This window comes from Mixophyes fleayi, chromosome 3 (genome assembly GCF_038048845.1).
Source record: "Mixophyes fleayi isolate aMixFle1 chromosome 3, aMixFle1.hap1, whole genome shotgun sequence".
Taxonomy (NCBI): domain Eukaryota; kingdom Metazoa; phylum Chordata; class Amphibia; order Anura; family Limnodynastidae; genus Mixophyes; species Mixophyes fleayi.
The window spans coordinates 237,943,737-238,007,267 of record NC_134404.1 but is presented as its reverse complement, the minus strand read 5'-3'; the positions used below and the strand labels follow the sequence as shown (position 1 = coordinate 238,007,267).

Below are 63,531 nucleotides of genomic sequence, written 5' to 3'. Positions count from 1 at the left end.
TGCGTTCCCTCTTCTGACCAGCACTCCAGTAGTTTACTTACAAAAATCACTAATGACCCATGGTGCTATGTAATATAAGAAATAGCCAAAGTCAACTCAATGCTCTCCAAAGCAGAAACAAATGTAAAGCAAAATAAAAATAATATAAATGATGAATAGAGCCAATCCAAATCCCTCTATAACAATCCAATAATGCTGTGGAGGGGTTAAGAACAAATTTACAGCAGAGAAATTTGGATTAAAAAATGCAATATATATATAGTAGCTGAAAAATAGTCCATAGAGAAAAAATCAGAAAGAAAGTCCAGTAAAAAGTATAAGTGGAAAAAACACTGTAAAATCGTAGAATGCATACACAGCGATAAAATGTACTATGAAGGCAAAATCATATGAAGATTACCTCACAGACAATGTCCCAAAGATATCCCAAAGAAATGAAGGTGCCAAAGTCCATTGGATAGGGTAAGACTAACAGCGAACACTCCCTCCTTCTAACGACGGTGCACCGCCAGCTTCAGTTAGTAAAAAATATATAAACTCCTCTATTACTTCCTCTGCTATGGAGCGCAGCCCTGCGTGTCAAATGCCGAACTTAAGGTTCGGACAGCTGGAACGCACAGCCGCTTACTAGTTTACTTACCTGGGCTTCTGTTCTTGTCACCTTCTTCCTTCTGTGCTGGCTCCTCGTCGCCTGTGTTCTGACAGCGCAAGAGCAGGAAGCAGGCGCCCTCCTCCTTGCGCCGCTGGCTGTCTTCAATGGGCAAAGTAGTCCTAAGGTGGCAGCACCGCAGGACTAGATTGCATTTCACTGATGGTATGGAAAGGGCGGGCGGGTGTTGCGCCCCCACTAGGCATTGCGCCCTGGGTGGTCGCACCGCCCTCATTACGGCTCTGCATGTAATTATGTCACTCATTTTGATGTTAACTGGTGATGCTGTAAATCATTATGTCATAGATTTTAATGTCAGCAGTGACCCAATAGTAATGTCATCAAATGTATAACCCATTATGATGTCACTTGTTGTGATTGTATCAATGATGTTAAGCCATGTGAATGTTATGTAATCTATTATGTCACCCATTGTGATATTATCTTTCTTTTTTAAAACTGTTTTAAACTGTATTAGAATAAAACAAATAGTTTTAATACTTTCAATTCTGTCTCTGATCAGAAATAAATACAATGGTCTATAAGTAATTCTTTCATATCACTGAAAATGTAAATTATTAAGCATAAATATCCACTTATTTCCTTATTAAAAGAAGGTTGAATTTATATTACCTAGGGATATTTGTTAATGACCTATTGGTTTGAGTTCCATTAGGTTACCAATGGGATATTTCAGAAAATGACAGCTAATTCATGTTGAAGAACTCTTCTCTTTTACTCTGATGCCATTTCGTGTATCATCTTCGATTTTCACATAATGTTCCTAATAGGTTTATGAAGATGGGCTTTGTGGGTTGTCATTTTCGAGTTTATTCATCCTACCATCTTGCGATATCACACAACAAAATAAATAAAACAATGCATCCTTCTACTCTAGACTCCAAAATGTTATCCTCCACAGCAGTGGTCGAAGTGGAAATTTAGAAGTGGCGGTATAAGTATAGGAAATGTAATGGGAATGTAAGTAAATGGAATTTCATAGTATTACATTGAAGGCAGTAGAAGTGGCGGTATGGCATACCACCGTATACACCCTCACTTAGACCACTTATCTACAACATTTATGACAGTCCCCAAAAAGGACTACTTTTCTGTGGATGTGAGATTATGACTGGATGCTTGTAATACACTATTAGTAACTCTGGGTTTCCTTTTATTATTTAAAAATTAAGTTTTAAAGTGATTACACAACACTGTAAAACGTTTGCTATTATAACATCTACATTTGCAGACAATGTAATATTTTGGCACAAAAATATAGCTGTAGTTTTTTCTGTGCCAGTTCTTTAATAGGAGGTAGATGTTCTATCAATATTTCAACAATGCTTGCCACAATGGAAAAGTGAATATATTCTATTAAAAAATAACTAAAGTGGTATGTGAAAATGTAGGTATTGATTTGTTATGTATTGTACCTGGAAACTCCATTTTAAAACATTAAAATGTAAGTGTTAGATTTAAAATCTGATCCAAGTTTGCCTGTGGTGTCAAGTATATCTGGAAGCGCTTCAATCAGCTGGAGAATAGACACAGACCAAGTTCTGTATACAAGGAATATTCTGTTTATTGATATCAAGCTACAAGTCTTTATAGCCTACCGAATATACGAATCCCACGTCATAAGTATACAAGTCTATGGGATGCGCTGCAGATTAACTATCTCACATATTCTTGAGGTGTTTAACTTTCTCCCCCTCCTCAGGACAGATGTGCCATTTATTCTTATCTCAAGGGGAGCTGGAGGTTTATCTCCTGTCTGCCATATCCAATGTCATGGGCACAGTTCCCACACTACAAGCTGAAAATGAAACTACTATTGTTCACAAATCTTGCTACATTCTTACAGGAGTTCTCTATGTCAGCTTAACCTCAAGGCTGTGGGCTTACATCTTGCAAAACTGCATTTCAGCAGAAAAATGAATAATCTATTTTAGCAAATAATATATCTATGCGAGTTACAAAATTGGCTGAACAAAGGCATTATGAGGGCTTAACAAAAGAATCATATTTAACATAGTGAATGTTGCGTTTAAAACACAGAATTCCAAAATGTAAAAGTGGAAACGGTGACTAAGAGTGGCCTGCTTACATGTAGTCTCCAGCAACAACATGTATCTAGTCATTATTTTGACGTCTGAACCGATGCTTTAGCCCGGCATCACCGGTCGTTCCCGGAGATGTACAGAATACAGAGCAACATGGAGCAAAGCGAAGTACGCGCATTAATTGGAAGACATCAACGCAGTGAACACGTGTCGCCGGGCAGCAGCACGTGCGCATTGTTTTGGTACGTCTCTGTGACGCGAGCCTCTGGGTCCGAACGTGAACGCGGCTGGCCGGTGCGCATGCGCGCTCTTGTCAATTGTGGGAGGAGGAATAATGCGAGAAAGAGCGTACGGGAAGCGAAGCAGGTCCATGACCCAGTGATCTCTCTCGATAACACCCCGTCCTGGCCAACCAGTTGTAGACACCCGAGTGAGTCGTCAATAGCGGACCCGACATGTCGCAGACAGCAATGTCAGAGACTTACGGTAGGGAGGCGTTGCCTGGGCTCTGCTTATTATCAGGGACCAATATGGGGTGGCTGGTGATGGTGTGAGATTTCTAGCTGCTGCAAGTTTAACAGTGATTTTCTGGACGTTCATTGACATTATACAGTTGTATCCTGGAGCTCGTTGTTTTGTTATCCACACTGTCTATGTGTAACTTTAATCTCTGATCACAGTGTGTACAGTGTAAATCTGCTCCAATAGGGATGTTATAAACATTGATCGTGTACGTTACGTATGTTATGCATTGCTGTTGTAGGATTGCCAGAGAAGGGTGAGATAATGAGGAATTTGGTTTGATATGGGCTGCAGATGTTTATCTGTGGATAAATATCAGTATGTTATGACAGTGAATTTGTTTATATACAGCTCATAGAAGTACTTTAAAGCAGAGACTATTTTCAGTGGTTAAGGGGAAAGGTAGGTGAGGTTGCAGAAATTTGCAGCGCATAGATATTGATGAAGATCTTGTCTAATAAAATAATAGTAGAGCTACTTATAGTGCGTACTATAAGCAGTCTCACACTGAGGGGCATATTCAATTGTTGGCGTTGAATTTAAAAGTAACGCGCCGTGTGCACTATTACCGTTATTACAGTAATAGTTTGCGTAAATACCGTTATTACGGTACCTTTAATGTTGGATTTCATCTCGCAACTTAGGGAGCTGCGAGCTGAAATCCGTAATAACGGTAATACTTTTAATGCCGCTGGACAATCAAACAATTGAATATGCCCCTGAATGACGAGGCTGACGTTAGCTTCTTATTCGGCCAGCTTCTTATTCGTTTCTAATTCAGGCTCCAGCTTCTTATTCAGAAAAGCTTTTTTTTAAAGCTTTTTTAAAGTATTAAATCAATTTGGATCACTGATTTCACGGCAAATTAACACTACAGGGGGTTCCTTATACAAAATGCATTACTATTTTGCCTGACCCAACAAGGTTATGGGCATGAAATCAGGGGGCAAAGTGGGCAAAGTCACCATATTTTATCATTTTGAATAAGTAGCTGCAGATTTGCAAGTGTTAAATGCTGTTGGGCCAACAATTTGACAGTGGCAATCAACACAGGGTGGTCAGTTACATATAAAACATCTGTATTTTGCCTGGCCCAACGCTGTTTTGGGCATGAAATCAGTTGGCAAAGTGGGCACAGTGAGCATTTTGAATAAGTAGCTGCAGATTTGGAAGGGTTGATGTTTTTATTAAAAATTGCAACAAAAATAAATCCAATATCATTTTGTCCAAGATAAAATAGACTATATACATTATCCAAAGGGTAAAAAGGACCAAAATAAACAAACCTCCACACACCCAAATCTACTACAATCCCACCGCAGAACAACTAATACACCACTTCACAAATATAAAAAAAGACAAAAAAAAACGCAAATTAAATCAAAAACTTTTTACGAGAGAAACATGCCAACCCTTAGCACAATACTCTGCATTACCACAACCCCGCCACCAATCTAGAATACCACCCACACATCCTTTACTATCAGGTAATGAAAGCAAACTTTAAATGTATGTAAACATTACTAGAAAAAAGGGTTTCCACAAAATCTAATAGTGATAAAACAGGATAGATAGCCAAGAATGGAGAGACTGCCATGCCCCTCTCCATATCCCTTATTTTCCAAACCTTGTGCAGAATACTATCCACCACCTCACTATAGGGAAGGATTTTGCCCCTAATGGACACTAAACACCGTGCGCTCCATGTGTAAAACCTAACAACTACGCTAACTAAAAAACGAGTGCTTAAATCAAAATCCCCACACCTTTTCAGCGCTCCATACACCCACTCAGGGTAACTAACCCCAAAAGACAGGGAAAGCCTGAGGCGTGGGACACTCCCTTGTAAACCTCTATATTAAAAGGACACTGAAGCAAGAAGTGGTCCATTGTCTGTTTTTGCCTCATCCACCTCAATCTGCCATTTCCTTGTCACCTTTAAACCCTAAACCACATAGGCCGGGAGGTATCCATGCTTAACTCGAAAAAAAATTTGGGACCCCCATCCAACCATGCATTGAGAAAGGGGTGCACCTACACACGAAAGCCAGCTACCCACCGAGGGGGAGACTCCAAAAAGAGACTCCCGAGATGAAGCTTCAAGAAGTACTAAAGAACAGCACTGGGTTTACCATTCCCAGGCCACCTTCATCCTTCGGTTTGTAGGTCACACTCCTCTTGATGAAGTTCAACTTGTTCCCCCATAACAACTGAAAGAACAAGGAACTGACATTGACCCTTAATGATTCTGACAACAGACATATGTAACTGATGTACAAAAAAATTGGGATCAAGTAAGTCTTGATCAAATCAATCCGTTCTCTGTAGGGCAGCTTCCACTTCTTCCAGTTATCCACCTTAGAGGCGGCATCTGACAGTTTCAATTCCCAATTTCGCTGGGCATATTCACCCGAACCAAATAGAATGCCTAAGATTTTAACCTCTTGACCGGCCTGAGGGAGCGCATCCGGAATGACAAACTGCTGTCCTACCTCCCCTAACCAGAGAACTTGACTCTTTTCTTGGCTTATCTCTGAGCCCGAAGCCTCAGAATATTCGCAGATTAGATTTTCAATGCCACGCGCCTCGGCCATGTCTGACAAGACGACTGTGACATCATCAGCGTAGGCCGCTACCTTCAATAGAACATCCACAGCCAGCTGCACTCCTTTCACCGTTCTAAATCCACCTGATAAAAGGATCAATCGCAAATACATAGAGGAGAGGGCTCAAGGGACAACCTTGTCTGACTCCAGATGACACCGCAAAAGTAGTACCCACCCAACCATTTACAAGAGGGAAGCTCTCGGCCTGCCTATAAATGGTACGTAGCCAATCAACCAACCTCACTGGCAGACCATACCTCTCAAGAAGTGCCCACAGATATTCATGATTGACACAATCAAACGCCTTAGATTGATCCAGCGCCAGAAGGTACTTACCCCACTTCTCAGCCCTGCACCGCTCCACGGCCTCCCGAACGCCAAGGACAGCATTAAAGATGCTCGGCCGCAAGAGACCAATAGGAGGGACCTCGCTTGCACTCCCATTTGCATTTGTGGAGATCCGCGAGGCGCCCAACCCTAGTCTCTTGCAAAATCAAAAAATCAACCTCAAGCATGTTGAAAAAATCAAGGGCCAAATAACGAGCTCGATCGGAACGCACAGATGCCACATTATTGGTGGCAAACTGTATGGGTTGGGGAGCCATCATTAAAGATTATAGGCATGGGCATTACCTTCATTACCTCTCAGCATTATATTACCTAACACCTATAAGGCCTTTGACCCTATCCCCGGATCCTGTATACCATCACTTCTGGCCAAAGACTCTTCTGACCGAACCACACGGTCAATCCCAGGAGATGTCCCCCCCCCCTTCTGGATATATTTTCTCCCCCTCCCCCCCTGGTTCCATCCCACCCACCTCCCTCCTATCCTGTTCCCTATCCACTTGATTATTTCCACCTGAACTACGAACTACCTCAAACATGGTGTCAGTATCCTCAAAAACCTTAGTAGGCTCCCCACCTACTTGAATTACAAACTTGAGCGGAAATTTTACACCCACAATATTGATCTCCCCACAATTCTCACCCCCTGCTACACCACCTGTTCCAACCTCAGCACCCACCACCTTTTGAACAAAGCGTTCAGCCTGCCTAACCCCAACCTTTACCCTAGTTCTGTGCTCTTTGGGCCTCAGGACCATCTCTGCACCAGCAGTACACACAATTTCCCAACGCCATTTAACCCTTGAAAAACTGCAGCTACTTATTCAAAATGCTCAAAATGCTATCTGTGCCCACTTTGCCAACTGATTGCATGCCCAAAACAGCGTTGGGCCAGGCAAAAGACAGATGTTTTATATGTAACTGACCACCCTGTGTTGATTCCCACTATCAAATTGCTGGCCCAACGGCATTTAACCCCTGCAAATCTGCAGCTACTTATTCAAAATGCAACCTGTGCCCACTTTGCCACCTGATTGCATGCCCATAACCTTGTTGGGTCAGGCAAAATAGTAATGCATTTTGTATAAGGAACCCCCTGTAGTGTTAATTTGACGTGAAATCAGTGATCCAAATTGATTTAATACTTTAAAAAAAAGCTTTTCTGAATAAGAAGCTGGAGCCTGAATTAGAAACGAATAAAAAGCTGGCCGAATAAGAAGCTAACTTCAGCCTCGTCCCTGAATGTACATACTTATATTTCTTTCTGATTATATTAGGGAAAAGTCATATAGAAAACACTGAAAAAATAACAAGATGGTGCCTTTATGCAGTGATACTGTCTATATTTTTAATTTTATGTACTGTAGGATTCATATGTTTGCTTACTTATCAAAGATTCTTTATCAGCACATGATAGGGTTTTATTGGCTTGCAAGATAAGTATTATTTTTTAATATAAAGCAGCTACCTGAGCAAAATATTAGGAATTAATTGTTAATTATTGTTTTAGTGTGTGATAGTTCTGCAAGGTTTGAACACTCGCACTAAGGGGCCGATTCAATTCTGCCAAGAATAATGCGGCGTTAGCAGTTTTACCGTTAATACGGTCATTTCAACGGTGGATTTTTACTCGCGGCTCCCTGAGCCGCGAGATGAAATCCAGGTTAAAATTACCGTATTAACTGTAATACTGCTAACGCCGCATTATTTGCGGCAAAATTGAATTGGCCCCTAAGGGGGGGAATTCATTTCCCCCCCGAAGTACCGCCGCCCTAAAACTATTACCGTTATTACGGTAATAGTGCGCGTAATTACCGTTATAGGCAGCACAGTGGCTAAGTGGTTAGCACTTCTGCCTCACAGCGCTGAGGTCATGAGTTCAATTCCCGACCACGGCCTTATCTGTGTGGAGTTTGTATGTTCTCCCCGTGTTTGTGTGGGTTTCCTCCGGGTGCTCCGGTTTCCTCCCACACTCCAAAAATATTGTAGTAGGTTAATGGGCTGCTATCAAAATTGACCCTAGTCTCTCTCTTTCTGTATGTTAGGGAATTTAGACTGTAAGCCCCAATGGGGTAGGGACTGATCTGAAAAAGTTCTCTGTACAGCGCTGCAGAATCAGTGGTGCTATATAAATATAAATAAATGGTGATGATGATGATTACGGTTGTTCTAACGCCGGCTTTTTTCTCGCAGCAGAAAGCCGGGTTAATATTACCATAATAACAGTAATACCTATAAGACAACTTGTACAATTTGATGCACCTGACAATATGACTGTTTCAATCTGAGACTGCACTTGCCAAGATGACTTATCATCTACTCTTCGCTAAGTCGAATGCCACTCCCACTGCGCTCTTGATCCTTGACATCTATGCCAATTTCGACAGAGTTGATAACCCTTCACTCCCTTGGATTTCGTGGCAATGTCCTTTCCTGGTTTACTTCCTTCCTGCTCCCCTCCTCTCCCTGTATCAGTTGGGGTCTCCCTAGGTCAGTGTTGGCTAACCTGTGACACTCCAGATGTTGTGAAACTACAAGTCCCAGCATGCTTTGCCAATATATAGCAGCTTATTGCTGGAAGGGTATGTTCTATTTTCTTCTATTAAATTTTTCTTATTCTGGTCTGTTTGTTACACAACTATGGATCCTGTTTTTTGAATCATGTGCTATGCACAGCTTTTCAAGTTTTGTGTGTGTATATGTATATATATATATATATATATATATATATATATTGCAACAGAAAAAACAATTGGTATCCTATGGGTGACGTTTACTACCGTAAATTTGATCTATACCAAATGGAATGGAACATCAAAGAAGAATTTAAAGATCGTCTTGTAGCAGTTGGTCCATATGGAGGAGCAATAGGTTGTGACAGAGGAATGGCTTGATCTTTTACATGGTCCAAGAAAATTCATGGTCTTTTGACTATCTGGTACGCAGTTTTTATTTACCTAGGGTTGCATGTTGCACATGTGTGCTACATTTTTCACCTTTGGGTTTGCTGCCTATTTTAACACTTTGTCTCCTGGTGGAGGACTATCTCTGGGTTCTGGTGCAGTTTTTATACATTACAATACTGCACTATGTTATTTTTTGTTCTGTTTTTCTACATTGTCGTTATGTCTGATGGAGATTGAGAGGGACTACCTCTGAAGAGGAAACCTCCATATGATCTATACTTCTTGAATACATCCTTACGGTACGCAGTTATTACATTTTCCCAACACCATATTTGTGATAATACACATTGGGGCGCCCTACTTGTTTTTTCTGTTGCAGCATTTTCGTTATCCGGATTAACCATCTGGCCACAAGTATCCTGGGGCTGCCGCTCTTAACTGAGCTAAGTGTTGTTGTTTGGGACTGATCCTCTAATACTGGACTTTATATACTATCTATACCAGTTATTTATCCAAAATTGTATTTACGCTGTGGTAATTAGCGCCATCATATATATCTCTGTTTGCATGTTATATATATATATATAATTTCAGAGAGATGTACAGATATATATATATATATTCATTGGCAGAACCACTTGTTGATATCCACATTCTCTGGGTACGAGATCGACCTGGATTGTTGTTGAGATTTGAGGGCAAATTTGAGTACCACTTATTGAATCAAGTGAATTCAACTACCGATTTAGACTATTGCATGGTTTTACCAGTACAAAAAGTTCATATTTTGATGATTTTCTCTTTTGGAAAAGTGCAATTTTACTGTACTAGGGTGTAGACCTAGCAAGACAATTGTATTTTTTTGTATGATGTAGATTGCTCTCTGCTTATAATGAATGCAGAAATAAAATGTATGTGATGTAACTGCTGAGTTAAATATGAAATATTAAAAGGTGGTCTGGCTCCTCTGTTCCCATGAATGTGGAAGTAAGTGTTGACATAATGTTGTATTAGGAAGATTTAAACAGTCATATTAGGAGTGTGTGTTGACACAGACTCGGACACGCTAGTTATGCACAGAGATTTGTTATATCTATTGTGATATGTTGGTTTTTGTAAAATGATCATGTCAAGATGGGGGAAGGACGCAATTATGATTGGTTGGAGATGGTGCAGAGGACCAAAGCTCAAATTCTGAAGCTTTTAAGAACACTCATGTAAATCACCAATTGCCAAACATCTTTTCCATGAAAATCGTGGAAGTTAAACTTACATGAATTTAAACATTAAACATGTGCAGTTAGTACAAAATGTGATAATTAGGTTGTTTGTGAAAAATGCATTTCAAAGTAAAAAAAATAAGATTAAATATTTAGGCAGAATCTATAAACAACTTGCCAGTTAGCATAATCTCCATTTCTAATATTTACATCACACAATTTTATTTGCTAACAGTGCAACTTTGTTCTAAAAGCAGAGTAGCCAATCAGCAACTTGCTTTCATCTGCCTAGTACAAGTTAAATTTTAAAAGAAAGCCAAATACTATTGCCAATGGTTTTAATGCAGATTTGCATCTTTCAGCAGTGTTAATAAATAAACTCCATTCTCTCTAAAAAGCTCATAATTCCTGAATGTCACCAGAGGAGGTCATGTTCCACCAAAGGCTTCCTTACTGTAGCACATATACTGTTGCTCTAGGAAAACAGTCTTCATATATGTCATTTGTTCATTGTCACCTTAAAAACCTCTGAAACTCCCTACTTAGCCCAATATTGTCCATATCTACTTCCTGTTTTGCTGCCCAAGATCTTTCATGTTTTTTTCAGGACAAGATTGACACATTTGAGCGGAAATATAATCTCTGTAGACACTATATGCTTCATCTCATTCTATAATCCAGTAATTGAAGATGATGTCTGTCCTTCTATTCTATTATGTGCCTTGAACCTATTTGCTCACATCTTGTTCTCCCTTTCTTTGGTTTATCCTTTAACAGAAATATTTTATTTTTTTTCCTCTTTTCTTTAAGCCTAGAAGGCATTTATTAATATTTTAAAGAAAGCAACACTTGAACCTTTTTCTCCAAGCTACTGCGTTTTCTAATGTTCCACTTGCATCAAAACTACTTGAATGTTTGTTTTACACAGATATCTTTATATTAAATTATTTTGCAACATTTTGTTTCTACACACTATTCTACTCTAACGATCTTTACTAAACTAATAATCTTTTGTTATGTGTAAGGCTGGGTACACAGTACCGGTTTTTTACTCGGTTATCGTGTAAATCACACGATAAACAACCTTTGGGTCCAATATTGCTTTAGTATGTATGCTCCCACGATTATGTTTTATCATTCCAAAGCACATCGTATCGTTTGATTTTATAAACGGGATACAAATCTCTGTAAATGATGTAATGATGTTGGGCAAATTCTGAAGTGTGTATGCGCTCACAACCAGCAGTGTAGGCAGATCTCCATAGAGTTTACAGAATCACAATGTTTTCAGCCGATTGTTATGACAGATGAAGAGCATGGATCAGAAGGTAAATCTTATAAAACGTGTAAACGCATGAATCAGCATGCTGATTGGGACTTTGAGTAATATCATTAACAATATTGCATTGGGAGAAATTTTCTGTAGTGTGTACCTAGCCTAAGGGTCATTGCTCTTTTTTTCTGGCTTTATCTGTGACTTTGTATTTATTTGTCTCCTGCTATTGTAGTCTGGAACTGTAATATTTTTTTAAAACACTTTTTAACTCCTCATTGTACAGTTCTGTGTAATATGTTGGTGTAATTATTATTATTTATTATTATTATTATTATTCCAGGTTTTAAATATTATCCACATGATCTTTGAGTTAGGTAGCACCAGGAATCAACTGTGACTCCCTTTGCTACCAGCAGAGAATTCACAGCTTTGATTTTCAATTCCATATATATATATACCAATATACAGCTCAGGACGTGGCTTTGGTGATCTTATTAGTAATACTAATGATGGCTGAATTCTTTTTGATGTCTTCCTTCTACTTTTAAACATATTCAATTATAGATGAGAATGTTTTCAGAAAATGTTTGCTTCACTTTCCCCAGGGTAAAGCATTAGTAAAGTACAACAGGCTGTGGGTTCATGCCATGTTGCATGTGCTGTTCACAGGTGACTGTGAAAATAGCACATAAGGTTTGATAGACATACACACAAACTGGTGAGCGGGGTCTTAAACATTTAGAAACAGGGGTACTTATTAAGAAGAGTCCAGACACCAAGCAGAATTACTGCCATCTCAAGCACCTTTCTGTGTAACACTGAAATAGAATAATAAACACTGTTCACTGGCTGTATGTCTGTAAATAATGTTTTGAATATGCTTTAGGGTTATACCATCATCATCATCATCATCATTTATTTATATAGCGCCACTGATTCCGCAGCGCTGTACAGAGAACTCATTCACATCTGTCCCTGCCCCATTGGAGCTTACAGTCTAAATTCCCTAATATAGACACACACTCAGACAGACAGACAGACAGGTAGAGACTAGGGTCAATTTTTGACAGCAGCCAATTAACCTACTAGTATGTTTTTGGAGTGTGGGAGGAAACCGGAGCACCCGGAGGAAACCCACGCAAACACAGGGAGAACATACAAACTCCACACAGATAAGGCCATGGTCGGGAATTGAACTCATGACCCCAGTGCTGTGAGGCAGAAGTGCTACCACTTCGCCACCGTGCTGCCATACCAACTTTTTAAAAATGTATTCACTTAGTGCTAATAGTCTTGGAGATTTTTCTAGAATTGTATTTGAAAATCATATTAAATCTGTATTTTTATTTAAGTCGGTGCCGCAAAAACTCTTTATTTATAAGCTTCTTAATAATTAAGTGGATATTGATACCATAATAGTTCACAATTGTCCACAAAGACTGTGTTAAAAGCTTTGTTGTAGTTGTAATTGACAGGAAGCTAAAAGCTTTGCAGCTTGCGACCTAATGTCAATACTGAAGGGTAAATTGATCAGACAGTGGTCGTAGTAGAGAAGCATATCCCAGCAGAAAACACTAACATAAATAGTCTGTTTATTTCTCCAAAAGACCTACATGTATCATTGATTTCTGTGCTGTTGGTTACATGTCAGGTGAATAGAACACAGTTTTAGTAACAGAAAATACGTATCTAAAGACGCTTTCATAGAAGCGTATCTTAAAATGTTGAGGATGTTTTGAAGATTGCTATTTTTTTATTTTGTTTGCAACATTGTTTTGGGTTGTGCTTTTAAAAGGTCTGGTATTAAGTCTCATATCCACTGGTGTTAATTACATGTGTTTTACTAATGCTCATCACATGAGTAAACCGTTCTGGCACTAGAAATCATTGTTTCCAATGTCCTCATACCTACTTTTGGATTTGCTGACTTTCTGGGTTTTAAAAGGCATATTCTGTTTTTTGCATTTACTGAATTGGGGGACGCCTATAATTATTCCTAACACTAACAAAATGTTATTAATTAACACATGACAAACGCATTTGACATGCCATTTTACTGGCAATAAGTGCAACCTTCCTGGTGAGTTTCACCTTCTAATAATGTGCTAACCAGTGTGTTTCCTCTCATTGATTAGAGTTAGGACACTCCAAACAGTCACATTTTTAAATTGGTTAATGGCTTATGAACACTTTAATTATGTAGGAATACAATCTCAAATTGGACTAAATATGTTTTGGCTACATTAGCTATTGCTCTATCTGTGCCCCTGTTTTTGCAGTGGGTTTCTGGTATTTTTTCCTTACATTGTTTTATCCTGCACACACACTATTTACTCATTCTTTGTTTCAAATGTTGATTCTATAATTTACAATTTCAATACTTTTTAGATTTTCTGTTCAAATTCCTGGTTATTGGAAATGCTGGTACTGGAAAATCTTGTTTGCTACATCAGTTTATTGAGAAGAAATGTAAGTTATTTAAATAAAAAAGGTACATTTTTTTTGTATGCATACTGAATTTTCTTCTGCTTGTGTGTGTGTGTGTGTGTGTGTGTGTGTGTATAATATATATATATATATATATATATATATATATATATATATATATATATATATATATATATATATATATATATTAGTGTGTGTCCACTCTTGTTTTTCAATGTTCCATGTTTCCTCTTGCCTGGACAAACAGAGTTACATGTTTTATTAATGATCTACAATTTAATTTAATGTGTCTAAAATAAGCTGTTGATAACCAAAGCTAAAACATGTAACATGGTATGTTGGTCTTGTGACCTTTGACTCCACTTTCCTTTATGAATGGATTACTTGCGTAGCTGTAAACTGTAAGGAAGCATGTTGAGGATAACTTGTCCTGTTGCTATTTGCTGTCCTTAATTGAAATGTAAATACTAAGGCAAACACTGAGCTGTGCTGGAATGTCAAAACTCACCACTGCTATTAATCATTTATCTACTGTTTTCATGCTTCTTTAAGTATTTGAAAGTGTTCTTTATTTTTCAGTTAAAGATGACTCCAATCACACAATAGGGGTGGAATTTGGCTCAAAGATTATAAATGTTGGTGGTAAATATGTGAAATTACAGATCTGGGACACAGCAGGACAAGAGAGATTCAGGTATGCATGTTTGTGTTACCCCCATTTCATTTGAATCCTGTTCCTGGGTTACTTTGCAGAATGTATACCACAAATGACAGCTATTAAATATTAAGGGAATCTACACTCAAGTTTATGTTCCAGTCAGCATGGTGCTGTGAATATTTCAGTGCGCTATTAAATTTGATTTTGGTGGGGCGGCTGCTAGTCCTGTATTTTGCTCTTTTGAGTGGCCTTAAGAACTATGGTGTGAAATAGCACTAAAATTTTCACTAAAGTTTCAAAATGAGATCTGAAATTATACCAGTATGGAATCCTGGGGACCTAAATACACGAACTTGTTTAAAATGTGTGATTTCGAAATGTAACTTTAAAAACTTTAAAAATTATTGCTGTTTATATATTCAAACTGACATAAAACAAGGTTTCAACAGAGGTCACTATAATATTTAATAACCCATAAGATGGATATAATTCATGACACAGGTATAATAACTGTACACCTTGACATTGTGATAATACCTCTGAGAAGTTAAATGCGTTTCAAGCACATGGTATGTATATACCTATATCATGGAATGGGAGCATAATTACAGGAATATTTTGTTTAATGTCCTATAAATCCTTAGTAGCGCCACTAATTTGTTAAGCATATGAAGGTCATTGTTTTTCCTACAGAAAATTAAAAGGAATATGCTTTAGTTTAGGAGCTAATATAAATCCATATTATACAAGATGGTGCCACTTTACCAGACCTGCTTTTTCTAGGATATGTCCGCTTAAAAAAAACAGCAGTTTAAAAACTAAAAAAAAAATGATATACTTTAATGCTTCTAGCCCAAATTGATGACTGTGAAAATCAGGGCTTGTTGTATCCTTACCTACAGTAGAAGAAACTAGACCACAGCTGATGATGTTGGAACTATACATTTATTTAATAGTTTGCTGATTTATTAACATCCCTGAGTGCAGATTTGTACATTGAGATTGCGTACATATTTGAAAAAATATGTTCTTTCCATATAGCTATGCACAGTGTGCTAAGAAATAGAACTATAATAAGGCTTAATTGTGAAAATCTTTACCCTTCTGTCACCATCAGAGATTAATACACTGTAATGTAAAAATCTATCATAAATCATGTTTTTTGTTTTGTTTTCTTTGTGAAAACAAGCAATCTCTATTTGCATACAAATTCTAATTATGGGCCCTAATGTTCTATTCAAAAGCAACCAGGTTAAGAGCACTGTTCAATAGAGGAGTTTGTATGTTCTCTCTGTGTTTTGCGTGGGTTTCCTCCTGGTGCTCCGGTTTCCTTCCACACTCCAAAAACATACTAGTTAGTTATTTGGCTGCTATTAAATTGACCTTAGTCTCTCTTGGTGTGTGTGTGTGTGCGTGTGTGTGTGTGTATTAGGTAATTTAGACTGTAAGCTTCAATGGGGCAGGGACTGATGTGAGTGAGTTCTCTGTACAGCGCTGCAAAATTAGTGGCGCTATATAGATAGATGATGATGAATAAAGTGGGTTATTTGTTTTATATGTTCTCGTATAATAATTTTTTATATCCTGTTTGAATTATTTTATATATACTTATATATTGTAAAAATTAAATACCAGCATGTTTGCAACTTGAGTTGGACATTACTCTTGTCCCTTAAAGTATATTAAAAATTTGTTTCCCAGGTCTGTTACAAGAAGCTATTACAGAGGAGCTGCTGGTGCATTACTTGTTTATGACATCACCAGGTAAATTGTAAAATAAAGACCCTCTAACTCTCCAGAAGCAGCTGTTTGGATTTTTTTGTTTATTTTTGTTTTCTCTGAGCTCTTTGGTTCCTCCTATAATCACTAATTAAGACTGGAGAGTGTTATGATGCGGAGAGGGGTGCATGACCAGAAGGACTAGTCAGAAGGTTTTTCTTTGTTTTGTTTTTCTTTTCTTTTCTTTTCGTGCTGCTACTTTCTCATTACAGAAAAGAGGAGCCAAGGAAAAAAAAATCTGCAAAGAGCATGCTCTGTGTTAGGGGAGAAGCAAGGAAGTAAAATGTAGCAAATGTAATGCATCTTTAAGTTCTCTTAGTATTCTAACAATTTGTGACATTTTATGATTTAGAAGAAAACGGAAAGTGTTACATCTTTTTGGACTTATGAACTAAATGTTTTTTTAAAGTAAATCAAAGTCTACCCTTTAAAAGGATAGTTGACATTCTTAATATCCCCTTTAGGTTTATCAATTAGTACATATCAAATTAAGACTACATATATATACTGTAATAAGTCTGAATTTCACTGCTGTATAATGCAATGAAACCTAAATGGTAACTTTGCATAGACTAAGGCAGTGATGTGAGAAGGCTTATAATATTGAAGGCACTATTCCAGGGTTATTTGGCTAGGTCCAATTACCTGGTTTTGCTGTCAGATGAAGGTCCAAGCTCTCCTCTATACAGTCCGATTGGAATATCATTTGGTCTAGATCTAGGGTGGGTTATTTGTTTGAAATTGAAAGAAATGTTTTTGGTTTTTTGTATGTAGTCGGGAAACCTACAATGCTCTCACCAACTGGCTGACAGATGCACGAATGCTAGCAAGTCAAAACATTGTCATTATCCTCTGTGGGAACAAAAAAGACTTAGATGTTGACCGCGAAGTTACATTTTTAGAAGCCTCTCGATTTGCACAAGAAAATGGTGAGTAACATTATAAGTGTGTGTCTGGGGCTACTTTCAAAAAATGGTGTGAGGTTAGTTTTGGAAATTTGGGTTAACGGCGGTCATGAAATTTTCCTTATCAGTACGAGAGAAAAATACCATCATCATGGGAGCTTTCTGACTGCAGAGGCTGAAAATGTACAACTGATAAGACAACACTTAAGGCTTACTATCAAAAGCATTTATTTGCCTGCATTGCTCACTGGTTATAATATTGTAGGCAATTGTGTGACAAAGCATTGGTCTCCCTCCCTCTCTCCATTGGCCCATCAACCTCCAGAGAAGCAGCAAACATTGCAACCAGAGGTTTGCAAAGTGAGCTGCTGGGATTGAAATAAAAAGGTTTCTGAGCTCATAAGAAATTTTGACCCTCACTGTTGACTGTCTCTCACTGTTTTGCAAGCGGTTGCCCCCCAACCCCCTCCACAATGATACATATATAAGGTAACTTTTCTTTAGTGAATTAAGTTGAAGGAGTCTTTTGCACAAAGTACAGTTCTCAGCCCAAGTGTGAAACTCAGACCCTGAGCAGTAAAAGGAACGAGCTTTTGTAACTAAAGAAGATGTGTGTGCCATACAGGGGATAAAGAGAACAAGGTACCAGACAAGCATAGACGTGCTTGTAATCTGAATGTGATTTCCCAGTTGATTTGGATGATTCCTCCAGTGGTGAATCCAGAGATTTTAAAGAGTCACCTAGGATGTTTTATCTGAAAAATGTGGAAATTATGATTAAGAATATTTACAAATCTATGGTAATGGATCAGGAACAGGCTTCTCCTTTTCGAACACTGTAACAATAAAGGTAGGCTCCTCTGTGGCTAGTATACCATCCAGAACCACTATTCTAATTGAAGGTGGGGATCCATTCAGATAGTCTATTGATAGAAAGATGGAGAACTGTTTTAAGAAACTCCATTGTAAGAAATGGGTACAAGACCGTTTCATCAGTATCTCAAAAGGGACTTCAGTCTTGTTCAGTTCAGGGCCTGGTCAACCATGGTAGAATTGGGTAGCCTTGTGGAAAAAATCTGCATTCATTAATAAAGGCTCTTGCAATTTATTTTATCCCTGCAGGTCAAGAAGCCACAGGCTTCTCTTCCAGACTCTTGCTTGTCAGAAAGTCAATAGGGCTTTTCGCGCGGTTCTGTATTTAAAGAGCTTCAACAAGTTAGTTTGTACCAGACATTGCCACATGGAATCTCTGAATTCTATCCTAAAGGCCATTGGCAAAGGAGATTTTCACACATCCATAGACCTTCAAGATGCCTATTTTCATAACCCTGTTCATCAACGTAAATTCCTCAGGTTCTGGGTGCTTTGCAAACGCATTCAGTTCACCTGCTTGCCCTTTGAGCTGGTGATAGCTTTAAGAACTTTTACTAAGGTGCTAGTTGCTCTCATGGCAGAATTGAGACAATATATGACCTTATCTGGGTGACATTATTGCAGTGAGCCTTTCAGAATGTATTGTCAATTATAAGACCTCTCAGATGATAATTTTTCCGCAACAGGATTGAGAACAAAGCAAAAAGTCATCTCATTCCATTACAAATAAAGTTTCTGGGGGTTCACATAAGCACCATACAGAAAAAAGTTTCTTTGACACGAGGACATTCAAGATCCAGTCCCTGCCACATCAGCTACAGACTCAGCATCCGGGATCAATAAAAAAGCAGCAAAATGTGTTAGTAGATTATCTCAGCTGAGAGCAAATTTACCCAGGAGAATGGTCCCTTCATCAGGAGTTGCTTCAGCTGTTAAGATGATGATTCTGGCTTTGTCAGGTGGACATCGTGACAAAAACCAGAAATGCAACAGTTCCCATGTTCTTTGTGTGACACAGGGCTCCAGAGGCAGGATATAGATGATCTGACTGTTCCATTGATGTTTTACCTGGGATATGTCTTTCCTCCATTTCCACTCATTGCTTGCTTGCTGAAAAAAGATTGGAAAGAAAGGGCAAAAGTGATGAGAATTCTTCAATTTTGGCCTCTCTGGCAGTGGTTTTCTGTAGCTTTTTGGCCAGTTATACTGAACTCTTCATCCAAATCCAGAGACTTGCTTGGGTGGCAAGGAGATTGAGCGGAAGGTGCTCAGAAAAAAGGGAGTCTCAAACAGGTAATCAACACATTGTTGCAGGCAAGAAAGAAGAATTCTTCAAATTTCTATTGCAAGGTTTGGAAAAGATTTATAACCTGGTGTGACTCTTAAATTCAGTACAGCAGCAGCAACTATTCCACAGATGTTTGACTTCCTGCAGAATGGTTTCAGGAAAGGACTTGCCTTATCTACACTCAAGGTGCATGTATCTTGATACCAAGTTAGACTCTTTATACCAATCCAAGAAGTTCATTGAGATGGATAACACTGAATGTAGTTTTAACTAGTACCTCTCTTCTCCCCCATCCACCTCTGTGTCTCCGTCATCTACCGTCCCCCAGGCCCCTTCTCCCTTTTCCTTGACAACTTCGCTGCCTGGCTCCCCCACTACCTTTCCTCTGACCTTCCCTCCATCATACTTGGCGACTTTAAAATCCCTATTGACAACTGTTCTGACCCCGCCACCATTAAACTTCTCGCCCTTTCCTCGTCCCTAGGCCTTACTCAGTGGACATCTTCCCCCACCCACTGTCTTGGTCACTCCCTTGACCTTGTCTTCTCTCATCTCTGTAATCTCTCTGACTTCTCCAACTCTCCCTTCCCACTATCTGACCACCACCTCCTCTCCTTCACTCTGTCCTCCTCCCCTGCTCCTGCCTTGCCCAAAGCCACCCTCACTAGACTTAACCTGGATGCTATTGACCCCACCTCCTTCTCCTCCTCTCTCGAAACTCTCCTTTCACCCCTTCCCTCCCTGGCCTGTCCCGACCAGGCCTCCTCTCTCTACAATCACTCCCTCACCACTGCCCTGGACGCTGTTGCCCAGGCCTCTTCTATCCGCCGACGCCGCATTATTCCCCAACCCTGGCACTCAAAACTCATCCGCTTCCTCCAAAGATGCTCTCGCGCTGCTGAACGCCTCTGGAGGAAATCTCGCTCCCTGGCTGACTTCCTCCACTTTAAATTCATACTCTCTTCTTTCTCCTCTGCCCTCTCCCTCGCTAAACAATCCTTCTTTAAGTCCCTCATTTCTTCTCAGTCCTCCAATCCCCGCCGACTCTTTGCCACCTTCAGCTCCCTCCTCTTCCCCCCCCCCTCTCCCTCCTTCCCGCCTTCCCTCTCCGCTTCTGACTTCGCCACTTTCTTCTCTTCCAAAATTGAGGCCATCAGACGGAACATCTCCTCCTCCCCTTCTCCCGCCACCCTCATCACTTCACCTCTCCCCATCAACCAACTCTGGTGCTCCTTCAGCCCTACAACCGGTGAAGAAGTTCGCTCCCTTATTCTTTCCTCTCCACCCTCTACCTGCCCTCTCGATCTTATTCCCTCCCACCTCCTTCGCTCTCTCTCCAACGGCCTGCTCTTACCTAGCACACCTTTTCAACCTATCGCTCTCCTCTGGTGTAGTACCCTCCTCTTTTAAATACGCTCTTTTCTCTTTCATCCATCTGGGGGACACTTCTTAACCATGTGGTTGAGTCGGGGGGAGGAGTCTGGCACCCAAAGAGTTAACTTTTTTCAGCTGACAGCATATCACCCCTGCCAATTCCTACATACCTCAGTTTGAATTGGGTGCCCTTGGAAGAAGGTTGCACCTGAAGAGCTCCAAGAGAGACAGTGAACAGGGTTCATTGGTTATAGTTTTTTTTTTTCCTTTTCTTTTGCAGTTTTTTTCTTTTGACAGTGGCGAGAGGCTCCGTGTAAACAGAGCTGACTCGTGGGAGAAGCGCCTGTCGGGGGGGGGGCGGCCCCGCTGACAGAGAGGTAAGAAGCGCTTCTCACAGCGGGAAGCAGTCGGCAAGAGACTCTCCCCGCTGATGCAGAACGGGCGCTGCCATTAGGCAGAAAGCGCCTTTACTGCTGAGGTTCCCCGGAAGCCAGCTGGAGTATACCAAGTTCCTCCTCCCATGGGGATGGCAGTGAATTCTTGAGGATGGCGCGCTTTGAATAGCGCTAGCGGGGAACACATTCTAACAGGTTTTCCCCTAATATATAAGAGAGGGCAAAACTCTGTTAAAGTAAACAACACAGAAGAAGAGCCAGTGGAAGGGGAATGTGTTTAAGGAACACCGCTTCCCCCCAAGACCCCCCCCCCCCCCCCCGCTCAGTGAGCACGTGGAAGATCCCTTTTGGCGCCAAAGTTCAAAAGGAGGACAGATGCAACAGTCATTTGGAGAGAAGTGCACTGTTGACACATATCTTCCACGCTAAGTATCACTTTGTTTCTTCTGTGTATGCATGTGTATTATAAGACTATGAGGTGTTGAGAGAACTGTGTTTAATGAAAACTATAAAGTTCTCCAAACCTGTCTTATTTAATCAGAAATACTATGATATGTTAAATAACCTAGTCTGTATTTTCTGATAAAGGTTGTGGAAGTGTTTGGGTGTGCCAAACATATTGTCTGTTCCAAATGTAATGCTAAATGGGCCCAGGTGTTCTGTGCTAATTGCAGTCATTACTGAAAAACCTGCTGCAGCCTTTCAGCTTGACTAATTATACCTTATACTGTCTATATAGAGGAAAAGGAACAGAAATACTATCTTTTGACTGGTTCATAGATAAATATGTACCTGTATTTTGCGGTGTGGTAGCAAAATGTGAGAAAGATAAAGCAACAGGATTTCACCTAAGTAGAAGGGGGAAATCGCTGTTAGCAGAGACACAGAAGGAGATTCCAGTGGTAGGGGAATGTGTTGAGAAGCACCTCTTCCCCTCCCCCGCTGAGTGAGCAGGTGGAAGATCCCTTTTTGGTACCAAGCTTCAAAAAGAGGACAGTTGCAGCAGTCATTTGAAGAGAAGTGCACTGTTGACACATATCTTCCCCGCTGAGTATCACTTTTATTTCTTCTGTGTGTATGTGTGTGCATGTGTAGACATGTATATTATAAGACAATGATGTGTTGAGAGAACTGTTGTTTATGAGAAAACTATAAAGTTCTCCAAGCCTGTCTTATTTAAATCAGAAATACTATGATATGTTAATATAACCTAATCTGTATTTTCGGATAAATTGGAGAAGTGTTTGTGAATTTTGAAACGTGATTTAGTTTTTCTTATCTTGTGATGGCAGATAAAAGCAAAACACGTACCAAACATAATTTCTGTTCAAAATGTAATGTTAACTAACAAGTGAACGGCAGGATCAGGGGGGGCTCTGTGCAGCCTGCACTGTGGCTCCTGTGAAACAGCCTATAGACACCTCCACCATAACGATAGATCCTCCTGAGTGGGCGGCTGCCTTAACACAGGGAGTTAATACCCTTGTAAATCTGTTATCTAAACCAGTTGAGATCCCAGCTACATCTGTGGTTTCTCAGGGTATAACAGTAGGAATGACAGATGAGTCATTTTCCCCAGGGGGTCGGTGTATTTCCCTCCCCAGCCCTCCCGGGGGTTTCCCAGATGGGAGAGGTGGGTTGGTCAGCGGTGGCTAAAAGCCTGGACCGGCTTACCCATCTACTGGAGAACCCCAGACACAAGCGTAGTGTTAAAAGACGTAGACAAACAGCTAAAGCGCTGTGGTCAGTGTCAGACTCTGAGAGTTCCTCAGAGGAGGAGGGGGAATTGTTGGACGATTCAGATGTGTCCATTATAGAGTCAGAAGCAAACTCTAGGCACCAGGGTATGGACGACCTGGTAAGAGCACTTTGTCAGACCCTGGGGTTTGCTGAAGTAGAGGAGACGAAGTCCTTGGACCGCTCCCTCTTTAAGAAGGCTTCTAAGCAGGTGGTCAGGTTCCCTCCCTCAGTTGAGTTGAGGGATATTGTAGAGGCCTCTTGGAAATATCCAGATAAAAGGTTCTCTATGCCAAGGAAGTTTGGCGTATTGTATCCCCTTCAGGAGGAGGATATGACCCGTTGGGAACAGGTGGCAAAGGTAGATACACCTGTGGCGAGATTGGTTCGTCAGACTACACTACCTGTACCCGGGTCAGCGACCTTACAGGATGCGACTGACAATAAATTAGAATCCCTGCTGAAGTCTATCTTCTCGGCCGCCGGTATTAGCCTCAGGCCAGCATTGTCCTCTACCTGGGTAGCTAGGGCCATGGAAGTCTGGGCAGGGCAGTTAAAGTCTGCCTTGCAGGATTCAGATTTACTGCCTCTGGCCATGCAGCTAAGGGAGGCAGCAGGCTATGTATATGAAGCGGCCCATAATTCGCCCTCCATAGCTTCGTCTATTTCAGCTACAGCTGTAGTAGCTAGAAGGGCGTTATGGTTAAGGGCTTGGAATGCGGATTCAGAGTCTAAACGATCAATAGAATCCATCCCGCATACGGGTGGGATGTTATTTGGTCCAGAATTAGACTCTTGGATTTCACAGGCTTCAGGGGGCAAGAAGACGTCCTTGCCTGTAAATACTCCAAGTCCTAGGGCTAGGCCTAGGTTTAGTTCTTTCAGACAGCCTCCGTACGGGGCGGGTCTGGCAGAGGCCAGACTACCAGTCCAGGGGCTGTGGAATCCAGGAGACAATCCCGTAGGGGAAGGTCATCCTTTGCCCCTGTGGCGCGGAGAGCTTCTTCCGCCAAGCTGCCGGATAGACCAGCAGCATGACTGCCACCCACCTCTGGTTCCAGAGGGTGGGGTGGGAGGACGGCTGCTTGAGTTTGCCCGGCAGCAGACAGGGTCCTCGGCAGACAAGTAGGTCCAGAATATCGTGATAGAATTCATGGGACCAGCTCACCTCAGGTTTTGAAAAAAATTAACTCGCTGGCTTCTGTCAAATCAGAAAGAGCTCAGGGCTGTCGATTTGCTTCGTTCAGACGAAGCTATACAGGCTTAGAATTTCCAGTAAGGGAAAAGGTTTTAGTCACACCCATTCAGGGTGCTAAGGCTAGACGAGTTGTTCAGTCTATGACCAAACTTCTAGAGTCTGAAAGGGTCACAGAGAATCCCTTGTCTAAGAATGAATTTCTTGAGACTAGTGAGGGACTTGGTACGCAGCAGAAGGTTGACTTCACATGACAAGTTGAGGTCCTAGATGGAGTGGACAGGCAGGATCCTGTCAGACAAGAGGCTGTCAGTAGCCAGGTCTTTAAAGTTGCTGGGAAAGATGGTGACATCTTTCGCGACCTTACCCTGGGCAGGGTTCCACCCCAGAGGAGCATTCCCGTGTTCGAGGTACCAGTGGAGGAGGTAGGTCCTCAGCTGGTGGTTGCTGGACAAGAACCGAACAAAAGACAGGGAAGTCCCAGAGTTCTGTGCAAGAACAAGGGATCCACTGGTAAGGGACATCCTAGCAAGGCTTTGGGGCTGCAGGTAAAACCTGCCCTACAGGGTCCCGTAGAGAGAGGACCCTCAGACTCCTGGAACAAAGACAAATACATTTTTACACGTAGTGAGGGCATTACGTATATATGTTAAGAGATCTGCAAAGATACGTAAGACAGAGTCTCTATTTGTGTTGTTTGACTTTTCCAAACGGGGATGGCCAGCATCTAAGCAAACTATTGCCAGATGGCTTACCCTGACTATCAGGGAGGCTTATGTCCGTATTAATCTCCCTGTGCCGAAACGTATTGTTGTACATTCTACACAGTTGGTTGGGGCGTCTTGGGCGGCTTGTAATGGAGCCACGGCGGACCAGCTGTGCAGAGGAGCCACCTGGTCCTCGGTCCATACCTTTACGAAATTCTACCAATTTAATATATTTGCGTCTGGGGACGCCTCCTTTAGCCGTAGTGTTCTGCGTGCAAGGAGATCAGAGCGGTCCCACCCTTCAGAGGGATTGCTTTTGTAAGTCCCCATGGTTAAGGAGTATCCCCCAGATGGATGAAAGAGAAAACGGGATTTATACTTACGATAAATCTTTTTCTCTGAGTCCATCTGGGGGACACTCCGATCCCCCCCGTCTTTTCGTTGTTTTGTCTCCACTCCCCCCTCTGTTGAGTGGTGTGTCTTGGTTGATTGGCCTATCTTCCTAATGGCTTTTGTAATCAAACTGAGGTATGTGGGAATTGGCGGGGGTGATATGCTGTCAGCTGAAAAAAGTTAACTCTTTGGGTGCCAGACTCCTCCCCCCGACTCAACCCCATGGTTAAGGAGTGTCCCCCAGATGGACGCAGAGAAAAAGATTTATCGTAAGTATAAATCCCGTTATCTCTCCTATCCTCAAAAAACCCAATCTTGACCCCACCTCTCTTGCTAATTATCGCCCTATCTCTCTTCTCCCCTATGCCTCCAAATTACTTGAGTGGATTGTCTGCAGCTGCCTAACCAGGCACCTCGTGGACAATTCCCTCCTTTACCCTCTCCAATCTGGCTACCGCCCCCTCCATTCTACCGAAACTGCCCTGGCCAAGGTTACTAATGATCTCCTATCGGCCAAATCCAAGGGTCACTTCTCCGTACTCATCCTCCTTGACCTCTCTGCAGCCTTTGACACCGTGGACCACCCCCTCCTGCTGCAAACTCTTCTCTCTCTCTCTGCCTATCTGGTTCTGTCCATGACTGGTTCGCCTCATACCTCGCTAATCGCTCCTTCTCTGTATCCACGTCTGGTTCTTCCTCCTCCCACTACCCTCTCCCCGTAGGAGTCCCGCAGGGCTCTGTTCTTGGCCCTCTACTCTTTTCGTTCTACACTTCCTCCCTTGGTGCTCTCATCTCCTCCTTCGGTCTTCAGTATCACCTTTATGCTAACAACATTCAACTCTACATCTCCTCTCCTGATCTTTCCTCCACCCTCCTCGCTCGGGTATCCGACTGCCTCTCCGCCATCTCCTGGATGTCTGAGCACTTTCTCAAAATCAATATCTCTAAAACTGAACTCATTGTCTTTCCTCCGCCCAGACACCCATCCCACGATGACCTCTCTATTGTCGTCAACACCACCATCTCCTCTGTCACCCAACTTCGCTGCCTGGGTGTCACCCTCGACTCCTCTCTCTTTTGCCCCCCACATTTATTCCCTTGCCCAAGCCTGTCAAGGCGGCCGCAAGACTCATCTTCCTCTCACGCCGCTCCTCCTCTGCCTCCTCTCTCTGCCTTGCCTTACACTGGCTTCCCTTCCCCTACAGAATCCTTTTCAAACTCCTCACCACCACTTACAAGGCTCTCTCCAACTCTACTGCCCCTTATATCTCTAACCTCCTCTCCATTCACACTCCTGCCCGCTCCCTGCGCTCGGCCATCGACCGCCGCCTCTCCTCCACCCTTATCACCTCTTCCCACTCCGGAATCCAAGACTTTTCCCGTGCAGCCCCTCTTCTCTGGAACGAACTCCCTCGTTCCATCCGTCTCTCTCCTACTCTGTGCTCCTTCAAACGTGCACTCAAAACTCACCTCTTCCTCAAAGCCTACCAACCATCTACTTAACCCCCATCCTCCTCCCTTTGCTCGTCCTCCTTTCTCTCCTCTTGCCTCAACTGGCTCCTCTTGTGCCTGGTCTGTTTACCCTCCCTTAGGATGTAAGCTTGTATGAGCAGGGCCCCCTCCCCTCCTGTCTCCATACCTGTTTTTCCGCTCTGTTTTTACTGCATATGACTAGCCGGAGTTTCTGAAGTATTGGTACTTTTCGTTCATTGTTCTGTATGGTTTCATCCTGTATAGTCAACTGTTAGTACTGTGTGCGGCGCTGCGGATACCTTGTGGCGCCTAACAAATAAATGATAATAATAATAACTAGTAGCAATTGCAACTGTTAGCGGAGTTGGAGAATTGCAGGTACTGTGGTACAAGGAGCTATTTAACAATATATGGGCAGTTAATGTGATTAGAGCCAAACCAGAATTTGTACCCAAGGTAGTGTCTAAATTTAACATTATCAGGAGGTTGTAATGCCATTTTTGTGTCCACACCCCAAAGATGAAGGAAGTAAATTACATTCCATGGACTTGGGTACTTCAATTTCTGTTTCTGTCCAGAACACAAGGAATCGGAAATACAGAACAACTCTTTGTGGTTCCGACTGGGCCTTCTAAAGGGTATGGCCTTTCAAAACAAGACATTTAAAGATGGATCAGAGGAGTTATTCTACATGCATACAGTGCTGAGTAATCAGCATAAGGTGCCAAAGATCCTGAGTGCCGACTCAATAAGAGTTGTAGCAACATCGTGGGCAAAGAAGGCTCAGGCTTCTGCAGTAGAGCTTTGGAGAGCAGGTGGACGGACATCTATTCAAACCTTTGCTAATCATTATCATCTGGGTATCTTTATAGCCTGATTCGTAGTTTGGGAAACATGTTCTCCACTCGGCAACTAAACAAATTCTGGATTTTGCAGCATTTGTGGATGGTTTTGTTTTTTGGATGGCCCTCCCTTTTATATTGCTTTGGTCCATTCTATTGTAATGGCTGCCATGGAGAATTAAAGATGGAAAAAAAATGTGAATTATGCTTACCGTTAATTCCTTTTCCTCTAAATATTCCATGGGAGCCCAGTTTCCCACCCATACTTATAATGTCTTTTGCTTATATTTTTCAGAAGAAAACTTGGGATGAGTGGGTTGGCAAAGAACTAGTTTTAACTAGTGTCAGGGGGAAGAAGGGGCTATCCAAATAGCAGCAATCTCAGTTGGAGCATTAGAAAGTTATGTCCAGGAATCCATCCTGAATTCATTGAGTGCTATCAAGTAACAGGGCTTATCAGGTCAAGGTATTTATCAACAATCAAATTGTATTCTACAGCTAAGTACCTATTCATTTTATATGTATCTTTTATAATAAACATTTGTATTATTCCTTTTACAATTATTGTATGTCAATCATTGTAAACGCCAGAACATAAGAGTTAATGTTCATCCTGTGACAAATGGTAAGCATAATTCACACTTATCCCCCTCCACCAAAGAAAAATACATATGTTGTCTAAGTTTACAAAATTCTGATGACTTCTGTCTCATTTTTTCAGCTGTTCTTTGAGTAGCAAGCATCTGTTAGTCTTGTAGACTAAGATATAAATAGCTGCAAAGGAGCAAGCGGGCAAATGACTGATACTGCAATTATCATGAAAGCATTTTGAAGTGTTTTGCTTTCTCTTGCCTCTGATATTTAGCAGAACACAAATCTTCAACTGTGATCGATAATGTTTACAACTGGAATGGTTGTGTTCTGCAGACGTGAAATAAGGATTTTGAATTGTGAGAACACCAATCTAACACCCTAAAACACTGTTTCTTGCATTGTTTAATTATTTTTCCTTTGAGTGCCATGAAAAGAGGTAAAGTAAGAGAAATGCGTATTTTTCAATTGCAATGCCTTAATTTCAAAGGACACTATTTTAGTTATATCTCTGTTTAAACATTGCTTATATTAGGATATTAAGTGTGCATAGTGAAGTGCTATGTGCTAAAGTCAGTGTATATGTTCTATGTTGGTGTAATATTATATACATTGTGATGAATATAATAGTAATGCAATTCTATGATTCTGATGGTCTTTATTGATCAGTTTGACTTATTTAATTTAGTGTCTTGGTGATTAAGGTAAGTTTCTTTTATCCGTTTAATTGAAGTGTCTTCCTATAACAGTGTCTGAAGTATCGCAAGGAAATACATAAAGTAAATCTACTGGATACTTCTCTCCATTTCAGCCTGTCTACATCTCCGAGGACCTTTATTAAGGTGCTAATAGTTTGCATGGCTGCTCTCAAAATAGGCAAGTTGGCAATTCAGAAAACCGATGAATTATTTGTCCTTCCTAAAGGACACGCTCCATCCAAATATACTCTTGCAGGATGGATCAGAGAGGTCGTTCCACAGGATTATAAGAGTAATGGACATGAGGTGAAGGAAATTCTCAGAGCACGTGTTCCAAGCATGGTAGCTAGGGCCGTAACTGGGGTTGTGTGTGAGGGGCAACTGGCCAGGGTGCAAAACTTAAGGGGGAGGCTGATTATGAATATTTTAGGTTAATTTGATTAAAAATTAGGACTGGGGGCGGTAGGTTTCCTGTTTGCCTCAGGCACTAAAATTTTAAGTTACGGCTCTGGCAGTGGCAACCTCCTGAACACACAGAAAAGGTCACAGTGGACAATCTCTGCAAAGCAGCTGGGGAGTGGTGATTGATTCACACAGATTTTCACTTTTGAACGTGACCGCGTAGGCTGCGCCCTGTTTGAAAGGAAAATCCTTCAGGAAGTTATTCAATTGATTTTGCTTGTGTCCACCATCTTTCTCATGTAGTGTTCTGTAGGTCCCATTCATTATGACTTTCATAAAGTTGATAAGGAATGAGAGAATTACCATGGAGTATCTCAAGGAAATTAAATGAATGGTAATAATTCTCTCATTTCTAGTTAAAAAGGCGTAAAGAAGATCTTTATTTAGATAATTTGTAATAAACATCCTCCTCCCAGCAACTAGTATAACTTCAGGTGTCCCCATGTCGTTCCCGCTGTACTCACCACATGACACAGCTGGTTATTGGAGGTTCTTCTCTAAGAACTTCTCATTCAAATCGTATCGCACCATTCTCTGTATACATTGTTTACAAATAAATAACATTCACTGTTATTTCATGGTTTGTTCTGATGCATAGTATAGAAGAGTACTGCTCCTATATTGTAAATCTTTTATACATTCATGTTATTGCAATAGTTCTTTAACACATAACTTAAAGGCTAATTCCATCCAAAACTGAAAAGCTGGGGTCCAGTATTCCACCTGAACTGGCAGTTCATCCGAGGTCTGCTGGTGTCCGGTAATGCTGTCCTAATTTTTCATACAGACATTGTGTTGCTTGTAGACAACACCTTGCCTCCAGACTTGAGGAGAGCAACGCTGGAACACACCAGGCATCAGGGACCTTGATGAATCAAGTGAAACGCCAAAGCCCAGATAAGGAATATACAGTATTAATGTTTAAACTGAATTTTATCTACCATTGATTAAAGTAACTTTTTAAACAGCGTTTTGGAAGGTGTTATCCTCTAATCCTTAACTGCCCACTTAGTTTATGAGTTATTACCTGCTGAGCTGGGTGTTTGAGCTCTATGATACTCCTACGTCTTTCAAGTTCTGTGGGTGGGTGTACTTTATGAACTTATTTACTTAAGCAGTTGCCAGCATTTAGTTATAAATACATTACACTATTACAGAAGGCTGCAATGTGTGCTGCGAAACCTTTTTTAAAACTGTAAAATTCTCACTGGTAAGAAGTTCACTGCATATCACTATTTATGTTAACACATTCATTTCATGAATATTTTTCTCTTAGCAGCAAGTTTTCTACATTTTTATCATGAAACTTTTTTGTTTCCTGAAAGTTATATTATAACTGTTTTCTCTTTGAAAAAACACTGTTTCCAAGCTCCTCTGTGATGGCAGAGGAGATCGTGGGAGGTGCCTGATTTTATGCTATATAAGCTTCCTAAGCATCTCTGCTACGTATATCTTATGTCATGTGACTGTGTTTAGCTTGTTATTACATATCTTGTGACAAACTATATCATTGATTGCAGTTTGAATGGCAACCTTAATGAAAATTAACAAATCCTTGAGGAATTAACTGGTATCTTTACAAAGTTTAGAAAATACTGTATAAATGTAGGGCTATTTGGGGGGGTTGTACTTACTGCAGGGCAGGGAAAAAGCAGGGTTATGAATATGCACATTTTCCCATATATTTGTTAATTTTTTCCTATGTAACCAAAGCAAATTAAAGTTATGTTTTCAGCTGTACTACTTAAAATAAGCGAATTATGCCGTAACCATCAATATAGAAGTCCTTTATGTAGGACCCTTGCTTCCCTCACCAACTTTCGTGTCTGGACACGTTGTAGGACTGCAGGTGCCACAGGGGTGAATTTCTCCCAACTGTCGGGGAGGGGGAGATGTATGAAATTTATGTAAATGTTTTTGGCACCACAATTGTCCCACTTCCATTTGGCAGCAGTCACAAATTACTACTCTGTGGTGCTATAGGGGCACTTCCCCTTTCTCTGAGCCTTCCTACTTCCTTCTGTTCCCCTCCTCAATCCATAACACCACCCCTGTCACATGTATCCCTGCCCACAGAAACATAATTACAGCAGTGAACAGATAACTGCTTACTGTCAGCTCACTCATCTCCTAAAATACTCTGTTGCTGTGAATATTTCAACAGATGGTTCTGCCCCCACCTAAATCAAAACTATGAACACTAATCAAATGAACTTTAAAATTGTAGTCATTCCATTTGCCAGCTTTTCCACTGTTATTTGTTGTGGGAACACAGTAGCTAGGATTTCCCTATGCATAACTGCAAGAAAATTCTTCCTGCTCTGATTGTTGATGGAAAGAGACATCGAATATAACTTGCTGTTGTGTTGTCTTAATAAAGCGACACAGAATAACACGAAACTGCTCCTAAACATCACCTTTGGCTTCTGGCCTTTTTATGTATGCTACAATCTTGTCTTGTTCTAGTCTCTAAGGAATTGAGTAACTTGATATTTTTTATTTTATATTTTTCAAATCCGTTATCTCTGTAAATAATTGATGTTTATCTTCCCTAATTAACATCCTTCAACTTTTATCTTCAATTATTTTTTAATATGATTCCAGCGTTGTACTGGTGCTTATTATTTTTCGTAACTTTTTTGGCAGAATTGATGTTTCTGGAGACTAGTGCACTTACAGGAGAAAATGTGGAGGAAGCGTTTGTACAATGTGCAAGGAAAATACTAAATAAAATTGAATCAGGTACAAAATAAAATTTTATTATATAAATGGACCCTTGCATTTTATGTGGATTGAGGTATATTGATATGTTACAGGTTCACATGAAGGAATTCTAGACTTATGTTTAATGAATGAAGTACAATTTACCTGTGTCTTGAATTTATACCTGTTGCCTCTATCTGTTGTTTCTTCTACACCTGCTGGCCCTTCCTATACTGTCTGAGGCTTATTTATAAACACCTAAAGTGTAAAATCACTGCACAAATACTCTTGTGACGTTTTGCACCTACTTTTTTACAATTGCTCTTAGTTTTATGGGGAAACAAGTGGTTTTGCGAGATGGATTTGTATAAATTTTATAAAGACGTGGAGAGGAAGCATTTGCACAGGTCTTTTCTCCCGGCAAAAAGACTTGAAGATTGGGTCTCCTCCTTGTACCTGTATTGGAACCATGGTGCACTTCAATCAATGGAATACAAATCTTCAAATGTACAAAAGGGACATGTAATAAAGCCTGTCCCATCACTGTTATGATTATTTTGAGACATAAGCAAAGCTAAACCAAGCTGTAATATAGGAGAAAAACATAAGTTTAAATAAATGAAGATAGTGGTCCTAAAGATTTTTCCACCATTCACAGCTTTCACCAATCCGTAATTGTACAGGAGTGTTTCCAAAGAAACACCTGTGAAGTGGGTGTGCACATAGAAATGTGCTTGGCGGACAAGTATGCTTGCATATAAAGGTATTTTTGAAGATTTTTGCAAACACTCTTGGTGAAGACTGTGGGAGCAGTGATGGTGAGAAAGCAAGATTTTTTTTACACTCTACCCGTCTAGCATTTGCAAGTTGAAACATTGGCTTGTCAACTTACAAAGAAGAGGCATGGAAAGGCCAGCAGTAAATTGTTGGTCATATTGAAAACGCTTGAGAAATCAAGATAAGTAGTTTGAATGCAGTGACCATTCACTGGACGTCTAAACACAGTCCCTGGAAATGCCTACCCCAGGCTTCTGAATCTGTGTGTATTTTGAAGATGAGTGTGACTGAATCGGGGCTTTGAAGGTGCCTGAAATATTAAGATGTAGCAATAATCACTTGTTCAGTATTCTTACACAATGCTTCTGTATGAAACTCCGTATTTAAAATTCACTAACTGAAATCTTTGATATAATCTGGAAATATAAAGAAAAAAAACTGAAAATTGTATTAAAGTGTATACCTTTTTGTTAGATATGTACAAGATACTCCCGATGTCCTGAGAAAAATATATATAAATTTAGAACACGGTACGTGGAGTCGCTTTATACCAGTATTGACCTTGAAAAAGATATCAATGCAGTCACAATTTCCTTGTGGAGGGAACAACAGAATTCGAAGGGTTGCTCCTTAACCTGCTAACCTTGTTCTAAGTAAAAATTACTTTGCGATATATTTACTAAGCGGCGATTCTGACAAGCTGCTGATTTTTGGAGGTTTTCTCGTCATTTTCTTAAAACCGCAATTTTAAAAAAATGACGTAAAAAATGTCTGAACCACTGTTTAGTAAATATACTCCTTTGTTATTAATGAGGATGGCTTACAGGGGCTCTGGAAGTAAATGTGAACAGTTTAGCTCGCTATTCTGTCACCCTGGAGTATTGCCATGCAGAGTCAGACTTACAGTATATACAGTGTAATTTAAAATTCAGATTTATTTTTATTTTTTGTTTTTTCTCCATCAGGTGAGCTTGATCCAGAGAGGATGGGGTCAGGTATTCAATATGGAGATGCTGCTTTGCGACAGTTGAGATCACCACGTCGAGCACAGGCCCAAAGCGCGCAGGAATGTGGCTGCTAAAATCTATTCCTTATTACTCAAGGTAAAGTGTACTTTAAAAATCAATATTTATTAAACAAATGCAGTGTGGTCTCCTAAGAGATAGATATATATATATATATATATATATATATATATATATATATATATATATATATATATATATATATATATATATATTGTTCAAGTACTAAGAGAGAGACCTAAGAACCTTAGTAATTACTTACAGTCCATTTCTATAATTATCATCACCCATTTGACACAATAGAGACCAGCATAAATCTGTACACTAGTGTGTAGTTTCTTAGGGCTTTATAATAAAATCATGCTAGATCTCGAAAGCCAGCTTTCCAAACTGGGCAACAGTGATAAGGCTTCTTCAGCATTAATGTTGTGTAAAACAATTGGTTATACGTGAAAAAAATGGAAACGTGTGGAGGTTGAATCATGTATCTATAAAGGTATGTCAAAACAGACAGACATGTTTTTCACTAAATGTCCATCCTATACTAGGTGGATGCAGGGCTGCCAAGAGGAATTCAGGGCCCCGGTACAACAACTTCATGGGCCCCCTTATAGGTGCGCATGTTGAAAAATTTTGCGCCCAAGGTTGGGAGTGGTTGTGGTCATACAATTGGAGGCGTGACTATGCATCATTGGGGCATGGCTGGTGGGGGAAAAGCGCTAGGCCCTGAATTCACCGGAGAGTGACATATGTCCAAGCACTCCTGACTTTAAAGACATCTAGCACCACAGTGTAGTACAGAGAGAATGCAGTGTGTACACAGAGTTCACATTCTTGGCCTGTACCTTACATTGGACAGAATGCTCACCAAAAATTGACATTGTCCCACTAGAACCACAACATTTCACACACTCTCCTGCTCTCTCCTACATGTTCTTTTCACTTTCACCCCATGTGGCCGCATGTTTCTTTAGTTGCGGCTTGTCTGGGCCCTGGAATGTTGGGGGACCCTATTTGGAAAAAATGGCTACATTTAGAAAATTACAACCAGCCCCGCCGTTAAATCAATAGCACCCATGATTAATAATTAGGCCTTACTCCAGCCCCAACATAAGGATAATAGTATTCCCATAACCCTGCAAAAAAAATAGCAACCATTAATTAGCCACCATCTACCTCACACACACTATATTGCCAACAGCTCCCTGTGCCATCACACACACACACATTATTGTGCCCCTTCATCATCACCATGCTATGTCCCCTTATGATTGCACTGCACCCTCCATACTGCCTTTGCCCCCCCTTTCTTAATCCCCCTGTGCCATGCTGCCTTTGCCCCCCCCCTTTCTTCATCAACCGGTGCCATGCTGCCTTTGCCCCCCCCCCCCCCTTCTTCATCAACCGGTGCCATGCTGCCTTTGCCCCCCCCTTTCTTTAACCCCCTGTGCCTCTCTGCATTTCTCCTCTTTCACTTACCTTTTCTGTCTTCTGTCTTCTTCTGTGCCCGGCTCTTCACTGAATGTCGTGATGACGTCACGCCCGACATTTATTGCAAACAGAGAGGGGAAGAGGGATGCCGGCACCGCGATCATGTGAGTCTTTGTATAGACACATGATTGCGCCGCCGCCAAACCCCCCCCCCCCCCTCCCATCAAAAAACGTCTGTTTTCATAATCTCTATTTATATCGATTACCTCCTAACGCACATGTTTCCTCTGCCCGTTCCCACTGCTTGCCAGTCTAACTGGAGCACACTGTTTATGATTGAATCAAACTGTAAAAGGACCTGTAGTTGTGCCTCACATGCACACACTATTCTCTTATTCTGTTCTCAGATACACTCATTATAAAACTCGCACTTTTATGCACTTTTCTTTACACAATGTTGCCTTACTCAGTCTTTTGACCACACTAAATAACACTTGAGCTTTTACAGAATTATTTAATCAATAACCACTGTATCTCAGCAGTACTTCACAGTATATATTCGTTATAAATAACCAATACTCACAACTTATGTATGTATTTAAATCAAAGTATTTTACTGTTAACACAGAAAAGCTTGTATTCACAGTTCACACATATATCATAACTTTGTTCAACATAACATAGTATACCAATATAAAATTAACCCTAGGATCACCATCTTTATTCCTTACACTATCCTTGCTTTACATATGTATCCTTAATAAGAATTAGTATTTATAATATTTATTTAACTATCACAGATATCGGACAACAGCTACAGTCATATGTATATAAATAGTTAAATTCACATCACAAACACACATATATAGCTGTGTGTGTGTGTGTGTGTATATATATATATATATATATATATATATATATATATATATATAGCAAAATACACGATACACAGGAAAGGCGCTCGTAGCAAATCACCAATAGTCCAGTACAAAGTCTATAATCTTCTCAAAAAACACTCCCTGTGCAGGTGGCTGCCAGTCCTCTTTACCAAGCGGTGTAGCATGGAAATAACCTAAAAAAAAGAAATGGAGGAGGAGGCGCACAATAGTGTAGTATGTTGATACAATATTGGAATCTCACACGAATCCACAATAGGACCAGAAACACCAGTGAAGAGAAAATCAGATAACAAAAACTGTAATATATCACCCAATAGAGATAATGAGGATGTAAGCGTACCAGATATAGAGTGGCAAATTATTCTCAAGACACAATTATAGTAACTGAACTTGCAGTATTTTCATATAATATATGTGAAACACCCAGGACACACTTGAGCAGATATATGCGTTGTAGATGTCTCTCAGCTGATCAAGGATAAATCACATGGCTGGATACACGACTGTTATCCTCAAAAAATAGGACACACAAGGAACCACAGATGTAATATCGATTATACACTTTAATAATAAAAATGCAGTAACTTACAAATCAAGTAGCAAGCACAGGAATCCACTCCCAATGTAATGGGGATGTCAGTAACAAAATTCTCAACGCTTTTCGTCTGCTTCCACAGACTTCATCAGGAGAAAAGAACAATGCTAGCCCTCATGCCAGCAGTTGTATAAATAGTTTGCCGCGCCATTTTGCGCGTGCGCACATGGATCCTAAAAACGGACCCATTGCGCATGTGCCAGTCTGCAAAACAATTTTTGGCCAATGTATACATATAAAAAAACACAAACTAATATCCTCTGTCAAGCTAGTTTTATGTATTATTAGCAACATCACTAGACATTCAATTTATCTCACATATGGAGGTATAAAACGAACAATTGCGCATGCGCAAAGACGGCAATGTCGCCAACAAATTACGCATATATAAAAAGATTAACCAGTGAGTCACGTTGATCGCATATCGTAACAAGCACCAGCCTCGAGCCACAACACTGACAGAAAAAGGCTCATAGTAAAATGTATATATGAAATATGTCAGCAATTCTATAGAGATAGTGTGCTGCGCCACTGTGCGCGTATCGACTCAGGAAAAGACCCATTTCACATATGTCAATCTATAATGCGGATACACATACACAATCTCCTGCCCTCTAGCGGGCTGATTAATAATAGCAGCATACCATGACATAAAGATGCATTATATCTCCATAACTATAAAATATGGCTATAAATAAAAATACACAAATATATATATAATATTAATATCCCTCTAAAAAAATTAAATTAACATAAATATTATCATAAAAAATCTCACAAATAAGGGGGATCTCACAAAAAAGGAACAACCTCAAAACCCTCATTTAATCCATATGGTGATAATGTATTCAGCGTATAAATCCAGTACATTTCTCTCTCTGCGAGCTTCTTAGCCAAATCCCCTCCCCTAGAACCTAAGGTCACATGTTCTATGGCTAGAAATTTCAAAAAATTTGGGTCTGATTGATGTACATCCAAGAAATGTTTAGGTACAGAATGATTAGTTATTTTGTTTTTAATGTTCCTCACATGCTCCTGCATGCGCAGCTTGAGCCTTCTTTTTGTTTTACCTACGTATCTGAAACCGCAGGAGCATTCTAACAGGTAAATCACTGATGAAGTTGTACAATTTTATAAGGCTATTAATAGTATAGCTCTTATCCACATTAGGGTTTGAAAATATTTTGTTGTTCTTGTTCATAAATCTACATATGTTACAATGGTTACACTTTATACTTCCTTTCGAACTCAAAAAGGTAGAAGTAGAAGGGATACTGGACTTCTCCTTGAGCAAACTGGGAGCTAACATGTCTTTAAGATTATGGCTCTTCCTGAAAATTATATCAGGTCTATCAGGTAGAATATCACTTAGAACAGGATCTCTTTTTAAAATGTTCCAATATTTTGAGAACACTGATTTAATTACGCTTTCACCATTACTATAACTAGTAATGAAGGAGACTTCCTCTTTGTTCTTTCTTTGATCTTTCTTAGTGTAATTCAACAGCGATGATCTATCTACATTCTCAACCTTTATTAATGTCACGGGCACTAGGAGTCTTTACCCAGGGATCACCAGATGGTAGGCTTGCCAGAGCAATGTAGATGGTAATAGGGTACTCTGGTAGCTGGGTGATCACGGAACATGAAATGATGGCCGATGAGATGCTCAGGAAAGTCTATGACTAGCAACACTGGTAATAATGAGGTAATGATACACAAGGAACTGTATGGACAAGGACACGTGAAGGTAGTCAGTGGTCTGCGATAGCAAGTTGTACCACTGCTATAGTGAGGAGGAATGTCCAACAGAAGCAAGGAGGTGATGAGTGTCAGCGGTCTGCGGGTAGCAAGTTGTACCGCTGTCTGAGTGAAGGAATGGAATCCAGGTGGAAGTATCCAGGTAGTCAGTGGTCTGCGGTAGCAAGTTGTACCACTGCTATGAGAGAGGATAATGGAACAGATGATACCGGAAACAGGGATCAGTGGTCTGACATCAGCAAGTTGTACCACTGAATATATATGTGAGGAGGTGCACGGGGGAAGACTGCAACACAGGATATACACAGGCACCTTATACACGATCCACAGTAATATGCACAATATAGATATATATATATAAATGACTGATCAGGTCTGCAATCTAGAAAGTCTCTTGAAGTAGTCCAGCACAATGATAACACAGTCAATGATGGCAATAGACTCAGCGGATAGCAGACTCCAGAGAGAACCAAACACAGTCCAGCAAGATATGCAATACACAGCACAGTCAATGAGAAGTATGCATACCGTGGTTCAGCAGTAGCAGTCAGATGGGATTGCAGCGGTACCTGAGCGGCTGGAGGCCGACTGGATAGTAAGTCCCTGGATAGGTGAAGCAGCGGTCTAGCAGGTGCAGCGCACAGGTGAGTAGACCAACAGGGACACGAATCCAGAGGAGTCAGCAACACGTGGAACTGGACTCATAGGGGACCCAGGAGAATGGAGATGATCCAGCAGAGGGTAGTAGATGAGATACAAATCCAATGCTGACAGGAGGGTAGAGACCAGTGGAACACGTGAAGGCGTGGAGAGCGGATCAGCAGGAGATGGACGATAACGTTGACCACCGCGGCAGGACTCAGCGGCACACGGAGGTAACCAGTAGCAACCACAGGAACCAACAGCGATGGGAAACAGGAGTGCAGCGCAGGGCAGGAGCTGTGATCACGAAGTGTAGCAGATGGTAATGAAAGCGGCAGTCTCGAGGAAGTCACAGCAACGATGAGATGAGACTATGGTGCACAGAGGCGGCGGATAGTAATCAGCTGGCAGTCACGATGTTGAACACAGGCGAGATGCAAGCAGGAGACTGTAGTGCACAGAGGCAGCGGATAGTAGTCAGCTGGCAGTCACGATGTTGAACACAGGCGAGTTGCAAGCAGGAGACTGTAGTGCACAGAGGCAGCGGATAGTAGTCAGCTGGCAGTCACGATGTTGAACACAGGCGAGTTGCAAGCAGGAGACTGTAGTGCACGGAGGCAGCGGATAGAAGTCAGCTGGCAGTCACGATGTTGAACACAGGCGAGTTGCAAGCAGGAGACTGTAGTGCACGGAGGCAGCGGATAGAAATCAGCAAACAGACTTGATGAGAAGCAGGTGAGTGAGGTAGAAGCTGGAGTGCACGGAGGCAGCGGATAGCGATGAGCAAACAGTCATGATGATACAGTTGATGGTAGAAGTGGAATGGAAGCACAGTAGTAGAAGTGGTTTGGAAACCACAGGAATCAGCAGCGCTGAATACACGAGTAATACAGGAACACCTTCAGAGACTCATGAGGAATGAGACTCCAAGATCAGGCAACGTGGTGTTGACCACAGGTGCTTAATATAGGGAGGTTGCCTGATCTGCCAATTGAGTTAAAGGGACATACACTGAAGTATAGGAAAGGGCTGCGCATGCGCAGACCCTCAGGATGGAGGACGGCCACGGTTCCTAAATGTCCGGGAAGAGGCACTCACGGTCCGGTGAGTGACAGTACCCCCCCTTTTAAAGGTGGGCACAGAACGCCTGGAACCGGGCTTTCCGGATTTTTGGAGTAGAACTTCTTCAAAAGGGCAGGAGCATTAAGATCTTCAGCTTTGATCCAAGAGCGCTCCTCAGGACCAAAGCCCCTCCAATGAACGAGGAAACGGAGGACTCCTCGCGAAATTTTTGCGTCTAGTACCTCAGTAATCTCAAAATCCTCCTCCTGATGAACTTGAACTGGCTGCGGAGCTGAGGGAGGATTTGAGAAACGGTTGATAATAAGAGGTTTGAGTAAAGACACATGGAAGGCATTAAAAATTCGAAGATTCTTAGGAAGAAGAAGTTTCACACATACTGGATTGATAACTTGAATGATCCTATATGGACCAATAAAACGAGGGGCGAATTTCATGGATGGAACCTTCAAACGAATATTTTTTGTGGATAACCAGACACGATCTCCAATTTTTAGTGGTGGAATAGCCCGCCTCTTCTTATCAGCGAAAGATTTGTATTTGACAGATGTCTTCTTTAAACAGGTTCTGACCTGAGACCAGATATTTTTAAAGGTCTGACAAACAGTTTCCACCGCAGGGACTTGGGTGGGCGGGAGGGCAGGAAATTCCGGAAAAGACGGATGGTGACCGTAGACCACAAAGAATGGAGTTTTGGATGATGACTCATGGTACATGTTGTTATGGGCGAACTCAGCCCAAGGGAGTAACTCTACCCAGTTGTCTTGATTGGCTGATGAAAATATCCTTATAAAAGTCTCAAGATCTTGATTGACACGTTCGGTTTGTCCATTGGATTGTGGATGGTAAGAAGATGAGAGTGCTAATCGTATGCCCAAGGTTTTACAAAGGGCTCGCCAGAATCTGGACACGAATTGTACTCCTCTATCAGACACAATCTCAGATGGACATCCATGGATACGGAAGATCTCTTTAATGAAATGTTCAGCCAGGATAGACGAGGAAGGCAAACCAGACAGAGGGATGAAATGAGCCATCTTCGAAAATCTGTCCACTACCACCCAAATAGTGTTATGGTTCTTACTAGGTGGTAAGTCAGTAACGAAATCCATACTAATATGGGTCCATGGTTTGGACGGAATGGGTAGTGGTCGCAGCAACCCTGCTGGGGTTCTGCGGGAGGATTTGAATTGCGAACATAATTCACAGGAAGCAATGAACTCTTTGACGTCTCTCCTCATTGAAGGCCACCAGTAACTTCGAGAGAGGATCTCAAAAGTCTTGTGTTCACCGGCGTGTCCAGAAAAACGAGAGGCATGGAACCACGAAAGGATTTTCCTCCTTAGAGTAGGAGGCACGAGGGTCTTCCCAAATGGTAGCGTTTTGGTGGATGAAGCAGCCAGTGAGATACATTTGGGATCTAGAATGGTATGGTTGGAAACCTCTTCTATATCAGAGGACGTAACAAAGGCTCTAGATAAGGCATCAGCTTTTTTGTTCTTGGCAGCTGGTTTGAAGGTAATTATTAATTCAAAACGGGAAAAGAAAAGAGACCATCTTGCTTGACGAGGGTTCAAGCATTGGGCAGACTGGAGATATGACAAGTTCTTATGATCTGTGAAGATCGTCACCGGATGGCGAGCTCCCTCCAACAAGTATCTCCATTCCTCTAATGCGGCTTTGATAGCCAGTAATTCCTTGTCTCCGATGGTATAATTCCTCTCTGCGGGTAGGAGACCCCGAGAATAGAAGGCACAAGGGTGGAATTTTTGCTGTTCCGAGCGTTGGGAGAGAATAGCTCCTAAGCCCACATTAGAGGCATCTACTTCTAGGAAAAAAGGGAGTGTTACATCAGGCTGACGAAGGATTGGAGCCGAAGAGAAGGACTCTTTTAATGTTTGAAAGGCTTGAATAGCCTCAGTAGACCATTGCTTAGGATTAGCCCCTTTTCGAGTCAGGGCCACAATAGGAGATGCAATGGAAGAAAAGTCTTGAATGAAGCGTCTATAGTAATTGGCAAAACCTAAAAAACGCTGGATGGCACGAAGAGTAGTTGGCTGGGGCCAATGTAGTACAGCATTTACTTTGTCAGGATCCATCTTCAGACCAACTCCGGAAACAATATACCCCAAGAATGGAATCTGGGGTAATTCAAATGAACATTTTTCTAATTTACAGAACAATGAATTTTTCCGTAGCCTGGAGAGGACTTCTGCCACATGTTGGTGGTGGGAAGGCAGGTCCTGTGAAAAAATCAATATGTCGTCCAGGTAGACGACGACACATACATATAATAAGTCCCGAAAAATCTCATTGATGAAGCCTTGAAAAACAGCGGGGGCATTACATAGCCCGAAAGGCATTACCAGATATTCGTAATGCCCGTCTCTGGTGTTAAACGCTGTCTTCCATTCGTCACCGGAACGGATTCTGATTAAATTGTAGGCACCACGAAGATCCAACTTAGTAAAAATACGGGCTCCCTTGATGCGGTCAAATAGCTCAGTGATCAACGGAATGGGATACCGATTCTTGATAGTAATGGCATTGAGTCCACGAAAATCTATACAAGGGCGTAATGATCCATCCTTCTTTTTGACAAAGAAGAACCCAGCTCCAGCGGGCGAGGTGGAAGGTCGAATGAACCCACGCTGGAGGTTCTCCCGTATATATTCAGATGTAGCTTGAGTTTCAGGTAACGAGAGTGGATAGACCCGGCCCCTGGGAGGAGTCTTGCCAGGAAGAAGATCAATCGGACAATCCCAAGAACGATGAGGAGGAAGACGTTCAGACTGAGCTTTATCAAAAACATCGGTAAATGAAGCATATTGAGGAGGGAGTCCCGGTGAAATAGCTGAGATGGAAGCTTGCTGTACCTTGAGAGGAATGACTTGGGAAAGGCAATGATGGTGACATTCAGGCCCCCAAGACGTGACTTGAGGGGTGCGCCAGTCAATCTGGGGAGAGTGACACTGAAGCCATGGAAGGCCTAGGACAATCGGACTTGTCGTAACAGGAAGAATTAAAAACGATATCTCTTCATGATGCAGAGCACCAATCTGAAGGGTTACTGGAGACGTACTCTGGGTGATGAGACCGTTGATGAGACGTGATCCATCGATAGCCGTCACAGTAATGGGAGTTTTTAAGGTAGTCATTGGTAGAGACCATTGATTAACTAATGATTTGGAAATAAAATTTCCTGCTGCTCCGGAATCAATCAATGCCTGTGACTCAAAGCTTTTGGTAGCAAAGGAAACAGTCACATCAAAAGCGCAGACTTTAGATTTCATAGACGATGGAGAGGACTCCAGGGACCCTAACTTCACCTCTCCAGAACTAGTTAGGGCCTGGCATTTCCCGATCTCTTAGGGCAGGAGCTGAGGACATGAGTGGAATCAGCACAATAGATACAGAGTCTATTCTTGACTCTTCGTTTCCTCTCTTCAGAAGATAACTTGGAACGTCCTATCTCCATGGGAATCACAGCAGGTGACACTGGACGAAATAGAGGGTTAGAGCGAAAAGGTGCTTTAGCAGAAGTCGTTTTCTCAGCCTCTCTTTCACGAAATCTCATATCAACACGATGGCATAGAGAGATCAAATCTTCAAGTGACGAAGGAAGCTCTTGGGTAGTCAGTGCATCTTTAATTTTATCGGAAAGCCCCTGCCAGAAGGCGGCAACTAGGGCTTCAGTGTTCCACTGAAGTTCAGAGGCTAAGATCCTAAATTGAATGACGTACTGGCCTACAGTATGAGATCCTTGTCGCAGACGGAGGATGCTGGAAGCAGCGGAGGTCACACGACCTGGTTCATCGAACACACTTCGGAATGTAGAAATGAATTTGGCACTATCTTGTAATATTGGATCGTTCCTCTCCCACAGAGGGGAGGCCCAAGCCAGGGCTTGTCCTGAAAACAAAGAGATAAGATAGGCCACTCTGGAACGATGGGTAGAAAAATTTTGAGGTTGGAGCTCAAAATGGACTGAACATTGGTTAAGGAAACCCCTACAAGTTTTGGGGTCTCCATCGTACTTTGACGGAGTAGGCAGGTGAAGCGTGGAAGCTATAGACACCTGGGATGGCAATGGGGAAACAGAGGAAAGCACAGGAGCCTCAGTAGTAGCTGTCACAGTCTGTCCAGATGTTCCTTGGGAGGTTAATGACTGATAACACTGAAGTAACAGCTGTTGGCGGGCATCCTGTTGCTCCACACGGCTAACCAGATGTTGCAGCATCTCTTTGGCGGTAGGTTCCACATCTGGGTCTGTCATGGCCTGATCTTACTGTCACGGGCACTAGGAGTCTTTACCCAGGGATCACCAGATGGTAGGCTTGCCAGAGCAATGTAGATGGTAATAGGGTACTCTGGTAGCTGGGTGATCACGGAACATGAAATGATGGCCGATGAGATGCTCAGGAAAGTCTATGACTAGCAACACTGGTAATAATGAGGTAATGATACACAAGGAACTGTATGGACAAGGACACGTGAAGGTAGTCAGTGGTCTGCGATAGCAAGTTGTACCACTGCTATAGTGAGGAGGAATGTCCAACAGAAGCAAGGAGGTGATGAGTGTCAGCGGTCTGCGGGTAGCAAGTTGTACCGCTGTCTGAGTGAAGGAATGGAATCCAGGTGGAAGTATCCAGGTAGTCAGTGGTCTGCGGTAGCAAGTTGTACCACTGCTATGAGAGAGGATAATGGAACAGATGATACCGGAAACAGGGATCAGTGGTCTGACATCAGCAAGTTGTACCACTGAATATATATGTGAGGAGGTGCACGGGGGAAGACTGCAACACAGGATATACACAGGCACCTTATACACGATCCACAGTAATATGCACAATATAGATATATATATATAAATGACTGATCAGGTCTGCAATCTAGAAAGTCTCTTGAAGTAGTCCAGCACAATGATAACACAGTCAATGATGGCAATAGACTCAGCGGATAGCAGACTCCAGAGAGAACCAAACACAGTCCAGCAAGATATGCAATACACAGCACAGTCAATGAGAAGTATGCATACCGTGGTTCAGCAGTAGCAGTCAGATGGGATTGCAGCGGTACCTGAGCGGCTGGAGGCCGACTGGATAGTAAGTCCCTGGATAGGTGAAGCAGCGGTCTAGCAGGTGCAGCGCACAGGTGAGTAGACCAACAGGGACACGAATCCAGAGGAGTCAGCAACACGTGGAACTGGACTCATAGGGGACCCAGGAGAATGGAGATGATCCAGCAGAGGGTAGTAGATGAGATACAAATCCAATGCTGACAGGAGGGTAGAGACCAGTGGAACACGTGAAGGCGTGGAGAGCGGATCAGCAGGAGATGGACGATAACGTTGACCACCGCGGCAGGACTCAGCGGCACACGGAGGTAACCAGTAGCAACCACAGGAACCAACAGCGATGGGAAACAGGAGTGCAGCGCAGGGCAGGAGCTGTGATCACGAAGTGTAGCAGATGGTAATGAAAGCGGCAGTCTCGAGGAAGTCACAGCAACGATGAGATGAGACTATGGTGCACAGAGGCGGCGGATAGTAATCAGCTGGCAGTCACGATGTTGAACACAGGCGAGATGCAAGCAGGAGACTGTAGTGCACAGAGGCAGCGGATAGTAGTCAGCTGGCAGTCACGATGTTGAACACAGGCGAGTTGCAAGCAGGAGACTGTAGTGCACAGAGGCAGCGGATAGTAGTCAGCTGGCAGTCACGATGTTGAACACAGGCGAGTTGCAAGCAGGAGACTGTAGTGCACGGAGGCAGCGGATAGAAGTCAGCTGGCAGTCACGATGTTGAACACAGGCGAGTTGCAAGCAGGAGACTGTAGTGCACGGAGGCAGCGGATAGAAATCAGCAAACAGACTTGATGAGAAGCAGGTGAGTGAGGTAGAAGCTGGAGTGCACGGAGGCAGCGGATAGCGATGAGCAAACAGTCATGATGATACAGTTGATGGTAGAAGTGGAATGGAAGCACAGTAGTAGAAGTGGTTTGGAAACCACAGGAATCAGCAGCGCTGAATACACGAGTAATACAGGAACACCTTCAGAGACTCATGAGGAATGAGACTCCAAGATCAGGCAACGTGGTGTTGACCACAGGTGCTTAATATAGGGAGGTTGCCTGATCTGCCAATTGAGTTAAAGGGACATACACTGAAGTATAGGAAAGGGCTGCGCATGCGCAGACCCTCAGGATGGAGGACGGCCACGGTTCCTAAATGTCCGGGAAGAGGCACTCACGGTCCGGTGAGTGACAGTACCCCCCCTTTTAAAGGTGGGCACAGAACGCCTGGAACCGGGCTTGTCCGGATTTTTGGAGTAGAACTTCTTCAAAAGGGCAGGAGCATTAAGATCTTCAGCTTTGATCCAAGAGCGCTCCTCAGGACCAAAGCCCCTCCAATGAACGAGGAAACGGAGGACTCCTCGCGAAATTTTTGCGTCTAGTACCTCAGTAATCTCAAAATCCTCCTCCTGATGAACTTGAACTGGCTGCGGAGCTGAGGGAGGATTTGAGAAACGGTTGATAATAAGAGGTTTGAGTAAAGACACATGGAAGGCATTAAAAATTCGAAGATTCTTAGGAAGAAGAAGTTTCACACATACTGGATTGATAACTTGAATGATCCTATATGGACCAATAAAACGAGGGGCGAATTTCATGGATGGAACCTTCAAACGAATATTTTTTGTGGATAACCAGACACGATCTCCAATTTTTAGTGGTGGAATAGCCCGCCTCTTCTTATCAGCGAAAGATTTGTATTTGACAGATGTCTTCTTTAAACAGGTTCTGACCTGAGACCAGATATTTTTAAAGGTCTGACAAACAGTTTCCACCGCAGGGACTTGGGTGGGCGGGAGGGCAGGAAATTCCGGAAAAGACGGATGGTGACCGTAGACCACAAAGAATGGAGTTTTGGATGATGACTCATGGTACATGTTGTTATGGGCGAACTCAGCCCAAGGGAGTAACTCTACCCAGTTGTCTTGATTGGCTGATGAAAATATCCTTATAAAAGTCTCAAGATCTTGATTGACACGTTCGGTTTGTCCATTGGATTGTGGATGGTAAGAAGATGAGCGTGCTAATCGTATGCCCAAGGTTTTACAAAGGGCTCGCCAGAATCTGGACACGAATTGTACTCCTCTATCAGACACAATCTCAGATGGACATCCATGGATACGGAAGATCTCTTTAATGAAATGTTCAGCCAGGATAGACGAGGAAGGCAAACCAGACAGAGGGATGAAATGAGCCATCTTCGAAAATCTGTCCACTACCACCCAAATAGTGTTATGGTTCTTACTAGGTGGTAAGTCAGTAACGAAATCCATACTAATATGGGTCCATGGTTTGGACGGAATGGGTAGTGGTCGCAGCAACCCTGCTGGGGTTCTGCGGGAGGATTTGAATTGCGAACATAATTCACAGGAAGCAATGAACTCTTTGACGTCTCTCCTCATTGAAGGCCACCAGTAACTTCGAGAGAGGATCTCAAAAGTCTTGTGTTCACCGGCGTGTCCAGAAAAACGAGAGGCATGGAACCACGAAAGGATTTTCCTCCTTAGAGTAGGAGGCATGAGGGTCTTCCCAAATGGTAGCGTTTTGGTGGATGAAGCAGCCAGTGAGATACATTTGGGATCTAGAATGGTATGGTTGGAAACCTCTTCTATATCAGAGGACGTAACAAAGGCTCTAGATAAGGCATCAGCTTTTTTGTTCTTGGCAGCTGGTTTGAAGGTAATTATTAATTCAAAACGGGAAAAGAAAAGAGACCATCTTGCTTGACGAGGGTTCAAGCATTGGGCAGACTGGAGATATGACAAGTTCTTATGATCCGTGAAGATCGTCACCGGATGGCGAGCTCCCTCCAACAAGTATCTCCATTCCTCTAATGCGGCTTTGATAGCCAGTAATTCCTTGTCTCCGATGGTATAATTCCTCTCTGCGGGTAGGAGACCCCGAGAATAGAAGGCACAAGGGTGGAATTTTTGCTGTTCCGAGCGTTGGGAGAGAATAGCTCCTAAGCCCACATTAGAGGCATCTACTTCTAGGAAAAAAGGGAGTGTTACATCAGGCTGACGAAGGATTGGAGCCGAAGAGAAGGACTCTTTTAATGTTTGAAAGGCTTGAATAGCCTCAGTAGACCATTGCTTAGGATTAGCCCCTTTTCGAGTCAGGGCCACAATAGGAGATGCAATGGAAGAAAAGTCTTGAATGAAGCGTCTATAGTAATTGGCAAAACCTAAAAAACGCTGGATGGCACGAAGAGTAGTTGGCTGGGGCCAATGTAGTACAGCATTTACTTTGTCAGGATCCATCTTCAGACCAACTCCGGAAACAATATACCCCAAGAATGGAATCTGGGGTAATTCAAATGAACATTTTTCTAATTTACAGAACAATGAATTTTTCCGTAGCCTGGAGAGGACTTCTGCCACATGTTGGTGGTGGGAAGGCAGGTCCTGTGAAAAAATCAATATGTCGTCCAGGTAGACGACGACACATACATATAATAAGTCCCGAAAAATCTCATTGATGAAGCCTTGAAAAACAGCGGGGGCATTACATAGCCCGAAAGGCATTACCAGATATTCGTAATGCCCGTCTCTGGTGTTAAACGCTGTCTTCCATTCGTCACCGGAACGGATTCTGATTAAATTGTAGGCACCACGAAGATCCAACTTAGTAAAAATACGGGCTCCCTTGATGCGGTCAAATAGCTCAGTGATCAACGGAATGGGATACCGATTCTTGATAGTAATGGCATTGAGTCCACGAAAATCTATACAAGGGCGTAATGATCCATCCTTCTTTTTGACAAAGAAGAACCCAGCTCCAGCGGGCGAGGTGGAAGGTCGAATGAACCCACGCTGGAGGTTCTCCCGTATATATTCAGATGTAGCTTGAGTTTCAGGTAACGAGAGTGGATAGACCCGGCCCCTGGGAGGAGTCTTGCCAGGAAGAAGATCAATCGGACAATCCCAAGAACGATGAGGAGGAAGACGTTCAGACTGAGCTTTATCAAAAACATCGGTAAATGAAGCATATTGAGGAGGGAGTCCCGGTGAAATAGCTGAGATGGAAGCTTGCTGTACCTTGAGAGGAATGACTTGGGAAAGGCAATGATGGTGACATTCAGGCCCCCAAGACGTGACTTGAGGGGTGCGCCAGTCAATCTGGGGAGAGTGACACTGAAGCCATGGAAGGCCTAGGACAATCGGACTTGTCGTAACAGGAAGAATTAAAAACGATATCTCTTCATGATGCAGAGCACCAATCTGAAGGGTTACTGGAGACGTACTCTGGGTGATGAGACCGTTGATGAGACGTGATCCATCGATAGCCGTCACAGTAATGGGAGTTTTTAAGGTAGTCATTGGTAGAGACCATTGATTAACTAATGATTTGGAAATAAAATTTCCTGCTGCTCCGGAATCAATCAATGCCTGTGACTCAAAGCTTTTGGTAGCAAAGGAAACAGTCACATCAAAAGCGCAGACTTTAGATTTCATAGACGATGGAGAGGACTCCAGGGACCCTAACTTCACCTCTCCAGAACTAGTTAGGGCCTGGCATTTCCCGATCTCTTAGGGCAGGAGCTGAGGACATGAGTGGAATCAGCACAATAGATACAGAGTCTATTCTTGACTCTTCGTTTCCTCTCTTCAGAAGATAACTTGGAACGTCCTATCTCCATGGGAATCACAGCAGGTGACACTGGACGAAATAGAGGGTTAGAGCGAAAAGGTGCTTTAGCAGAAGTCGTTTTCTCAGCCTCTCTTTCACGAAATCTCATATCAACACGATGGCATAGAGAGATCAAATCTTCAAGTGACGAAGGAAGCTCTTGGGTAGTCAGTGCATCTTTAATTTTATCGGAAAGCCCCTGCCAGAAGGCGGCAACTAGGGCTTCAGTGTTCCACTGAAGTTCAGAGGCTAAGATCCTAAATTGAATGACGTACTGGCCTACAGTATGAGATCCTTGTCGCAGACGGAGGATGCTGGAAGCAGCGGAGGTCACACGACCTGGTTCATCGAACACACTTCGGAATGTAGAAATGAATTTGGCACTATCTTGTAATATTGGATCGTTCCTCTCCCACAGAGGGGAGGCCCAAGCCAGGGCTTGTCCTGAAAACAAAGAGATAAGATAGGCCACTCTGGAACGATGGGTAGAAAAATTTTGAGGTTGGAGCTCAAAATGGACTGAACATTGGTTAAGGAAACCCCTACAAGTTTTGGGGTCTCCATCGTACTTTGACGGAGTAGGCAGGTGAAGCGTGGAAGCTATAGACACCTGGGATGGCAATGGGGAAACAGAGGAAAGCACAGGAGCCTCAGTAGTAGCTGTCACAGTCTGTCCAGATGTTCCTTGGGAGGTTAATGACTGATAACACTGAAGTAACAGCTGTTGGCGGGCATCCTGTTGCTCCACACGGCTAACCAGATGTTGCAGCATCTCTTTGGCGGTAGGTTCCACATCTGGGTCTGTCATGGCCTGATCTTACTGTCACGGGCACTAGGAGTCTTTACCCAGGGATCACCAGATGGTAGGCTTGCCAGAGCAATGTAGATGGTAATAGGGTACTCTGGTAGCTGGGTGATCACGGAACATGAAATGATGGCCGATGAGATGCTCAGGAAAGTCTATGACTAGCAACACTGGTAATAATGAGGTAATGATACACAAGGAACTGTATGGACAAGGACACGTGAAGGTAGTCAGTGGTCTGCGATAGCAAGTTGTACCACTGCTATAGTGAGGAGGAATGTCCAACAGAAGCAAGGAGGTGATGAGTGTCAGCGGTCTGCGGGTAGCAAGTTGTACCGCTGTCTGAGTGAAGGAATGGAATCCAGGTGGAAGTATCCAGGTAGTCAGTGGTCTGTGGTAGCAAGTTGTACCACTGCTATGAGAGAGGATAATGGAACAGATGATACCGGAAACAGGGATCAGTGGTCTGACATCAGCAAGTTGTACCACTGAATATATATGTGAGGAGGTGCACGGGGGAAGACTGCAACACAGGATATACACAGGCACCTTATACACGATCCACAGTAATATGCACAATATAGATATATATATATATAAATGACTGATCAGGTCTGCAATCTAGAAAGTCTCTTGAAGTAGTCCAGCACAATGATAACACAGTCAATGATGGCAATAGACTCAGCGGATAGCAGACTCCAGAGAGAACCAAACACAGTCCAGCAAGATATGCAATACACAGCACAGTCAATGAGAAGTATGCATACCGTGGTTCAGCAGTAGCAGTCAGATGGGATTGCAGCGGTACCTGAGCGGCTGGAGGCCGACTGGATAGTAAGTCCCTGGATAGGTGAAGCAGCGGTCTAGCAGGTGCAGCGCACAGGTGAGTAGACCAACAGGGACACGAATCCAGAGGAGTCAGCAACACGTGGAACTGGACTCATAGGGGACCCAGGAGAATGGAGATGATCCAGCAGAGGGTAGTAGATGAGATACAAATCCAATGCTGACAGGAGGGTAGAGACCAGTGGAACACGTGAAGGCGTGGAGAGCGGATCAGCAGGAGATGGACGATAACGTTGACCACCGCGGCAGGACTCAGCGGCACACGGAGGTAACCAGTAGCAACCACAGGAACCAACAGCGATGGGAAACAGGAGTGCAGCGCAGGGCAGGAGCTGTGATCACGAAGTGTAGCAGATGGTAATGAAAGCGGCAGTCTCGAGGAAGTCACAGCAACGATGAGATGAGACTATGGTGCACAGAGGCGGCGGATAGTAATCAGCTGGCAGTCACGATGTTGAACACAGGCGAGATGCAAGCAGGAGACTGTAGTGCACAGAGGCAGCGGATAGTAGTCAGCTGGCAGTCACGATGTTGAACACAGGCGAGTTGCAAGCAGGAGACTGTAGTGCACAGAGGCAGCGGATAGTAGTCAGCTGGCAGTCACGATGTTGAACACAGGCGAGTTGCAAGCAGGAGACTGTAGTGCACAGAGGCAGCGGATAGTAGTCAGCTGGCAGTCACGATGTTGAACACAGGCGAGTTGCAAGCAGGAGACTGTAGTGCACGGAGGCAGCGGATAGAAGTCAGCTGGCAGTCACGATGTTGAACACAGGCGAGTTGCAAGCAGGAGACTGTAGTGCACGGAGGCAGCGGATAGAAATCAGCAAACAGACTTGATGAGAAGCAGGTGAGTGAGGTAGAAGCTGGAGTGCACGGAGGCAGCGGATAGCGATGAGCAAACAGTCATGATGATACAGTTGATGGTAGAAGTGGAATGGAAGCACAGTAGTAGAAGTGGTTTGGAAACCACAGGAATCAGCAGCGCTGAATACACGAGTAATACAGGAACACCTTCAGAGACTCATGAGGAATGAGACTCCAAGATCAGGCAACGTGGTGTTGACCACAGGTGCTTAATATAGGGAGGTTGCCTGATCTGCCAATTGAGTTAAAGGGACATACACTGAAGTATAGGAAAGGGCTGCGCATGCGCAGACCCTCAGGATGGAGGACGGCCACGGTTCCTAAATGTCCGGGAAGAGGCACTCACGGTCCGGTGAGTGACAATTAAGAGCTCCTGCAAGTAAACTTTTTGGATACCCTCCTTCCAAAAATCTATCTTGATATACCGCCAATTGTTCACTACATGTTGAAGGATTACTACAATTTCTCTTGATGCGGCTATATTGTGAAAACGGTATGTTTTGTCTTCCATTTTCGTAAATGGCAACTCTTGAAATGCAAATAACTGTTCGCATCCACTTCCTTTAAAATAATTTTTTGTGGTGACCCTACCATTATCTTGCATTAAAATAAGATCCAAAAATTCCACTTGTAAAGGATCAAACTTCGCTGTAAATCTTAAATTGAGGTCATTGGTATCAAGATACCTTAAAAATTCTTCCAGAGACTCAGTACCCCCTTCCCATACCATAACTATATCGTCTATATATATATTTTATAAAATTTGATATTATCTTTGAATTTCTCAGATTGATATATAGAACTTTCCTCCCATTGTCCCAAAAATAAATTAGCAAAGCTAGGGGCAAAAACAGTCCCCATAGCAGTGCCACACGTCTGCAAATAAAATTGGTCTAAAAATTTTAAATAGTTGCGAGTCAAGATAAAATCTATTAAAATACAAATGAAATCTTTATGAGCATCTGTTAGGTCATTGTCCCTATTTAGAAAATATCTAGAGGCCTCAATACCTTTTTGATGACCTATCGATGTGTAAAGGGCCTGTACATCAATAGTCACCCATAAATATTCAGGATGCCAAAGAAAATCTTTAAATAATTGGAGGACACTAGTAGTATCTTTCAAATAAGACCGTAGTTGTATAACATACTTTTGTAAAAACAAGTCCACATATTGTGAAGCCCGAGAGGTGACAGAATCTATTCTGGCCACTATCGGCCAACCCGGTGGATTCACCAAGCTTTTGTGAATCTTGGGTAAAAAATAGAATATGGTCACTACCGGATAGTTAATGATTAAAAACTGATATTCATCTCTAACAATGAGGCCATTATGTAGTGCTTCAGTGAGTATGTCTCTTAATTCTGAAACAAAGCCAGCAGTAGGGTCTCCGCTTAGTCTATGATAAGAGGATACATCATTTAAAAGGCATAGAGCTTCCCCTACATAGGCCTCTCTGTTCATAATTACTAGCCCCCCTCCCTTGTCGGCTTGTTTAATAACCAAATCATGATTGGTTTGTAATTCCTTTAAAGCCTTGGCTTCTAGTGGTTTCAAATTGTTAGGGCCAAAATTACTTTTAGGACCATGCTTACTTGAATCCATATTGCATAAATCCTCAACTACTAAAGTCTGGAACATTTCAATGAAGCTGCTTTTGAATTCCAACGGGTAATATTTTGAAGGTAATCTAAATCCTGATTTTGAAATGCCCTCATAGTTAGTCAAAACTGCCTCGTCCTTTCTTAAAAAATGCCTTTTCAACGTCCGTTTCCTGACAAATTTGTTGATGTCGATATATAATTCAAATTTGCTAGGCCTCTTAGTTGGGGCAAAGGACAAACCTTTACCCAAAACTGAGATTTCAGATTTAGTAAGTACATGTGAGGAAAGATTAAAGATGCCATGAGTCTTTAAATTCATCCCTTTTTCTAAGCCAACCTTCTTTTCTGAGGTTTTAATGCCCCCTTGTTTATCTCTTCATCTAACCATCTGCGTTTTAATGGCGAAGCTCGTCTGGTATTTTCCTGTAACTGGTAATTGGGCTTTTCCCGTGCGGCTGGGTCTGGGGATAAAAAATCCTCTATATCACTTTCAGCCCTATCTAAAACGGAAAAACGGTTCCTATATGTATTTGCATTAGTCCTAGTCTGAATGTTCCTTGGAGTAAAATTTCTCCTTCTTTGTGGAACATTTGTCCAAGATTCGGATGTTTTAGTATTCATATTTGTCTCACCATTGTTCCTATAAAGTTTACTCGGAGTCTTTTTCCAACTTTTAATTCTGTCTTTGATGTAGTCATTCCTATCTCTAGCATACTTCCTCTCTTTAATTTTAGCTACATCCAATTCCACCCTATTCACTTTTTTCATAAGTACCTGTTCGTTAACCACAAAATCTTTGTGGTCTTTGAATACACTCATATTAGTTTCTTTTTCTTGTATTATTTATATATATATATATATATATATATATATATATATCTATCTCTAGATCTATCAATGATACTTAGCAAATCCTTGTATCCTGGATCCAATTCTTTATCTGCAATGTAGGGAATGTTCCTGTAGTATAGAATCCTTTCCTGTAGCTTAGTGTTGGTTTTCTGTAGTGTACTGTATCCCTATAGAATATATATTTTCTGTAGTGTAGTATAATATATATTTTCTGTAGTGTAGGACAGCGCTCGTTGTCCAGGGGCAGGCAGAGAGAGGGCGAGGGGGAGTCCCGGGTCTGGCTTTTATAATCCAGACCTGGAAACTCCCAGCCTCTCCAGCAGCAAAGTGTGTGTGGTGATGTGTTGTGTGTCTCCAGGGGTGGTGATGTCATCACCTCTGGCGGTTCTCCCCACTGTGTACGTGCCAACTTGAGTCGGCACACACAGTGGGGTTCTGCTGTGTAACCGCGTATGCATCGTTGGCGCAGTTGCTGTCTGGCCATGCACGCGCCGATATCGGCGTGTGCACCATAGGTGCACGGGTCGCACATGCGCAGTTGTACTATATACCTGTGTGCACACACCGCGGCTCCCTCTTCACACAAACCATTTTTGATTTAATTAAAAAAAACACTATTCAAATATAGCACAATGTCGGCTGCCATTTGTAAGCAGTCACTGAAGAATGGGTTTTTGTGTACTGAAAGCTTGAAATATTAATGACGTAATTAACTATTAAATTTATTACTCAGTGTTTTGGTGAACATAACATTTTGATTCTCTGTTTATCTTAAAAGTTATTCCAATCTGTTTTATTCACTAAAGTTTACAATTGTACATGGTAATTGTGATTCCTTACTCTTATGAATTTTTATTAACATACATACATATGAGGAGAAGCTTGGTTAAATCTGGAGAATACCTAATCCATGTATGAAATTGATTGGGAACCAACACATAGCAGCTCTGCATATGTTCAGTGTCATCCCATCCGTAGACTCGGTGAAATTGTGTTGCTTGTAGACCAATGACAATAAAAGGCAATATCCTTCCTTAGTTCACCAGGCAAATAACCAAGAATTCAACAAAACATCATATCCATGAGTTTCCTTCTTTTAATCATAAAGAGGTTTGCAAAACATGTTATCTAAAAGAAACATTACAAAAGTTCTTTTTATACGAGTGTCAATGGTGTTTAAAAGGTAGCTCCACGTTACCCTTTAACATTGATGTATAACTTCATTCATGTTCAACCATTGATCGAATTTCGTTTAAAATCTTTACTGTTGCTTTTGATGATTTCCTGCTGGAAATAATACTAGATGCTTTTTCTTATTATGTGCTTCTGTCTTGTTTATTTAGGTGTGTATGTTCTGGGGCTTACAGATGAAAAGTATTTCCTGCAGTTCTCCTTACCACTTGTTCTGCTGGCTGAAGACTGGTTAAAGAACAGCACAATAGAAGCAGAGTTGTGTAGAGGACAATAATGGACAGCTGAGAGCTGCAAGAAAATGTCTGACGTCTGTTTACTGGATAAAATGGACAGCTATATGTACTGTATCTATACAATTTGTTTTGCATATTGCCATCGCTGCACCTGACATATATATATATATATATATATATATATATATATATATATATATATATATATATATATATATAATTTCATTCAATATTACAGTATAACCTGTGGTGTAGGAGTTGATTTTAAGAGCATGGTCTCCATCAGTAACGTATTCTAATGTTTTGCACTAATTCTGTTTTTTCTGACCTTTGCTCTGATTAATTAGAACCACAATTATTTTTGTGTGCACCGATACCATCTTACATCAAAGAGTTTTATTTACCTAACTTTGCAAAGATCATACAAGTTCTGTAATGTATTTGGTGCTTCATTCACTAACAGGCCATTTGTAAAGTAGACTTCAGTGGTGTAATTAAGAGGGAACCATAAATAGTTATCTGCATCAAATGTCCCTATAAACTGTTTTGTTATGCCAGTTACAGTATCATGAACACTGTCCTCATGTTGTATTTAAGCATTGTTAGACGGTTAAGGACCATATGTCACACGTTCATTTATGGATGTGTCTATGAATGCTGCAGCCGTATCTGTTCATGACAAAACATTATTAGTGTTCTAAAATGTTTCGGAGATTTACCTATGGGACAGTATTCCTATAAATAAAAAAATTCCGTTACCTACACATTTCAGTCACCTGTTTAAAGATCAACAAGTGATGCAGCTTTGCAAATGTGAACTTCACATCAAAGTATTAACCTTTGTTTTTTATGTCTGTTAGACCTCTGTGTTTTTTATCACTATTCTGTATTTTACCTCTAGGACCATCCGTGTTTTGTTTTATTTTTTAAATGCGCCTTTAGAAACACATTTTATTTGTGGCAAATGCATAAAGAAAACTGCCTTAGTCCTGTGGTAACATTGTGTCCATAGTGTTGAAATCTCAGTGTTTGCTTGTCAGTATTTGTGATAAGACATTTTATTGAAGGGCAAATTAACTTTAACGAGCATCTTTTGGGCTCCTCCTTAATAGCATGGTGCAATGTGAACAAATATGCCTTGTCCTGTACAGGCCAAGCAGATTTTAGCTTTTATTTTCTCAACTATGCTAGGAAAATGAAAGTTCTAATCTGTTTGCTTAAAATGCGTTACAGTGCATATGTGCACATGGACGATGTTATTAACTAAACAGCAGTGTGTTGCATTTGTCTTGCCATATTCCAGAATAACCACTAAAGCATCAACCAATGGCTGATGTTCAGTACGGATATATACCAAGTATAGTCCATATGCCCAGTAATTTTTCTCTTCATCATTGGCCTCTGTTGTCCATCAATACACTTTATTGAAAAAAATAACACATCTTACTGGGAACATGGTCTAAGCACAGTTCACAGCGCTTAATCATGTGGCTAGTATTTTCAAAATGGTTAAGAATTTGAGAACATGATACCCCATAATTGTTCACTCAAGCGTGGAAATACTTATAAGCAGGCATCTTTGAATAACAGAATTTGGGAACCCCTGTTCATGCTTTTCCACGGATATGTACAGTGTGGGATTTAATATGTATATTGGCTAAGTGTTTACAGTCTTTAATGGATTAGTCCAGAATTGGGACCAAGGGAAAATAATTATTATAATTGTCTTTCATTACAGCATATTTTTAATGGAAGAACAATATCTTTAGACAAAACATAGGCATGCATGTACTTACCAGGATAACAGATTATATAGAGGGACTTTTAACAAAACTACTGCAAAGGAAAAAGATGGTGTTGAATATAGCAACCAATCTGATTCTAACTTTGCTGTCATTTTCCAAGCTGCTACAAAATAGAACACTTAGGTGCCTATTTAATTTGGCTGCGTTATTCTAGGAATAACGTGTCCTGCACACTATTACCTTTTAGTACGGTAATTTTAACGCTGATTTTTGCTCCCACCTCTCGAGACTGCAAGTAAAAATCTGGGTTAAAATTACCGGAATAAAGGGAATAGTACGAACGGCGCGTTAATCCTAGACTAACGTGGCCGAATTGAATCGGTCCCTTTGATTGCTATTGGCAACCACCACCTTTTTTTATTATTATTTGTAACTTTGTCATAATGCGCTATAACTTTTAAAGCAAAAGTATTATCTTAACTTAGATAAGCTATTAAATTAGGGCAAATCAAATTAGCCCTGTGTTGAAAAGATAAAAAACTGTACAACAAAAATAGCAGTGCACCCATAATTAAAAATGCACAAAGCTAAGTAGAGAATGACTGCATCTGTACAGACAGAGGAAAATAAAAATAAAAAGTTGACTGCAAAATTAAAGGATTTGTGTTTTTTATATTTGGTACATTTTTAAGCAATATCAACTTAAAGTTACATATTGTAATATTTACCTTTTCCCTCAGCCATGTATTGGAGGCAGAAAAGGAATGCGTTGGCTGCATTACGATCGCACTTAACTAGGCTTGTGTCTGGCTGAGCAATAATGGTTGTTGAGTATTTATTATAGAACTGAGCCCATGGTGTTCCATCTAAGGCCCAATACAAAATTGTGTACATTTGATCTTACTCTCTCACAGCAATAAGGGCAAGCTTTTGGTTGGATGGTGCCACGTAATTTGGGCAACAAACATGTCTGTAAAAATAGGGATCATGATTCTTTAGTTTTTGGGGGCGCATTTGCCTCTAATATTATGCAGCACAATTTTCCCTTGCTCAACAGGTATATTTTACCCATACAAATTTTGCAACACCATGCATTTTTTTTTTTTTTTTTTTTTTTTTTTTTTTTTTTTTTTTTTTTTTTTGCAGGCACGTAGAACCATGCACTGAACTGCACAATTTTGTATTCAGCCTCAGATTAGATGGCACTCTGTCCCTAGTTAAGCAACACTGATGTAATAATACTATCACATTAACAATGTTTAAGCCTCCCAACAGGTAGCAATGCTTACTTGGCTCTATTCAGGCAACAACTCTCAACTGTAATCAGAGGGGTTCATACATTAATCCTGACACTGATAATAGGACAGAATAATGCCAAAGACAAAGCTGACATATGGAACAGATGGAGTGAGAGGAGCAAAACCTTTTTTTTTCTTTCTGTTGTATCAAAACATTAATTTTATTCATGCATATGTTATGTAGATATTATGTTGCATTCCACTACATCACATTTTCATATGACTGGTGTGCTTTAAGCTGGGTTCATTCTGCAGTATTCTGAATTTGAAACCAGTCTAGACCGACAACCAAAACAATTATGCATTGTGTGCTCCTATGTGATTGATTAGACAACATTTTTATTGTGTTATTAAAAATCACTTGTGTTGTCCTAAAGTCCAGGTTACTTTTCATATTTACATTTTTGCAGGAGTCACTAACCAAAGTTAATTAAACTGTAAACTTTGATTGTCAATAACAGACTGAAATCAAGAAGACGAGCTACATGATGCTTTTACTGCTGGTTGCACTAGAACTTGTGGACTTATGTTGTGTTATACTTTGCAATGTTCATGCTGTGCGACCAGTAGTATTTTTAATGCACAAATCTTTCCCTATAACTATGTCTCTGTCTCTAGTGGTAAAAATCTTATTGCTACTTAGTCTTAAGTTTGTCAAATTTAAGCTTTTGTTTAATTTTGACTTTATGGCTTCAAACAATACCATGGTGAAATGACCGACAGGCAATTTATGCAGTTTTCAGCTACTGTAAAATGGTCTGCCTACTGGAACGTCCTAGAGAGTATAGTTTAAGAAAAAGACTCTTGCTTTGGTATTCTCAAACTTTTTGTGTTTGCTATTTTGGCATGTAGACATCACTGTAATCCTTTCCTCAATGTTAAAAGTAATGTAAAGAGTAAAACAATGTAAATTATATACATTTACAGCAGTTTAATTTAAACTAAAATCCCAATGCATTGTAAGCACGATTAAAAAATGCAGTTGTATTAGTTAACGCTACTTTCTGCATGCTGTATTTCTTCTCCAAATGGTTTTGGGGGATGTTAAAGGGCTTTACTCATGTGTTGATATTTTCATCAAATATCAACGATTGTGTCTTTTTCTGTTGTGTATGCAAAATTCCAAATGTGGTTTAAGCAGATACCTAATAAAGTAAAGCAATTGTCAAATTTAACTGACTGTATACTACACGACTACTGTGTCTTGGGTGCTGTAAAATTACTTTATTTTATTTTTTACTACATTTCTCAGAACTTTTGTATATAATTAAGAACATCTCCAAAATAACATTGTGGTTTTTAACAATTGAATCTATTTAATATGATTATAAGGTTAAATAAAATAAATTCTATTACTGGCATACATTTTCTTTTTTATATATGTGGCATATTGGGGCTTTAGTTATTTTTTACAAAGTAGAGTTTTTGGAATTTGATGCTGTGATAGTGCAAAGGTGTCTTATCCCACCAGTAACTACTTTATTTTTTATGTATGCTTTCTATTGATGCATTTTGTTATGACGCTTCCCTGCAGGTAGATATTATGGCTAGATCTAAAATCTGATACAAGTTTGCCTGTGGTGTCAAGTATATCTGGAAGCGCTTCAATCAGCTGGAGAGAATTGGCACAGACCAAGTTCTATATACAAGGAATATTATCTGATTTATTGATACAAAGATACAAGTTTTTATAGCCTACTGGATGAATGAATCCTACGTCATAAGCATACAAAGTCTATGGGAAGCGCTGCTAATGAACTTTCTCACATATTCTTGAGGTGTTTACTTTCTCCCCCTTCTAAGGACAGATGAGTCTGTTATTCTTATCTCAAGGGGAGCTGGAGGTCTATCTCCTGTGCCATGTCCAACATCAAGGGCACAGCTCCCACACTACGAGCTGAACATGAAGCTACTTAATGTTCTCATATCTTGATACATTCTTCAGGAGTTCTCTGTCAGCTTAACCTCAAGGCCATGGGCTTACATCTTGTAAAACTTCATATCAGCAGAAAAATGAATAATCTCTTTTAGCAAATAATATTTCTATGCAAGTTACAATAAATGGCTGAACAAAGCCTTTATGAGGCCTTAACAAAAAATCATATTTAACATTCACCTCTTTGTCTGTTTTACCCAGTTTGTTTATTAGTTTATTATGTTTGTCCCCAATTGTAAAGCGCTACGGAATATGTTGGCGCTATATAAATAAATGATGATGATGATGATTATCATACAGAAATAAAATAGGTGGAAATAAAATGATGGCCGTTTCATCAGAGTAAAAGGGGTTGTGTTGTTAGGGTGGTCAGACTATGGAATTCCCTTACGATGTAGTTTTCATGGAATTGATTTAAAATTGGATTTGATTCATTTCATGCAAAAGAAAAATATCTCCTCCATAACTACGATTTGAAAACTGCACAACTGCAGAATGAGTGATGCAGGAAATTTAATCAGATTATCATCAAGATGGGGAAGGTGGAGTTCTTTCCAGACAACATAAGAGACAAAAGTGGTGGCTTCTTTCATGTAGGTTTTAACTGCCTTCCTCTGGCGTTTTTGTTCCAAATTTACTTTATCATTTATCTGAACCTCACAAATGTTGATGGAGAGACTTATCCAAGGCTACATGAGCGGAAAAATTTGCCCCAGAAATGATTGCTTTCTAACTGGGGTGTCGGGGATAAGCCCTCTCTGGCTATTCCCTGATTTAATATCTTATCATATATTCCAACAGTCATATAATATTTCACCTCTATTTTGTCAGAAAACTGCTCCTGAACCCCTTTATCTGTCATAAACAGCCCTCTGCGCACTCGTGACTTTAAAGCTTACTGTAAGGGAACACACAGGATTCCATCCCAACTCTCGCATTCACCTTTGTCCAAGGGTACAGATTTGCTGGTCCCTTTCCCAACACATACACCTGCTTCCACACCTCTCTGCCAACTGCTGCTGTTGATAGCTCTGGGTTATCAACATTTGCCAGAATCATAGCAGCTATAGGGATAATTCATTCTTCCCAAAACAAACCATTTTCTTACCACTCTATGTCCCCTCACACGCTGTCCCGATCCTACCCTCGTTTCTCACAATCCGAACCCCTTGTCAGGGAGGTCAAATAACTGCCTAGAGACATCTCTAGCCACTCACTCGGAGTATTATTTGTATGCCCCTAATCATTATACCAGTAATAAATTCTGGAAACCCTGATGGGAAGTTAATACAGCTTACGCAAGTAGCGTAGCGCATGCGCAATGAGCTACGTTACTTGCGTAAGCTCTAGGTTCAGTATTATGTGATTTCCCCACTAGCGTGGGAAAATGCGGCGTCTCAAGACTTTTTATTTTTCTTCAAGCAAGCACACAGATTCGGGATCTTACAAATATGGGCCCCTTCTGGGCGAAGTGTTCCTGCTTTTCAACAATCGTTTTTGGAAGTATAAAATGGCTGGGACTGGGGCAAGCCGTCAAGATGGAGGTATAAATATTAAGGGACTGGGGCAAGCCAGGATGTTGGTAAGAAGACATCATTGGTGAGTATTTGGTTTTTTTTATTTTTATTAAATAGATGTGGTTAAAAAGAGGGTGGTTAGTGTCTTTATTGTGGGGTTTTTATTTTTAATAAATATATGTGGTGTTTATGAGGGAGTTGTTGTTTTGTAAACTTTTTTCTTTGTGGAACTACAGGGCCCAGCAAGCCAGGGATGTCAGGGCATGTTGGCACTTGTGGTTCTCCAAATGCCAACATGCCCTGGCTGTTGTGGGTATGCTGGTGCTTGTAGTTATACAAGCACCAGCATGGCCACACTGTTTTTGGCAACCTGGCTGGCTGGGACTTGTAGTTCCACACAAAAAATTGGTGTCTGTTTGTTTTTTTAATACTTTATCGCCGTATTACCCTACTACCCACAGCCCAGGGGTAGTAGGAAGAGCCCTAGTGCTATCAGCACTGGGCTAGTTCTTTCTAGGGGGGACCCGCTCGTTTTTTTCGGCGGACCTCACTCCCTAGGGAATCCAGCCCAGCGCTGAACAGTCTAGGGTTGGTTAGTCATTATGGCAGGGG

At 41.5% G+C, this 63,531-nt stretch overlaps 1 protein-coding gene across 3 annotated transcripts; it reads left to right on the top strand.

Annotated features, from left to right (window-relative positions):
* Window positions 1-3,013: 3,013 nt before the first annotated feature.
* RAB4A (RAB4A, member RAS oncogene family) lies at window positions 3,014-60,641 on the top strand. 3 transcript variants are annotated; one of them, XM_075203312.1, is made up of 8 exons: window positions 3,014-3,201; window positions 13,982-14,062; window positions 14,621-14,735; window positions 16,401-16,463; window positions 17,253-17,407; window positions 32,058-32,153; window positions 33,857-33,994; window positions 56,340-60,641. In XM_075203312.1, exons 1-7 carry the CDS (start codon window positions 3,171-3,173, stop codon window positions 33,970-33,972), a joined length of 657 nt encoding a protein of 218 aa, XP_075059413.1. In that variant the 5' UTR covers window positions 3,014-3,170; the 3' UTR covers window positions 33,973-33,994; window positions 56,340-60,641. The 3 variants fall into 3 exon arrangements, with proteins under 3 accessions (XP_075059413.1, XP_075059414.1, XP_075059415.1); XM_075203313.1 differs by lacking the exon at window positions 56,340-60,641 and adding an exon at window positions 38,336-38,382; XM_075203314.1 differs by lacking the exon at window positions 56,340-60,641 and adding an exon at window positions 35,479-35,508.
* Window positions 60,642-63,531: the final 2,890 nt, after the last annotated feature.

What these genes read in the sequence shown, in the direction of transcription:
- RAB4A (XM_075203312.1), top strand. Translation starts at nt 3,171, where the DNA reads ATGTCGCAGACAGCAATGTCAGAGACTTACG. An exon ending in TCAGTTTATTGAGAAGAAAT is followed by an intron (nt 14,063 to 14,620) that starts GTAAGTTATTTA and finishes TTTATTTTTCAG; the next exon opens with TTAAAGATGACTCCAATCAC. An exon ending in ACTAAATAAAATTGAATCAG is followed by an intron (nt 32,154 to 33,856) that starts GTACAAAATAAA and finishes TTTCTCCATCAG; the next exon opens with GTGAGCTTGATCCAGAGAGG.